Source organism: Mauremys reevesii, linkage group 14 (genome assembly GCF_016161935.1).
Source record: "Mauremys reevesii isolate NIE-2019 linkage group 14, ASM1616193v1, whole genome shotgun sequence".
Lineage (NCBI taxonomy): Eukaryota > Metazoa > Chordata > Testudines > Geoemydidae > Mauremys > Mauremys reevesii.
The window spans coordinates 15,029,099-15,095,739 of NC_052636.1; the positions used below are offsets into that span (position 1 = coordinate 15,029,099).

Consider the following 66,641-nt stretch of genomic DNA (forward strand, 5'->3'; position numbering starts at 1 on the left):
CTGGGAACGTGTCTAGATTCCCGACAGTCTGCAACGCCCCTTGCGCCTTTCAAATATCTGTAGAGGATCCCGTCAGGTCGAAGTCATTACTTAGTCAGGCTACTCTGATTGGGGTGGGTGGGTGTGGAAAGCCAACGTTGTGACGCAACATTAAAACCAATGGAGTTAAAGACACCGTACTGAACCAAGAAATGGATTTTTATCACACTTTAGCTTATCTAGCCTGACTGCAGGCTTTTATTAACATGTAAACCGTTACTTGTAAATGAGGGTTTAACCTGATGGTGGTCACAGCCATAAACTCCTTAAGTCCTAGTTCTGCCACCTTCATTCAACCCTTAACCCGGGCTAAACTCTCTGCGTGAAATTTATCTCTGTGGAGAAGGTCTATTTATGTCCACTTATGCCTTCAGAGGGCTGGTTCTCTCTACAGGGCAAATTTCACTCTAGTGGATGAATACAAGCCAGTCTTTGTAACAGATAAACATAAAACCACAAATCCAGTAACTAGTTAAACACAACAGCAGCAACTAGGAAGTCCAGGTTTCACTGGAGTTAGAACATAACCGATTATAGAACAGGAACACGGGAATCGGGATCGAGGACTCTGATGATGCCAAATGCTTTCAGATCTGGAGACCCAGTTCCTGTCCATGTTACCATCCATATTCATCAGGCGACTCTGGAAATCTCAGCCTTAATGAACCACTTTTACAAATAAAGGCAATAATTTAGTCTATCGGTAGCTGATGTAATTCCACTGACGACGCTGTACGCCAGCTGAGGATCTGACCCCGTCAACCAACCCCCATCAACCAATTCCTTGAGTGATCAAAAACTGGTTTTGTTTTTGTGTGTTTTTTAAAAATCACTCCTTGCCTATGGAACCTAAGGAAACGACGCACTACATGAGGTTGGCAGAATAAAACAAGATCCAGCACCCTAAGTTTTAAGAAAACAGGTCAAGTCACTTATTGTGGATTTTTTCCTCTATCTTTACAGATGAATATTTGAGAAGGGGGAGAGCTGGATGTTAAAATCCACGTTTGCTGTCCCAACGGTCTCAGATCTTCATCAAACATAAACCAAGTTTAAACTAGATTGACTTTCCTACCGGCCACTTTTCTGGAGCGCTTTCTAATTTTTCTCTAATCCCCACTACCTTCAGGGAGGCAGCTCTGGTGCCCCATGGCAGGTTTGTTATTTCAATGGCTACTCTTCAAACAAGACCAGGGAACACTCTTCCGACGATTCGTTTTTCTCCGCTTCCTGGCTCCCATGTGCTTCCTTGGCCTTCTCCAGCTCCCCCACTTCCTGGAATTCCTCAAAGATCTCATCACTGGTACTTGACCTTGGGTGGCTCCTGGTGGTATTGTCTTTCACCTGCAACGTCTTCACCAGCTCCGGCTTCAAGCCGTCGCAACGGGACGGTGTCAGGTTAACTCTGTTGCCTCTTGCTGGCGGTTTGGGCTGGCTGGATCCTGAGCTGTTGCTTCCCGGAATGGTGAACTTCTTCTTAAGGCCTGCAAGGAAGAGAGACCAAACGCAATCCTCAGAATCCAACAGGGAAAAGGAAGAATGAATCATACCGGAGACCCACAAACCCTCCCCTCCTCTCCCACTGGGAAATCAAGTGATGAATCAACGTAGCCTCATAGATCAGGATTCTCCACACTTTTCCCACAAGATCCCTACGGCATGGGGACAGAACGCGAACATACATCCATTAAAGGCTCCATTACTACATGAGAATGGCCGGACTCGGTCAGACCAATGGTCCATCTAGCCCAGTATCCTGTCTTCCGACCGTGGCCAATGCCAGGCGCTTCAAAGGGAATGAACAGAACAATCATCGAGTGATCCATCCCCTGTTGTCCACTCCCAGCTTTTCTGATTTGCACTCCTACTCCAATGTGTTTACCCTGCTCCCGGCGGTGACTGGGAGGGGATTCTGATCTCTGGGGCCATTCAATCCTTGGCCTCAGGGCTGAAGTTGCTAGCCAGGAGGCCAGCTGGTGCCAACCGTGATGGGAGGGAATTGAACTGAGACTAAAGCACTCCGTTTCCAGTCGGATGCAACCAGATTTATCCACCTACAGATTCCGCCTCAAAACTCTCTTTTACTGTATGCTAAGACATCTGTCGGCCATGCCAACCCACTGTCTGCTTGTATTCACCCTTCTGTCTGGCTCTCTCTCTTGTCTTAGACAAACAAGACTGTAACCCCTTTGGGGCAGGGACCGTCTTTTTGTTCTGTGTTTGTAGAGAGCCTGCTGCGAAGCGGATATGGATTTCATCCTGGCTGATTTGGACAAGAATACATGAGTTTAAGGCAACTGAAAGTCAACTTCCCAATTCCTCCTGCCCCGTGAAAGCCAGGATGGTAGGAGAGTGAGCAATTCTAGTTTAAGTATCACACCCCAACCTTTCTTAATTTGTTACTTTACCTTGCTTGGCGTTGAAAGCCACTGCAGGAGTAGCTGGGTTGTATCACTAACCTTTCAGAAAGGTTTTCTCCTTGAAATCTGAAGTCGCAACCTAGAACCCAAGTATTGGTTAGTCAGACATGAAAGAGAATACATATATTATACTGCCATGCTGGGTCCAGTTCCGATGCCCATACTTTAAGCAGGTGTTGACCAATTGGAAATAGGTTCAGAAAAGAGCGATGAGGATTAATTCAGTCCCACGGCCTCTGTTATGCCGGGGGTCAGACTAGATGAGCATAATGGTCCCTTCTGGCGTGATAATCTATGATCAACTCGTGGTCTATCTAGTTTATCTGAGATGATATGAACCCAGTCTATGAATAGCTGCCTAGGAAGAAGATTTCTGAAAAGGGTTCTTTACTCCATCAGATGAAAGCAGAGCAAGATCTAATGCATGACAAATGCAGGCCGGAACTAAGGGGTACGTTTTTAACAGGAAGAGTAATTAACCCCTGGAAATACTGACTGAGGGACGTGGTAGATGTGCCAACACTTGACATTTTTAAATCATTGTTACACTGTAAGCTCATTTTCTCTCTGTTAGGGCAGCGCTGACTGAAATACAAATCTTAAAAAGAAATGAATGGATCGTACAGTTCCTTGATGCGGCTTGATGTAGTCCTCACTGATTAGCTCGAAGCGCATTAATGAACTGTTAATACAAATTAGCAGGGTCCTCATGCCACATTCAGACCCCAGCATGCTGCAAACTCATTGTTCATGTAGACAAGGATCTAAGTGACTTATGCAAAGTCACAGAGCGAGTGAACCGAACCTGGGTTTCACAAATCCCAGTATCTTTTAGGAAGAAATCCAGTCTTTTTTGAAGCTCCTTAATTTAAAGACGCTGCAGCAGCCAGCCCTTGGAACTTCTCCTGCTTTGGTCTGCGAGATCTTCTCTTATTCGCTTAGATAAACTAAACAAACTGAGCATCCCCTAGGGGCTAACAGTCCAATAATCTTTGTGGGCACGGTTGTAGCTGAAAGCATTGGTGATGCATTTACTATATGGCATTTTTGTTAGGGTGGGCGGGGGGAGAGACGGAATCAATGGAAACAAGAGAACAAACCCCCTTCTTTTAAACCATCTTTTCCCATCTCCGGTTTGACGTACCATATTCTTATTTCCATCGCAGGGCTGCTTCTCCTCCCTGGACTCACGGGCCACGTTGAATAGCTCTAGAAGACAAGAACAAGAACTCACTCTCCAGAGCACATGTTTTAACACCTTACGACAAACTTACTACTGCAGATTTGAAGCAGTGTTCCTGGTTCTAGCGTCAAATCCTAGCAGATGTATCATTATTCCAAAAGGGAGCGCCACTGGCTGCAGCAAGCTGGGGCTGGGGGGGAAGGCAATTGCCCCTCGGCCCAGGCAATTTAATACAGAGGGAATAAAACCACCCTGCTGCTACTTTTGGCCACAGGGCCGCACGGGTAGCTCCTGCTACCAATCTCGCCCTCATGCAGTTCCTTGCCATGCCACAAACTTTGTGTGGAACCTTAGGCAAATCACATAAATCTCTCTGTGCCTTGGTTTCCCCATTGAAAAGTAGGAGTGATTCATAAATTCTATGGCCAGATGGGACCACCACAATCCTGTAATCAGACCTCCTTTAAAACTGAGGCTGCTAATGTTTCCTCTGAGTGAAAATCATGCTACAGGACACCACATAAGACTTAGCGGGGACTCTAGCCATTAAATCTGCCTCCTTAGCCCCGCTGAGACGGGAGTGCTGAATGCAATCCGGACCCACTGCTAGACAGACACCAATGACCCGGAATGACCATTATTTTTAAACAAGCTGCTTTACAATAGCACCGACGGTCCCTGCCTGAAACAGTTTACCGTCTAAATAAACAAACAAAGGAGGACTTGAGGTTCTGCGGCCTGTGTCACACAGGAGGTCAGACAAGATCATCATTAGAAGGATGTTCAAAAACTGGCGAGGGAGCAGAGAAGAGCTACTGAAAGGATCGGAGGGCTGAAAAAAATGCCGGCGAGTGAGAGACGTCAAGAAGCGTGCTCCGTTTAGCTTCTGAAAAGAAGATGGAGAGGTGACTTGATCGCGATGCAGGGAGAAAAGACGGGGTAGCAAAAGGCTCTTTAATCTAGCAGAGAAAGGTGGAAAAGAACCAGCGTCTGGAACGGTGGCTGGTGGCACTGCAGCCACGCCACCCAGCTGGAACTGGGCCATGCTGCTGCTGCTGCCGCCACCACCACCACGCAGCACAGAGACTGGGTCAGGCCGGGCTCTGCAGCTACACTGCCCCAGAAGCTCGCAGCCCAGAAGCCCAGAGGTTTGCGCTGGCGGCAGAGCGAGTGAGTTGAGGCTGCGGGGAAGCAATTTGATGTAACCTCTCTTCAAGCAGGCCATTTTAACGCTGCACTTTTACATACTATCTTCAGGGGCTTTATGTAAACTCCCCATCAGTAATGATTAACCTGGGCAAAGCGTAGGATAGAAAAAGCAGATGTAGATCATGCAAACAGGCTGTTGCCAAGTCTGTTGGCATCTATAGGAAACCAAGAAAGTCAGCAACTCCAGTGCCGGCGGCGACTCTGATCATTAAAAAAAATCCCATTTTTAGACTCGCTCGTGAGATTTTGGCTACCTAAGAACTGGACCTGGAAGAAGCACACCGACTGATTTTTGGATCTGTTTTCTATTCTTAAATGTGGAGCAAATTCATATCCCACCTGTCAAAAACCACAGAAAGCGAGATACATATTTTTCTGTGGTGGTTTCTTTTCATAATTTTGAGTGTCTTTTTTCTTCCCTGTGTATTTATTCAAGGCACCCATTTTTGTTTGTTTTGGGGAGGATGTTTTCTCCATTCTACTAGACACTGTTATGTTTATTGTCCTGCCACCATCATGAAAACTGTTTCACAAAGCTAGAGGCTTTATAAAATGTCAAAACCTGTTGGGCTGTCCAGTCCATAAATACCTTTTAGAAAATAACAGATCTTCCAACTAGGTCTAAATAATTATCTTCTATATTTCCCCTACTCCTACTGTTCATCTAACAATTATGGCCTGTAGCAGGGTGAACCTCTGCTCCTGCCCTGAGGGGTTTGAAAGCAGCCTGGCAGGGCTTGAGAGCAGCTGCTCTCAAGGCTGGGCTGATTGAGGAAGTGACTGCAGGTGAGGCCACGCCCCAAACTGAGCCACAGCTGGCCCCTATAAAAGGCCAGGGAAGCCAGAAGCTCAGACACTCTCTCTGCCTTCAGAGAGCGAAGGGCCTGGCTGCAGGGAGCTAGAGACAGGGTACCTGAGTGGAGCAGGGCTGGGGAAAGGCAGAGGAGCTGGGGAGCTCCAGCCTGGAAAGCCCCAGGCTGCGGCCTAGCATTGGGCTAACAGGTACTGGGGGTTGCAGGGGGCAGCCCAGGGGTAGGCCAAGGCAGCAGGTCCAAACCCTCCTTGCCTGTGATGAGTGGCTGATACTGCAGTCTGCCCCAGGGCGTGGGGCTAGACAATGACTGGCAGTAGCCATATACTGAGGCGAGGTGGGGATAGAAAGTGGGGGTTCCCCGGGGGGGGAAACCCAGAGAGAAAGGGGTTACTGCTAGGGGGCAGCACCCCATGTAAGAGGGCACCGGGTCCAGGGAAGGACACGCGGGGCCTGAGGACAGGTGGATCACCGGCCTGCAGAGGGCGCTCCAGCGCTGGAATAGAGCTAATTCCCGGAGTCACCAGCAGGAGGCGCCGCAGGGGTGAGTCCGACCCGTCTACATGGCACCACAACAAAATTCATGGCATATTTCCCACATCATTTCTCTTTCTTATCCTCTCTTTTGGTCTGTGTCAAGCTTGCCTGTACTTTTCCTTTTATGGGCAGCTTCATCTCCATGTTAGACCAAAACTGTGCTAGATAACCAGTCAGGGCCATCAACTAAACCCTCTTAATCCTAATTTCCCTTGAGGGGCTTTCCCACCTTGGGGACCTTTTCGGGTAAAAGACAAGCTCTTCTTCCCCTATATTCGTCTGACCTTCTGACAACATGGCAACCCTTCAGCATAACTCCTTTCACAAAGAACAATTTCATATCTAGTGGGGTGATTGTTTTCAATTCCTTAACTGTGTATTCATGCTGGTGATGATCAAATGCACAGATAAATGCAGCATGTATGCAACTGACATTTGCAAAATAATACAATGCGAAACTGTCTTCAATGTTGACATTTTACGACTTTCAAAAAAAACCCTAAACATGCAAGTCAGAATGCATCAATTCTCCGCATGTATAAATCTGTGTGGTATAAATCTGCTCCTTGAACATCTGTCGGATACTTCTTTGTAGGCCAGCGGCAGGCCGGCAGGCCAGCGGCGCTGCCTTCCTCTGCCCCAACTGTCCTGTGGGTCTTCCCCCAGAGATTTCTTTTAGACCCTATTGTTCTCTGTCAACCTTCAGGAACTTTCCACTCCTAACCCCCATTCTCCTTAACATCAACTTGGCCAAACTGCTTCCCTACTTAGCATAAGTACGTTTCCCACTGTCCTCAGCCTAGTGAGTACCTGCTGTAGGTCCTGTCCATCAGGATGGATACGCATAGAAAGAGGATTCCTATGATTAGGAAATTTCATGACAACAACTTCATAATAGCAACTAGATCAAGTTATTATATTGAAGGTTTTATTGGATTCATTTATCCTTTTTCAGTCTAGTGCAAAGGCACTCTCTTCCCGACAAGCTCTATTCCTGCAGCAGTTGTTTGCTTGAGTATTCAAACCCCAATGAGAAACATGGCAAACATTACATCATGTACCAGTATACAGAAGTCCATCCAAGTGCTTTGCTAGGGAACTTCAAACTAACTTCACTGACAATGTTTCCACATACACATTGTGCCATTAATCTTCATCCTGTAGCTTCAGCAGAGAACCCTTTTTTCTTTCCCCTAAGGCTTCCAGGCCCCAGCCCTGTAAGGGGGCACAGGTTGCAGAGAAATTCACAGAAACAGGAAATTGAGCTTCCTCGATCAGTTTTGAAACACTAAAAACCTGTTTCCTCTTCTACAGAAACAAAACTGGCAGAGCACTCTCTGTGCAGGTTCACTCTGAGCTGCACCTCAGGAGGAGGAGAAGGCGGCTGCAGGATCCTCACACAAGGAGGATATTTAAAATATTCCTGAATTAAGCCCCAGAACACTCCATTGTACAGACGGAGAAAACATGGCACAGAGGTTAAGTGACTTGCCCAAGGTCACCCAGCAATTCAGTGGCAGAGCTGGGAGACCTCAGCTCTTACTTCCTGCCGTTTAGCCACGACTACATGCTTCTGCCATTAAGTTTTGTGTTTAAGAAAAAAAGTTTTACAGAGCCAACTATTAGAAAGGTTTAAAATAAATCAAATTCAATTACTTTTAAAATTATTTTTTTTAATGTAAAGCAATCCCTTGCAGCGTAAAATCCAAAACACTTTCTGACCCTTGTGCATGGGAAGGAGAAAGTGAAGCTGGCTAGAGATAAACCTGGAACTATTCAGGCTAGAGGTGTTGTCCCAACTGACTGAAACGTTGCAGATACACAGTGTAGGAGATTGTTAAACTGGAAACCACTTTTAAAACCTACAGGGTTGTTAACAGGCAAAAATGTAATTAAAAGCTACGGAGACTTTCTTTTTAAATGCTTCTTAGTTTTGTGCACTTTCAGCACATTTTTTTCTTCACATTCAAGTATCTTATTCTGGGAGGCAGGAGCTAAAAACACCCTAGTTCTACTCACATTCAGATAGCACAGTGATGGACATCATAGGCTTTGGCCAAGTCAGTGAACGTCAGTGTGAAGTTCCTCATCTTTGAAATGGAATAATAATAATACTTGCCTACATTATAGGATTAATTAACTATCCAAACCCTGATTGATTTACTCCTGAGCAGTGTCAAGGAAGCCAATAGCTTGGCTCACATAACCTACAGAAGGGAATTTTTAAAGGGGCCGAATGTCTTTTCTCAGCATGGAATATAGCCAGGACTCAGGGAAAGGACTGTGGAGTCTCCAATGACCAACGATTAGTGATCTGTCCCTAAAACTACGAATCAAACGCTTCCCCCGTAATCAGATTCTTCTGTGTCTTTTTTTTTTTTTTTTTTTGAGAGAGAGAGAGAGAGAATGGCAATGTACATCTCCCAGCATCCTCAGGACCATTCCCTGAGCCAGCGGCCCCCAGCCCACCTCCCGGGACGGTCCCTTTTATAAACCCGGCCCAGACTGGAAGCTAAAGACAGACACGTTCAAATCACAAACAAGGCACCGATTTTTTTCCCCGTGTGGGTGATTAACTTCCCAGGGCAGCAGTGGATTCCCCACCGCTTCATCTCTTCCGATCCAGACTGGAAGATCCTTTAGTCCTGCACAAGTTAGTGGGGTCAGCATAGCGGGACCTGGGTGAAAGTCTTCAACAATTTGCAATGTGACCTGGGGGAGAGCGAGGGGGAAAGCTCCAGGCTACAGCACGATACCTTCCAAGTCCTCGTGAGCTTCTAGCAATCCTCCCTCACCGGATCGACTGATGAACCCAAATCTCGTCACTCTCTCCTGAGGGAGGGGAAGAAAAAAGAAACCTCTGCTGAAATCCTGGGAGCCATGGCTGGAGTCCACTGAGTGACTGCCCCCTTGAGAGGCCAAACAACCAGGATTTAACAAAGGACGTAACTTCAAATGCACAAATGGAGAAAAAAGGTCGTAGGCTCAACATGAGGGACTGCAGGCAGAGAACTCCGGACAAGACCCACTGCTCCGAGAAGGCGTCTAGGTGTTTAGAGGACGCTGTGTGGACAAGGGACCGGGAAACGGCCCCATAGCCATAAAGAACCACTACCACATTCTGAACAAGGCCCTCTTCTTCCAGAACCAAAAGCATCTACACAGGGCGCTCATCAGGCTCAGTGACTCAGGAATAATTCCTTGTGTAGACAAGCCCACACCTCCTCATCTCAAAGCATCGTACAACCGTTGTATGATTAACCTTCACCATACCCCTCCGAGGGAAACGAAATCATCAGATGCTTGCCCAAGGAGGAGTAACGGGAGGAGAACCCAGGAGTCCTGACTCCCAGCCCCCCCTGCTCTAACCACCAGCCCCCACTCCCCTCCCAGAGCCGGGGAGAGAACCCAGGAGTCCTGGCTCCCAGCCCCCCCTGCTCTACCCACCAGCCCCCACTCCCCTCCCAGAGCCGGGGAGAGAACCCAGGAGTCCCGGCTCCCAGCCCCCCCTGCTCTAACCACCAGTCCCCACTCCCCTCCCAGAGCCAGGGAGAGAACCCAGGCGTCCTTATTCCAAGCTCCCCCTCACTCAGGCTTTAGCCTGTATCCCAGCAAGCTCAAGTTACTAGCATCACAGAAGACGAGTGATGTGTGTGGATGGGGTCGAGTTAACATAGGGTGACCAGACGTCCCGATAAAATCAGGACTGTCCCAATATTGAGGCGTTTGTCCCGCATCCCGACGCAATTTGTCCCGATATTTTGCAGCACTCTGCTTTTTTTATTTTTATTTTTTTCTTTGCTCTGCCGGCAGCACTCCGGTGGGTTTTTTTTTCGCTCTGCCCCCTTCTCCCCCCTCTGTGTCCCGATATTTTCTTCCGCTCCTCTGTCACCCTAAGTTAACAGGAGCACTCGATCGACCTAATACGAGTTGACCACGCCGTGAAGATGAAGCCTATCTGATCCCAGATCCAAAGAGCAAGCAAGCGTTACCCCCCCCTCAACGCCCGCGGGGGCCCACAGGGAAACCCGCAAAGATGCTGGGTGGATGCTGATTGGTCTGACCTCAGCAGCCCGGCGGCGTTCATACCTGAATGCTGATCCGCTCGGCTTCCTTCGCCATCCTCACAGCAGCGTCCAGTTTCTGGCGGTAATCTCTGCTCCTGAGCGTCTTCTGAAAGAGCGAGAGACAGTTGGTCTTCCTGTGGCGCCTAAAATGTGTCAAAACTTTCTCTCCGTCACTCCCCCACCAGGGCCAGGGACAATAAGAAAGACACAGCCCACTCCTCTGTGAAGGGGCAGGGCATAAATCTTTCTGATACCACCAGCTCCTTGCCAGGGGAAAAATTCACCCCGAGGAGAGGAACAGCACCAGCTGTTTGCTCAGCTGACTAGCACAATTGGGTCGTGGTCTGTCCCCCGTGTGGGGAAATAGGGGGACACTAGGTGAGGGGGGAACAGGAATGAAGGGCACACAGATTCCCCTGGTACGAGGCCGAAAGTCCCTGAAACAGAAAGAGATGGCAGGGTGGCACACACACAACCCCTGAGGGGGAACAGAGGGATCCGAGGAGTTCACTACTCGGGCCACTACGTGTGGAACCCTTTCGCTGCATTAACTTAGCACCCAGAAGGCCCACTCAGGGATTGAGGCCCCAGTGTGCTGGGCACGGCTCAGAGAACGAGAAACAGCCCCTATGCCAAAGAGCGGACCATCTAGACAAAGAAAGAAATTGAAGCCAGAGCGCCAGCAAGTCCTGCTGACCCAAAGGCCATGGGCACGATGAATCACAGGACCGCAAACTGACACCCTTGCCTTATCTAGAAATCAAGAGGAAGCACATTTCCTAAACAGCTAAGCACCAGCTGGTTTTTAAAAGGACTGAAAAAATAGACCAAAGCCGTAAAAAATGGAGGGGGTGGGGAAAAGGGGCAGAAAAGAGTCTTGCGTGTGATCCATGGCTGCGAGTGTGCGTGGGCCTCATGCATCAGTGCCGGAGAGTTTTCCCCAGCGGTGCCGGTAGGGGCATCCCCGGCCAATGCCAACTACTTAAGCTGTGAGTGAGGGTATAAACCGCAGAGACGCCCCATCCCTCCTCCAGTTCCTTCACACCAAAACTCAGTAGCAGATGCCGACGCATTGGCTAAGGAAGGTGAGTTGTGCAATGGACGTGTGCAGTCCAGCCCAAAGAGCCAACGGTCATCAGAAGGTAGGAGGTAGCTGTTTTTATTTCTTTGAGTCCGTGACACGGTAGCTGTTTCCTGATCGGATACGCCAGGAGGAGGGACTTGGAGTCTCCTCGGAAGAGGGACAGCAGGACTGCCTTGTCCACATTTGCCTCGACGCGGCCGACAGCGAGTGATGTCTGGTGAGAGTGTGGATTGACAAACGTCCACAATTGAGAGGTGTGCCAGAAAGGCTGCCGAGGCTGGGGTTGCTCTGTCGGAGGGCGCCGTGAGTCTATCAGGAGGCGTTACTCCCACGGTGATGCAGCTGGGGATCCACATGGAGAATCCCCGAGTTATCAGACGACGTGCCTCATGCGTTCCATGTGTGACATGAAGAGATGGGAAGATGCCAGGAAGGCTTTGTCCTGTCCAGGTAGAAAGCCAACGTGCGAGAAACACTGAGTCTGAGAGGTTCTTCTCTTATCCCTGGTGGTATGCGGCTTTGGAAAGACTTGGAAGGTGGACAGACTGAAGTCAGAGGCCACCTTGGAGAGGAATTTGGGGTGCAGCCTAAGCTGGACTTTGTCCTTGTAGAAAACTGTGTACGGTGGATCCGTGACCAACACATCTAGTCTATTGGCCACTAAAAATGTGACTGTTGCTGATAGGTGCAGAAAAGAGCACGGTGCGTAGGAGGGTCCATAACAGCAGACAAGATCAAAGTCAAGTTCCAAGATGGTGTTGGTTCTCTGACCACCGGGAATAATCTATCGAGACCTTTCAAGGATCTGATTGCGATCAGGTGAGGAAAAAACAGCCTTGGCATCTATTTGAGGATGAAAAGCCAAAATGGTCGCCAGACACATGTTAACAGAGTTGAGCGTTAAACCCGACTACTTAATTTGCAAAAGATGGTCCAGGGTTGTGTGAACGTTAGCCTGAGTTGGAGACACATGATGGAGACCCATCCAAATGGAGAAACGCTTTGTAAGTAGTTCCTGTGGAAGGTTTCCTACTGTTAAGAGGATTGTTCTGGCTGTTGAGAAATGGGTTTCCCCTACACACAACCACTGATGAACCATGCTGTGAGGTGCAACAGCTGAAGTTTTCGGTGCAACACTCATCCACGGTTCTGCGTCAGGAGGTCTTTGGCCGCTGGTGACAGTAAGGACAGATTGCGAAGGTCTGAACACGTCTGTCTCCACCAAGCAGGAGCTATACGGATTATTTGGCTGTGCTCTTGCTTGAGTTTGATAATGACCATCAGGAGCACTGGTGAGAAAAAATACAAGCGGTCCTTGTCCCACGGAAATAGGAAAGTGTCCAGTATCGATCCAGGGCTGTGAGATATTCTGGAGCAGGAATGGGGACGATGCTAACTGGCAAGGAGGTGACAAGAATATCCTGATGCTAGCCTGTACATTCTGAGCCACCAAAGAATATTATGTAAGGTCTTAAAGGCAAGCCAAGGTCATGCAAGGTCTTAAATGAAAGGCAGGGTCATTTGCATCATTGTGAAATGCACATACAAATATTATGTAAGGAGTTATGTATGCGAAAAATGAGTTCCCAAAGTCCATGTTAAGGCAGGTTTCTCCAGACAAAGGATGTTTATTCTACCTGTCTCTGTCAATCCCCACGTAAAATAAGCATTATAAGTTAACATGATGAGGCGCCATTTACACATGAAGTCAGCAGGGGCATGTGAACGCGGCCGGTAGGCAGCACACTCGAGATCATCCCGACTCTGAGGTACTAACAACGCACTTTGGAGAATATAAGGAGAAGCCAAGGGAGACACCACTTTATCCTACACCTAGGATGTGATCAGGCAGTGTGATTACATTCATGAAAATGGGATCTCAGCCAGGCTTGGTTGCAATGCTGCAAAGGATATTTGGGTAAGATAAACCAATTTAGCCTGTTTCGTCTCAAGAACCATGTTACAGTTTTATTTTAGATGTAACCCTTCTGTTTCCATTATCCTCGCTCGCTATCTCTTAAATCTTGATCTTTGGTAATACACTTACGATTGGTTTCACTGTAAATATATCTCCGTGCTGCGGTATTTTACAAGGCCAGCCTGAGTTGAATCAAACAAGCTGGTGTTTCGGGGAGTATGAGGGCTGGACGCTACAGGGGAATGCTCTGAAGGGCATGGGGACGGGAGTGCACCTGTTGTTAACCTGCAAGGCAAAGGAAAAGGAAGAGGAGACTGTTGGGCAGCTAACAGACCTGCTGTGTCAGGGAGAGGACACCCAGTCTCCCTCTTGCTGGAGCTAGGGCGAGGGGGGAAGACAGTGACTCCTAGTCCTGGGTAGCCTAGAACCATCACAGGGACATCACCTGTTCTGTCAGGTTGCAAATAGGTCCACGGACGGAAAACCTCCTACGTGAAACACTCAGGCCAGAATGTTTGTGTTGAGAGACCAAGCCTGGTCCCAACTGAAGGATCTGGTCAGATGATCCATTAATCCATTTGGATACACCAGTTCCATAATCGACTGCCTCCTGGACCTGGCACCACCTTAAAACATTGCTGTGGTGTGGTGAGAACCTGGGCCATCTGGCCTTGGATACGGGACTGGAATTTCAAGTGATCCACCCCCTGTCATCCAGCCCCAGCTTCTGGAGGAGGTTTACAGACGCTCAGAGCATGGGGTTGTGGCCCTGACCATTTTCGCTAATAGCCATTGATGGACCTATCCTCCAGGGACTTATCTGTTGCTTTTTGGAAGCCAGTTATACTTTTGGCCTTCACAACATCGCCTGGCAAGGAGTTCCACAGGTTGTCTGTGTATCATGTGAAGAAATACTTCCCTTTGGTTGCTTTAAACCTGCTACCTATTAATTTCATTGGGTCACTTCTAGTTCTTGTGTTATGCAAAGGGGAAAATAACACTTCCCTATTCATTTGCTCCACACCATTCATGGTTTTATAGACCTCTAGAAAAGAGACGACCAAGAATAGATGTGATAGAGTCCCAGGCTTTTTAATCTCTCCTCATTCAGAAGCTGTTCCATACCCCTAATCCCTTCTGTTGCCCTTCTGTGCCTCTTTTCCAATTCTAAGATATCTTTTTTGAGCTGGGGTGACCAGATCTGCATGCAGTATTCAAGATATGGGTGTACCATGGATTCACTACAAAATCTTCTGTCTTGTTATCTCTCCCTTTCCTAATGGTTCCTAACATTGTTCGCTTTTTCGACTGCTGCTGCCCATCGAGCAGATGTTTTCAGAGAACTATCCACGATGAATACCAGATCCCTTTCTTGAGTGTGAACAAACTGATTTACGCCCCATCGTTTTGGTACATGTAGTTGGGATTATTTTTTCCAATGTGCATTAATTTGTACTTATCAACACTGAATTTTGTCTGCCATAGTTTAATGAGATCCCTTTGTAACTCTTCGCAGTCTGCTTTGGACTTAACTATTTTCAGTAATTTTGCATCATCTGCAAATTTTGCCACCTCACTGTTCACCCCCCTTTTTCCAGATAATTTACGAATGTGTTGAACAGCACCGGTCCCAGTGCAGATCCTTGGGGGAACCCACTATTTACCAAACCCAGGCTCTCTGTGGAAAACTCATGGAAGTTCCTCAGCATGGTCGCAGAGATCCAGGCGCGGCTGACAGATTGGCCGAAAAACGTCACATGGTACTTGGACTGAAAAGAGAAATGGACAGGACTGAATTAACTTTGGGTCAGATTGTTACATTAACTCCTAGAGACAGACACGGGGGGTGAGGTGTCCCTGCTAAATCCACAGAGAATGCCCGACACTTTGTCTCCTGGCAACTGATGGCCTGGGACCCTCCACTGCAAAGGTGCCAGCTGAAGGGGTTGGAGAACAAAGAGATCAGGTGGCCTCCTAGCCCGGGACAGAGACAAAGGCCAGAGGAGGGGCTGGAGAGTTTCGGTTTGGAGCTGGCTGGGGAAATGGAGGGGGGCCAGACGGGGCTCTGGCCTCCCTGGCCCCAAGACAGACCTGACCGAGGAGTCCTGTTTTCTGTACCTACAAACTCTGTGTTCCTGTCGTCTAATAAACCTTCTGTTTTACTGGCTGGCTGAGAGTCACGTCTGACTGCGGAGTTGGGGGGCAGGACCCTCTGGCTTCCCCAGAACCCCGCCTGGGCGGACTTGCTGGGGGAAGCTGAATGCTCCGAGGTCAGACCCAGGAAGGCCGAAGCTGCGTAAGCTTCTTGCCCTGGAGCCAGTCTGCGCCGAGAGAGGAGGCTCGCCCAGAGTCCTGCCTGGCTTCACATGAGGTAGTTCCAGAGCATCGCCCGGTGACTCCGTACACACAGAGCCCTGCCATTGGGAGGGGAGATGGGGACAGGGGTAAGGAGAATGGGGGGCACACCCAGCTCCTGGCATGGGGATGGGGAGGTGTAGGGAGTCCCCAACATAGAAGGGGATGGGAGGGTGGCACACAGGGGGCTTGTGGGAGGAACAGCCCCCTCTGGTGGGTGTAATGAGTTCACAAAGTGTGTGACCTTCTGGTGTAAAATACAATACCGCTTACAGGAAGAGAATCCAGCCGGGATGAAAAGAGGAAATACTCCCCCATGTCAGGGTCACACTCCACCATGGCAGGCCACCTGTGTGCACAAGAAAAGGGGAACAGCAGTTCGAGTCGGGCCATTAATTTTCTGATTTCCTCCGAGAGGTTAACACACAAAAAGGTGGGAGTTGCTTTACGTGGTACCAACGTTTAGAGCACTGTCCAGTCAACCTGCTCCGTCCATCCCTGAAATCAAGGATCCTTAGAAGAGCAGGATGCAGTGGAATAAAATGTGAGGAAGGGAACGAGATAGATACACGCAGCCCTTACATTGCTCAGGGGTGCGAAAAAACCACACACATTCTTCCCCCCCCCCCCCGAACGATGTAAGTTACATTGACTTAAAGCAGTGTCTCCCGCTGACATATCTTCCACCTCTTGGTAGTGAAGACAAGCCCTAAATCTCTGAATTATTTCGGGGGAAGTCCCATGGCCGGTGTAATACAGCAGGCCAGACCAGATGATCACAACTGTTTCTTCTTGCCTCTGAACCTATGAATCTCTGAGTGGACGGTGCACATTTCTGGGATGTCGTTCTGTTTCAAAAGGCCTCGTTGGCGGGTTTAGCTATCCCAGTATAGCTGTGCTGGCAAACCCTCTACTGTGAACGCAGTTGTATCACAGCAAAAGCACTTACGCCAATAAAGCTTATGTCGGTTCCCCTGTCCTGGTACAGGCATGGTTATCCCAGTAGAATTATGTTACATGAAGGCTTTGGATAGGTCTGCATTACAGAAACTATCCTGACAGAAGCCTGGAGGCGGACGGAGCCTATCCTGACAAACAGGGGCGGCTCCAGGCACCAGCGCAGCGAGCGTGTGCCTGAGGTGGCAAGACACGGGGGGCGGCCTGCCGGTTGCTGTGAGGGCGGCAGTCAGGCTGCCTTCGGCGGCATGCCTGCGGGAGGTCTGTTGGTCCCGCAGCTTTGGTGGCAATTCGGCAGCGGGTACGCCAAAGGCAGGGCCGCCCAGAGGATTCAGGGGGCCTGGAGTCTTCGGCGGCAGATCCCGGGGAGGAAGGACCCCCCGCCACAGGTTTTCGGGGCACTTCGGCGGTGGGTCCCAGAGCGGAAGGACCCCCCCTGCCGCCAAATTGCCACCGAAGACCCGGAGCGGAAGAAGCTCCGGGGGCCCGGGCCCCGCGAGAGTTTTCCGGGGCCCCCAGAGCAATTGAAGGACCCTGCTCCAGAGGCCCTGAAAAACTCTCCTGGGGGCCCCTGCGGGGCCTGGGGAAAATTGCCCCACTTGCCCCCCCCCCCATCTGGGCGGCCCTGGCCGAAGGCACGGGACTGGCAGACCTCCCGCAGGCACGCCGCCGAAAGCCACCTGACTGACGTGCTTGGGGCAGCAAAATACCCAGAGCCGCCCCTGCTGACAAAGGGGGGATTTCTGTTGCTGTCGGAACATCACCTCCCCAAACGAAGTTAGCTATTGGCATGTCTACACTTCACACGCTACAGCGGCACAACTGCCCCGACTGACGCAGTTAAGCCGACCTAATTTTCTAGTGTAGATCAGGCCTATCTTAACGGTCACAGCTGCGTCTACGCTAGGCTTTTTCACACCCCTGACCAAAGCAGCCATGCTGATGTAACTTTTCAGTACAGCCCAGGCCCTTCCCTGGCATAGCTCGGTCGGCTAAAAAAAATAAATAAATCACACCCCTATTCGACATCCCTGTGCTGGAAAAATGTAAGTATAGCCTCAGCCTTCTTGTTGCTGAGGTCCTGAGGTTTTAATAGCCGTCTGCCATCATAAAATCTTTAAATTCACGGGCCTGGCAAAACTCCCGCTAACAGCGACGGGAGAGGAACTGGGAGCTGTTCCCCGTCTAGCTTGTGTAAGAATCGATTGTCTTTTAAGCACAGTGCCCTTAAATTTCAGGCGAACGCCGGCCCGTGCATGGGTCTCCCTGCATGCATCTCCCTGCGGGGGCAAAGCACCTGGGGGAGCCTATGCTGAGCGACTGAGATTTGCCAGCTTCCCGTCAGGGGACGAGGCCTCTGTGTCTGTGTTTTTCAGCTGAAGACGGCAGCTGCGGCTGCAGAGTGCCCAGAAAGGCCAGGGGACACTTGGACGGCGCAGCGAGGGATTCCAGCAGTCAGCTGTTGTGAAGACCCCAGCACGCCAGTCTCCACTGGAGAGTTTTTCGCTGGCATCTCTTTGATCCCATCGGCGTGGAATAAAACAAGATCATGTGGGAGGCGGGCCAGGCCTTCTGCACTGCAGCTTGTATTCCCAGCCTCTGGTATACACATATTACACGGGTATCACTTCCCCCACTGTTGAGATGCAGCCACCTCTGGGGTGGAATGAGGCAGCTGTTTATACAGGGATCCTTCACCGAGATGCAGCCACCTCTGGGGTGGGGCAGCTGTTTATACAGAGATCCCTCGCCTGGCGCTGAGATGCAGCCGCCTCTCGGTCAGAACGGCGATACAGGGAACCCTCATCCAGTCCTGAGATGCAACTGCCTCTGGGCAGGATGGTGGTATCCCTCACCAAGTGCTGAGATGCAGCCACCTCTGAGGTGGTGCACAGCAGCAGATAAATGGTGCACAGCAACACGGCTTAGCACTTTGGGGTGGGAGATGAAGAAAGAGTTTCATATCCCATTGACATTGGAAGGGCGAATTTGGGGAAGCAGAACGGAACGAGCAGTGGGAATTTTACTTGTGAAGTGTAGATGTGATCTTTGGTTTTATGTCTGACGCAGAGGCCAGCGGCACCAGTAGTTCCCTGTGTAACACCAGAGGCCGTGGGAGGGAGGGATTTGGAAAGGTACTGCCATGGGACTCACCCGTTGACTCACAGCTCTGCCTCAGACTCTGGGTGGGAGCCATCCGGGGTCTGTCTTCACGGCAGAGTTAGCCTGAGTGAGCAGCCACCCTGCAGAGCCGTATCCGAGGTGCTGAGTTCTCACCGGTGCTGAGATGCCCCGTGTGTCGCCAGGACTTCGGGGGCGCATCTCACGGGCCTTAACACGCCAGTAAGCTGAGCCACTCCACGATTCGTCCCCAGCGAATTGTGGGCGAACGCGAACCCGTCTGTCCTTCTGAGCACACAGCCAGGCCAGATTCAAAAGCACCACTGTGTGTGCGGACGGGAGCCGGGATAAGGGAAACACCCGAGTAAGAGCCCCAATGTCTCTAGGCCTCAGCTCTTCCCCGTTCAGAAAAATAACCCTGGGCTTGTCTTATTTATTGAGCCTGTGAGCTTGCTGGGGCAGGGACTGTCTCTCACTACCTGTTGGTGCAGCGCCCGATCGCCAATGGTGCCACCGTGTTCTTTTAAACTGAGATCAGGGATCCCATTGTGCCGGGCAGTCACTAACCCAAGAGCTGACCATCTAACTAGCCAAAGGCTGGGAGGAGAAACTGAGGCACACGGCGGCGACACCTACCATGGATAGCCAAACTGTTTGGCCCATATGATCGACCCAGGCACGTAGGTAGCATAGACGACCTCGTTTTCAGAGCCCGACCACGTCTCCTCGGGTACAACGCAGCTTTTGTACTGCGGGTCTGCAACAAACAAACCGCGTCAACCGTCACAGCTGAGCGGGAAATAGCCTCCCCCGGGGAAATTCTGAGAATTGTGACATTTTGTTTAATCTCGCGTTGGGGGCGCGAAGTAGAAATCTCAGAATTTTTCGTGAAATGAAAGATTTCATTTCAACCTTACCCTATCGTTTTGTTTCGATTCATCTAATCTAAGATAATGTAATATAACATAATACAAAAGTCAAACTGGTAACGCCGGAACGAAGCGTTCAACCTTGCCGAAATGAAATCTGCCTCGCAATGAGAGACTAAAGAAACTCAATCTGTTTAGTTGAAGGAGCAGGTTAAGACGTGACTTCATCAGAGTCTGTAAGCACCTGCATGGGGAAAAGGTTTCTAATACGAGACAGCTTTTTTCATCTAGCAGACAGGTGGATTTTCCAGCATTCGGAGGCTTTAAATGAAGACTGGCTGTCTTTCTCAAAGACCTGCGATAGCTCAAACAGAAGTTATGCAGGAATCTTTGGTGAAGTCAGGAAGTCAGACTCTGTGCTCGGAATGGCCCCTAAAAAGTCTGTGTATCTGTTTATCCTCAGCTAGTGTAAGTCGGCATTGCTGGCTGCACTGAAGCCAATGAAGGATTTGCTAATTGTGAATGCCAGGACACTTAGAGGAGAAATCCTCCTGGCCTGTCGGAGCAGGAGCAACGGAAAGGTGATTTTTGCCTCAGAATTGCAATCAGGTTGGATCTAAAGCCTCAGCACCAACCAGGACAAATTTCAGGACTTCTCAGCTCTTGCAACCAGGGCTGGGTTTTCAAAAGAGAGCGAAACCTATTTCCAACGGGTTTCCAAAGCTCTCAGGCCAGCGGGAAGGAGAGCTTTTGTGGAAAATCCAGCCCTAAACGGCCCTTGTTTGTGTGACTAAACGGGAGAATGGCCTGGAAAAGCTGCTTTCTAGGCCCTACTGTGGAGGATTTTTGTGACAAGGACACTTGTGCTTTAGAATTTAGACTGAAGCTAACAAACTGGTTCCCCCTGACAACCAATCAAATAATCACTAGCAGCGTGGGCTAGATTTGAGCTGGTGACCTAGAGGCCGCTCTCCTGTTTACCTGTGTTTTGGCTGCAAGTCCAGTCTTCGGGAAGAACAGAGGGATCTGTATCGCTGCTAAGACGCCGCCATTTCTCACAGCTGGGATAAGAACACTGGACCCACACCACGCACTGATCTACAGCACAGCAACACAAACACACAGCAGCTGCAGGCCCACTACTAGCGCCCTGCACAAACTGGAGGCTCCGAAATCAGACGTCAAAGATAAGGAACCGGCCGCAATGTAGTTAATCTCACCATCACTACACAGGGTGATTTACGGGCATCCCTAATTTGACAGAACTATCTCGGATGAGCTAGCCCGGACTAAGCCCCGTGTGGCAGACTACATGATCACAGAGGTCCTTCCTGGCCTTGCAACCTACGAAACCTGTCAGTTTTCTGCAGTGCCACAAGCTGCCTCTCCGTGCCTCAGTTTCCCACCTGTACCATGGGGATAGCCTCCCCCACAGAGCTGCTGTGAGGATAAACACATCAAAGAGTGCGATGTGCCTTGAGAGCTACTGATTTCTAAACTTGGGGTTATTAAACTACGAAGGCCATTTTTATGCTGAACAGGAACATTCTTACATCATCCGGTTTAAATTCACACCTTTAATTAATCCAGATTAATTGTCTTGAGTGTAGACAAGGCCTCCCCGTGGTTTTGGAAGGTGTGGGGCCAGTACCAAATTAAGTGCTGGAAGTCGCCAGGTTTCTTCAATTTACACCCAGGTTTCCCTCTCAGCCCCTCTTCTCCCCGCGTTAAACTTTCAGAAACACAGGCCTGAGCTCACTGAAAGTGCTTTCTCCTCCTTCCTCCGTTTCCTCTTGGTCAGCGATCAGGGTGTAGCCTTGAACTATTTTCTTCGGCTCTCCTTTCCGCTGACGCTTACGTCTTTCTTTGTTTGCGTGCGGGCCCTCATCTACGAGCGACACAGAGAAAACACAGGACTTAAAAACACAGACGGGGCGGGTAGGGGCAGAGACTGTTGTGACACAGCAGGCGGAGGAGTTATTCTTTGTCTCAGTCACTGATCCCAGCGGGGGGCACAGGGGGAGTGTCACCTTCCAGCAGCTACTTTCTTCCCTCTGCATCCCCACTGGGCTCGAGCAGCTAAGGCAGAAGTCTTCCCACATGGCAGCTCAAAGTCACAGGCCTGCTCTTGGGTGACAAGTACTGGAGCACACGTCTCTCATACTTAAACTCCTCCACATCTCTGCTTCCATCCAGGCAAACGCACTCCAGTGCAGAGGGCTAAAATCCTACTTCAGCCCTGGCTTAAGGAAACTGCCTGCTGTTGCGTGTGTCTGCTGTGTTCAAGGAAACAAGACTTTGCAGACAATCTTGGTAAATAAGCAGGATTGCACCAAAGAAACACCTGACTCGGCTCGTCAGTTTCTCACCCTCACCCGGCAAGGCCCCGACCATTGGCCCGATCTGTCTTTGCACACACAAAAGACTTACGCATTTCCTTTCTCATCTTGTTTAAAGAACGTTTATTGCGTTTCTTTGCTTTGGGCAGAGGATCTTTTAGGTCCACGGCAGAGACTGTTCCTTTCGGCTCATCGCTGTGCGGGACCAAATTCCCTGCAGGTCGGGAGGTTTCGAAAGTCTCCCTAAAACAAACATTGGCGAGGATCAATTCATGATTGTTATTTATCGTTTGGATTACCTGCTGGGGCTGCACAAACACACAACAAAAAGACGACCCCTCGACTCACTGTTAACAGGAGATGAACCTGAGTATCTTAAAGATGACAGTACACCTGCCTACACCAATGAGCGGGAATGGAGCTATAGATAGATCATATTAGTCAGTTACATGGTGCAAAAAAGATGTGGGAAGACAACAGTTCTCTTTTCACATCCGTTTTGCCCAGGGGGTGGGAGGGGGATCGGGTCTCTGCACCCCTTTGAATATCCTGCTTTTTGTTTTTTTTCTAGAGCCATTCCTTTTGGGTGGATAATATTTTTACAGAGAACATGCACCACCTAGAGGCCAGAGCGTATCTTACGCTTTTAAAGCAGGTGCATTCCCCTTCCCGCTTCCCCTGCAACAAACGAAGTTACAAAAGGCAAAAGGTTCCAGTCAATAAGCTAAACAAACATGAGGAGGCCGGCTTATTTATACGCAAGGCATGGGAACGGGAGCAGCCTCATGCTCCGTGCGAATGGCAGCGAGACACATTTGGGTTCCTCTGGCGATCGCAAGACGCTCGGGCCATTTTAACTGAAGGCGCGTCGAGGACATTTTATCTGAAACACAGTCACAGAGAAGGGAAGAAAGAGGCAAAGCCAGGAAGGGAATCTGGGAAATCTGACATCCAGTTCTCTGTTCTCACTGCTAAACCTTCCCCCTCCCGCTGCTCTAACCCCACTCCTCTCCCACAGCCAGGGATAGGACCCAGGAGTCCTACTCCCATTTCCTCCAGCGCCAACTACCCTACCAGAACTCTGAATAAGACCCAGGGATCCTGATCCCAACTCCCCCCTGCTTTCCCTAAACAGCTGGGCACTAGAACCCAGGATTCCTGCCTCCCAGCCCCACCGCTGCTCTGATTCACGAGAACGAATGGAAATATGCATTATTACTATCGATTACGTCTAAGGTGGCAGGACCCGCAGGCCTCCTGTGTGCCAGGCACAGAGTGTACAAACCGTGAGAGAGACAGCCCCTGCCCCCAAAAGTGTGTACAACTCCCTGGAAACCCTGTGGCAGCTGGCGTCAACCCGACATGTCTCCATTTCACATCCCTGTTTCTATGTGGATCTGAATCACGATTTTGCAGAACACCGGTTCAAAATGTTGACACTTTCCCCCAATTCGGGAGGAATGTGAGTGTCGAAAGATCAGGATTTTACGAGCTGACTGAGTCCAGTTTGAGGGCGCGGCCCTTTTCTGCTTCACAGCCTGGGCCCAGGATATGCGGGACAGGAACTGTGGGCGACCGGTCTTCTCAGAGCCAGCCACAGGAAGTCAGGACCGTCCCAACCCCAGGAGCACTGCTCCGCCCTCCCTCCCTTCTTGGAAAGAAACACAGAGCAGCGGGTGGAGGTATTGCACCACCCTACCAAAACAAGACCTTCCAGCACACATGGGATCCTGCCTCTGGCGAGAGGATGAGACCAGCGTTAGTCACTTACTAATATAACAACACCTAGCTCGTATGCAGTCAGTAGATCTCGCCACGCTTCACAAAGCAGAGCCGTTTTCCTTATCTTTATATGAAGGTGGGATAAGACCCTGGACAGAACAGAAGAGAACTGCCGCAGGACAGAAAGTCCACCGTCCGCTTCTGGATTCCTTCCACTTTAACCTCAGTTGTTAAAGTTCCCGGCTGCTCTGGTTTTTCCAGACTCTCTTTTAGGTAACAGGCCCCCTGTCGTTTCCTCCCTCCCTGGCCTTCCCTTCCCTGTTCCCCTGACTGTTCACACTCTGTCACTCTTCCTCATGGGTTCTTTTCCCTCTGTTTCCATGGCTACAGATAAGGGATGCCTCCCCTGTGTTTGCCCAGCTAGCACTATTTGGAAACAACTAGCTAGAAGGAGGAGAAGAGCATATTGTGTAACCTTGGTTCACACACCTCATAGATAGGCTTTATGCTGGGCCTGATCCCCCGATGGTGGCGATCTGATTCAATGGAGTTACACCGGTTTACGCAAGGCGGGGAACTCGCCCTTTGGCTGAAGGACGTATTTCTGAGGGTAACTGGCCCTACAATCTTAACGCAAGGCATACTCCAATATACTGCAGGATAATGGGGATTGGTTGCCCAGGGACTGATATACACTCACTTCTTTAAACCTTGTGGTTCTGCCGCCTCGGTAGCTTCTGCCTGGCGAAATGGCCTCTTGGACTCTTCTGCAAATTGAGATTAGCGCTCACACATTTTATCATTTCAAAGTGTGCCTAGACGGTTATAATCTCATGAGGCGTCACACATTTAAAGGTTGGATGTCGATCCAGGTAATAACTGGGCTACGGAGGGAAATGCATGTCCAGGGGCCGACAGATTTTCTGCACGCTGTCATTTCAGCTAGACAGGCTGCAACCCTGCAAAGTGACTCGCTGCGGCGCCCCGTTAAATAATAATACAAATCAATAATATCCAGCACTCATCAGAAGAGAGCTCAAAGTGCTTTACAAAGGAGGTCAGTATCATTCTTCCCACTTTACAGGTGGTGAAACTGAGGCACAGCGCAGGGAAGCGATTTGCCCACCGTCACCCAAGCAGGCCACGTCCCCTCGTCCTGGGACGGTGCTCTATGCACTAGGCCATGCGGCCGTTAAGGTTTCACAGGCCCCAGGTTAAGCACGCACTTGAGTCTTTAAGAGGATTGATTTGCTTTAGGGAGCATTATGATGCTCCAGTCTGATCTTGCGCCCAACACAAGCTGTGAATTCCTACCAAGTGATTCTCCTGCAGAAAGCCGGGCCAAGTCTAAACTAGGAAAGTTATGCACTGGTGATAACCAGCGATGTTTGCTAGCACAGATCAGGACTGGCGTCACTCAAAGTCAGCCTGCAATACCGGGGTGTTTACTTCTTTATACCTCCAGAGGCACAAGGCGGACCTAAAAATCGAAAACACACCCACAAAATATTTAAGCAGGAAGCTTAACATGCTGTGGGATGGGGACAATTCACTTTCTATAACCTCAATTTCATGATGCCGTGTTTCTGACGGAAATGATTTCTCAGAGTCAACATAAAATGAGGGGAGGGTCCACTTAATTTGCGTGAAACTGTATGTGCTTTGGCAGGCCGAGATGCCCCCAGCACGTGGACAAAAGCCATGGCATGGTGATTCGGGCACGGTGGCCTTTGTTTTGACATGCCAAGGGAACAAGATTGTCTTAACTGGGCCCCAGGCCAGACCCTCAGCTGGTAGAAATAAGCCTAGCGCCGTCAAAGAAGTGATGTCAATTTATTCCAGCTCACGATCAGAACTCATGATGTTTTTAAACCGCTGAAGAAGCTAAAATTCTAGCTTTCAGGCACGTTGAGGACATATTGTAGCCCGTTAAAAGGGGCAGGAAATAATTCATATCTACAAAATGTCTGGCTCAGACAAATAAATACTCCCGGGGTACCAATTTAGCTGTTCTCATTTGAGGTTTCCCGTGATGAGCTGGAGTTGCTCAAGGGGCCCTGAAGACTTACCCACGCACTCTTGCAAGGACTTCTGCAGCACACGCTGGACAATTTCCTCAAACTGCAAGTCAGTGAGGTGACACATCTCCTAGAAACAGAGGCACAGGCAGGGCCGAGTGAGTGGCAAAGGGCATCACCCGTAACAGCTGGACTTAACTCTAACATAGCTCCAATAAGGGTTCTTTTAATTTAGCGAATTCAGAGCCGCTACACGGGGCTTCTGTTCGGGATTAAGCCCCTGGACTCCCCCACCCTCTGAGAAGTTTCCATGATGTGGGGGCTTCTGAGATTGCTTTTAGGGCTACATAACACCATCCTTTGCTAATATTTACGTTCAGGCTCAAGCCGGGGTGTTATTATTAACGGAGAGACACTCCAAATCCTGGGAAATAACATTATTAACATTTAACGCAACGACTTAGCACTTTTCCTACGGGAAGCACTTTGCATGCTTCAATCCTCAGAGCATCCCTTGTCAGGTAGGTTGTTTCTCTGAGGGTGGACCCCGACTGTGAGACTAGGTACCCGCACAGACGTAAAACGCTCAGCATGTTACGGTTGTCAAAATGAATTATAACATTCAAAAACAAGTCGGAGAATACTTCAGCCTCCCTGGTCGCTCAATTACAGACCTAAAAGTCACAATTCTCCAACAAAAAAAACTTCAAAAAACAGACTCCAACGAGAAACTGTGAAATTGGAATTAATTTGCAAACTGGACACCATTAAATTAGACTTAAATAAAGACTGGGAGTGGAAGGGTCATTACACAAAGTAAAAATTATTTCCCCATGCTAATTTTTCCCCCTACTGTTACTCACACCTTCTTGTCAACTGTTGGAAATGAGCCATCCTGATTATCACTACAAAAAGTTTTTTTTCTCCTGCTGTTAACAGCCCACCTTAATTAATTAAGCAGGGGGGAGCTGTGTGTGTGAGAGAGAACACCAGAGAACTGTGAGCGAAGGCAAGGAGAGAGCAGAAAAAGCACCAGAAGCACAACTCCGGGAAAAAGCCGAGGGAGAGGGAGCTTTTGGGGCAGAGTGCTGGTTGAAAAGAGGCTTGAAACTGTGAGAAAACAGGTGGATACAGGACTTTGTACATTCTTTGTAAATGAACAGGATTGCATCATAAAAACAAAACAAAACCCACCTCCATCATCACTTGCTCCTCCTAATGGAAGCAAACCAATAGATACTGAAAATTGGCTAACCACTCGGGTCAAAAAGGGGTAACAGCAGATTACAAAACAAACATCCCCGTCTCATAGCATTGATTTCCTCATCCTAATGCAAACAACCCCAGGAAGCCCCAAATACAGGCTAGTGCTTGGGCTCAAGGGGCAATGGTTTGTTGATAGGATGGGATTCAAATATATTGCAAATAATCTTTTTAAATAGCTAAGCATATCCAGCTAATGCTTAACACACAGAGTGTGTAGGGAGATTTTATATGCCAGTTTTTAGAGATGCAACTATATAGGAACTAATGAAAGGAAATTTTTATGCATGTTATGAGATTCTGACGTTAAATCACCTTAGCTGGTGCTTTGGTTAAGTTCCTTTTGGGTCTCTTTTCTACATCTCGGGGTGTTGCTGGACCTTGCACGTGGCCCGTATCCTCTTCCTTTGCTACCCTAGATTTCTTCCACCGCTTCACATCAGTGTCTGGATGGCCCTCTTTCAGTTTTGTTTCGGACGAGTAGCTCGTCCCTTGGCTCAGCGGGTGGGTAATGGCCTCTTTTGCCCTCGCACCCTCCTTCTTCCCATGATGCTCAGGGCCTTCCCTCAAAGAAAGGACATGGGGTTTTGCCAGCGGAGGGGCAAACGTTTTCTTCATCATCTTCCCAAGTGCTAAAATTTAAGCGAGAAAGAAACACAATGCAGCACCCCCACCACTTGACGCTGAAGCTCTGATCTTGTGGACACCTACAAGTTACACCCGTTTGTCCGTCCCTTAAGTGCAGAATCTTAAATTGATTTAAAAGGGCCATATAGATTTAGGTTGCATCCAGACAAGCATACACCCATTTAACTACCTCCTCTATTGCTTGTGGTCTTTACATGAAAAATGATCTTTTCTGGACTTAATATCTGTGAATCTATTAACTGAATTGATTTCTAAATTGAAGCAGGTTGTGTGTGAGAAATGCCTTCTTTTCTTTCCCATCACGTAACTGTTTCCCAGTTTGCTGATGGCACAAAGTGGCCAAGTGAATTAATGATCATATGTTAATTAAAGCCAATGGGCCTGAATCTCAGGGCTACTATAAGGTCTCTTTATAACTCTAGAAACTTTGTATACATGAGAAGCAGGCTCAAGAGCATCTTTGGTTGCTAGAATCCAAAGTCCACCTCTGCCCTACAAATGTATTTATTGCTACTGTTATTACACTTATGTCAGTGTAAATAGAAAGAGGTGTAGTCATCTTACTGGAATTACTTTGGATTTACACAGGAGTACATTACTGTGCGTTCTTTTCATTGTGTTAGCTGTACACACGTAACAAAAAGATGGCGTCTTTTCCAAAGCGCTCATAATCTAAGGCCCTAATTCAGCAAAACACTTAAAATGTGCTTAAACCCCGGAGAAGTTAATGGGAATTAACGACGTGTTTATATACTTGGGTGGGGAGGCATGGGCTACTGACATTGGCGCAAAGTTTGCCCTGATTGATAGCGAGCGAGCTAAATGTTTAACAATCTCTAGCACACAGGAATGTCCTGAGGATGAAATGTTTACATGCCTCTTATGGAACATTTGCCAAACCCTGTGGGCCGGATCCTCAGTTTGGGATGGGCGTTAATACGGCTTGCTAGGCCCAATTCTCCCCTCACACTGGGCCTCTGCTTTACACAGGTATACCTCGGTTGATTCTAGTGGAGTGACTCCAGATGTACACCAGTGTGAGCGAAAGCAGAATTGGGGGATCAACAGGGCATCCCATGGCTGTTGCGTTGTGCTAAACAGGGTGAAAACCATGCCCAGGTTCAACTCCATTTCCACTGAACACCCTAATAAGAATAGGGGTGCCATATCTATCTATCTAGCATCATTTTCTCTCCTCCTAAGCGCACATCTCCCATGAGACAACGACTAGGGAGTTTTGAGTATTTTGGGCAACCATGGTCAGACAAAGTCCACATTGGCACCTTTTATGAGGTAAAATAGATGTGATTTTTTAGGCTTTTTGCCCCATCGGCATTACCATCTTGGCGCTTTTCTGGCCAGGATGGGGGAGGCAAATAGGCCCATTTTTGGTGCAGCCATGGTAGAGACCAGGGCATCATACTGATGCAAGAGGCAATGCCATGGCCCCGCGGCGACACCTTTCATGAGAGAAGAGAGGTGGTCATTTGGGGGTTTGGTTCCTTCAGTGGGTGACATGATATTGGTGTGGTTTTGGTGTGGGGGCTGGGTGCCATATTGATACAACAGGCAAGGGAGGCGACCAGGCCCTATATCAACACCTTTTGTGAGGTAAAATAGACATGGGCATTTAGGTTTTTGGCCCTCCAATGTCTAACATGTTGGCACTTTTTAGCACAGGAGCATCCGGGCACCATATTAGTACAGGAAGCAACACCAAGCAGGGGCCCCCTTTTATAAAGTTTTTTTTGGCCTTCCGGTGAGATTACATTGGCCCGTTTTGTGTGCAGGGGCGCAATATTGACACAGGAGGCATCGCCAAGCTGGGGGCGACCAGGCCAACTTTTTGTGAGGTAAAACAGCCATGGTTCTCTTGGTTAACTGGCCATCCCGCAACGCCATTTTGGCGTGGGTCCCTGGTGCCATTTTGACACGAGAGGTATTGCCAAGCCAGGGGCGACCGGGCCCGCTTTTCGTGAGGTAACACAGACACGGTTCTCTTGGTTTATTGGCCCTCTGGCGACACCATGTTGGCGTAGGTCCCTGGCACCATATTGACGCAGGAAGGCAGGCCATGCAAGGGGAGGGGCAACTGAGCCTTTTCATGAGGTAAACCGGGTATGGGGAGGCAATGGGTACCGAAATGGGGCGTGTTTGACCCAAGCTAGGGTCTCTCTATGAGCCTCAACAGATGGGGCCAGCTTTGGCGCCTTTTTTCCTTCTGCGCCCCCCGCGCGTGCACCCTCCCCCCGCCACCGCGCGCGCCCCTCCTCAAAGCGCCCTCGAGCCTCACGCGCGCCTAACGGCCCCTCGGGGCGAGGGAGACGCCAGTGCGCACGCGCAACCTCTCCGCCCGGCCTCCGCGGCGACGAAGTTTGCTGGAGGCCGGCTCCGTGCGCATGCGCGGCCATCAGAAGGGGGCGGGGGGGAAAGGACGCGCGCGTCGGTCGAACTCATTGCGCTTGCTCGTCTTGGCAAAGGCGGGGGGGGGGGTCTGGGGTTACGCATGCGCATTGCCTCAAGGGGAACGAAGTAGCCATGCTGACCACGTGGTTTCGCTATGCACTGACCTTAGCTTATGGACCCTATAGGGGGGCTATATTATTATTTGTTATATATAACCCTATGGATCTGTATATGGACTGGAGCTATAGATTATGGACTTCATGGAGGATTATATTACACACACACACATATATATATCTATATCTATATATATCTCCCTATGGGTCTGTATATGGACTGACCCTGGACCCTATGGCTCAGTATATGGAGTAGGCCAATAGATTATGGGTTTTAAACAGCTTTATGTTATGGGTTTGTGTGTGTGGATCTCTGTACGGGTCAGGCCTGTATATGGACCCTTCATGGCCCTATGTGGATTGAGATATGGAACCTGCAGGCCTGCATATGGATCAACCATCTATCGTCTGGACTTCATGGGCATGCATATACATATATATGATGCAGCCCCATGGATCTAGATAGGTCCCTGGACCTTATGGGCCTGAAAAAGGGACTTCCCTCCCCACGTATGTTAGACCCAATGGCTTTGTATATCATAGACCTGTGTATATGAATGTTTGAGGGGTCATATATGGTCTGACCAGTATAGTATGGGGGCAATTTAACCACCCCTACCCTGAAATAATGTACTTGATCCTAATAATACATGTTTGGTTTTAAAAACCAAATAAGCCTGTCATTACATTACGCTTTATGGAACATTGAGCGCACAAACCCCGATTCAGCCATGGTGTTCTGTAGCAGACGCGTGGCGCCTCCTGCTGGTCATCCAGGAATTAGCTCGATTCCAGCACTCAGGGCACCTCCTGCTGGCTGGCTGGTCTTTCCTGCCTCAGGCCCCTGTGTCTCTCCCAGACCTTGGTGCCCCTTACCTCGGGGTGCTGCCCACAGCAGTACCCCCACACTCTGGGTCTTCCCTCCCAGGGGAACCCCCCACCCTCCATTCCCCCCTTGCCTCAGTGGGGACTGCCAGTCATCATCTAGCCCCCACTCACTGGGGCAGACTGCAGTCTGTAATAGCCACTTATCACTGGCAAGGGGGTTGGACCAGCTGCCGCTGCCTATCTCCAGGCTACACCTCTGCAGCCCCAGTACCTCCTTAGGCCTTTAACAAGGCCTCAGCCTGGGGAGATAGCAGAGCTCCCCAGCTCCTCCTGCCCTGTCTCCAGTACCCTGTGCTCCCAGGCAACTAGGTCCTTCCCACCTCAAAGCTGGAGTGAGACTCTGACCCAGCTCCTCCCTCACAGCCCTCTTATCAGGGCCAGCTGATTGAGCTGGCCACACCTGTGGTCAGCTACTCTGCCAGCTTCCCTCAGCTGTTCTCACTCCTCTTATCTCAGGAGCGGGGTGTCCGCTCCCCCCTACACACACTTTATGGGACATTGAGTCTACAGACCCTGATTCAGCCATGGTGTACATATAGCCTCTGATCTCTGGCCCATAAAACCCTTTGTAACTCAGCTTGATCTTACATCAGTTTTATAGATGATGTTAAATGTGATATTTAATACACAAAACTCTAATGTGCAGAGCTACTGATTAATTCAATGTGATACACACAACAGTTACATCAAGGAATCGCAAAGCACATGTTCAGCCTGACCCATGCCCTTAGCATTGTATTACTTAGAGAGATACAGATTTGTATATAACCTAAGGCAAGTCACTTCGTTCCACCTCTCTCTGCTCGCCCTGTTTTCCCTCTCACCCCTTGCCTGTCTTACCTTTTTAGACTGTAAAACCTTTGGGACACTATGTGCATCCTGGGACCGGTTAGTCTCAGACCAGGCAGGTGTAAGCAGACAGACCCCTTGTCCGGTATTAAGCTGGACAGTGCAGCTTTTCTAGGGTTTGTTCTCTATCCAGTATTAAGACAAAACCATATCTGTTTTTCTCTGATATTGGATGGAGGGGGTGCCTGTTTTTGAGAGGTCCTGCCCGAAGTGGCATGATCTTCCATGCAACATGCATCTGAGGTCACGCCAGCTGGGGCCAGCGGGACCGTGATGTGCGAGTGGCCAGGTGCCTCCAATAATGTGTTCATCTTCCAGCCGGCCCCGCTTCACTAGGGTGCGAGAGGTAGCGGAACCGCTCCTGGGGTCAGAGGCGAGAGGTCGAACGGGTCAGGAATCCCCCGCCCCGCCCTGGGGCGGAGGTGGAAGGTCATGAATGGGGAGAGGCGGCTGTCGGGGAAATTGCAAAGGTCAGAGGTCAGAGGCCGGCGGGTGAGCAGGGTCAGAGGTCAGGCTCCTTCACTCGAGCGTGAAAAGCCAGGTGACCTCCCTGGGGTGAAGGGGCAGGGGTCAGAGGTCGTAGTTCACTCGGCAAAGGCAGGGCAGTTGACCCCCCACCTTTTCAGGGGTCAGAGGTCACCATTTTCTAATCGGGGTGAAAGGTCGGGGGGAGGGATCTACCCTCCTGTCCACTACTGGGGGAGGCCAGGTGGTGCCCCCACCTCCTCCTTCCCACCCCTACAAAGGGGAGGGGGGAGCATATATTTACAACCTGGCGGGGAAATTCGTTTGCGCAGGCGCAGAGTCCGCCACGGCGGAGGGGGGAAAAACTACAACTCCCAGCATGCCTTGCGCCCCTCCCGCGCACGTGACCGTTGTCCACTGCCTCTGGGCGGGGGCTTGGTATTTGAGGTGAAAAACAACGAGCGGGCTCTGAATTCACCGTCCACGCGGGGCGCGGCGTGGGGTTTCCCCCCCTCGCGCCGGCCGGGATGGACCCAGAGCCACCGCCCCTCCCCCTCTCCAGGCGGCGGACTGAACTGGACGGGGAGGTGTCCACGTCAGTGCCTGAACCGGCCTCGGGTTTTAAATCCGTTTCCACACACCACCCATGAGACGCCGGTTTTTTAACCCGGTTCCTGCCCCCGAAGCCCGGCTGGACACGGTTTAATGGGGTGGTGGTGGTGGGGAAATCCCCCTAACAGGCACTTTGTGTGGACAGCCCCGAGCTCGGAGGACCCCACCGCACGGCCCATGGGAGCTAGGCCGGATGAGAGTCGAGCGCTCCGATTGGCTCACGTAGCCTTTGTTGTGCTCCCTGATTGGCTCCGGCCGCGGCAGCGGGGCGGGACGATGAGAGCCGGGGGCGGGGCTTGTAACGCGCAGGGGCAACGTTAGCCAAGGGGGCGCCCGTCGAGCGGATTGGCCGCCATTCCACGTGGGAAGGGACAACACGGCGCCCTGATTGGCTCGCGGCCGCGGGAGGGGGCGTGGCTCCCGGCGTGCCCGCCCACCGAGTATATCTACCGCGGGCGGGGGGGCCGCCTTGCCATCGCGTCTGAGCTGGGAGACGCGAGCCGCGGCTGTCTCCTCTTGGGCCTCGCGCGGGCAGCCGGGCCGCGCATGCGCCACCCAGAGGCGTGGGCGGAGCGCATGCGCGTTGGGGGCCCCGGAGGGGCGAAGGCCGCGGAGGAAGGCGACGGCGGCTGCGCCGCCGGCGCGACGCGCATGCGCAGGAGGAGCCCGTGAGGGGCGGGTGCGGCGGTTGAGCGAGTTAGCGGTGGCGGGGGGGGGTAGGCGGCCGCCCGCCCCCATGCAGGAGATGATCGAGATGGCGGCGGAGAAGGAGACGTTCCTGGTCCCGGCCCCGCCGCCGCCCCTCAAGCCCCCGCCCGCGGCGGGGGGAGGGGGCGGCCCCCTGGTGCAGCTGCACGAGGAGGCCGCCTCGGCGGAGCTGCACGCGGAGGCCGCCCCGGCCAATCAGCGCCGGGCAGGGGCGGGGCGCCGCCGCGCGGGGAGGCGGCCCCTGGTGCAGCTGCACGAGGGGCCGCCCGCTGGGGCAGCGCCGGGGCGGGGGCGGCGGCCCGCCCCAGGGGGCCGCCCCCAAGGAGGAGGACGAGGGCGTGGGCGAGCTGCTGCTGCCGCGGCCCCGCAACGGCTTCCAGCCCCCCCGGCCGGGCGGCAAGCGGCGCAACAGCTGCACCGTGGGCGCCAAGCACCCGGCCGCCAAGCGCCGGCGCCGGGTCACCTCGGAGTGCGACCCGGTGCTGCCCTCCGAGTTCCTGCTGGGCGGCAACATCTTCGACCCCCTCAACCTCAACAGCCTCCTGGACGAGGAGGTGAACCAGGCCCTCAACGCCGAGACCCCCAAGTCCTCGCCGCTGCCGGCCAGGGGCCGCGACCCGGTGGAGATCCTCATCCCCAAGGACATCACCGACCCGCTCAGCCTCAACGCCCGGGACGGCGACGACGCGGCCCTGGTGCTGGCCTCGCCCTTCAAGGCGGGCCGCAAGCGCCACCGCCACCGGGGCGGCCAGCAGCGGGGGGGCGGCGGCGGGGCCGGGGACTGCAAGCCGGCCGCCTGCAAGGCCTGCGACGCCGCCTGCCCCACCCCGCAGCCCTACGAACTCAACACGGCCATCAACTGCCGGGACGAGGTGGTCTCCCCGCTGCTCCCCCTGGCCGCCGAGGGGTCGGGCTGCGTCACCCCCTCTGGCGCCACCGGCGGCCGCCACCACCACCGCAAACGGCGCCGGACTAGCAGCAAATCGGAGGCGGCCGGCGGGCCCAAGCTGCCGCCGCCTCCCCCCACCCCGGGCGGGGGCAAGGGCGGGGGCCAGCCGGGCAAGGGCAGCCCGGAAAAGGGCAAAGGGGCCGGCCGGCACCAACAGGCGCCCGCGGCCAAGCGGCGGCGGCAACAGCGGAAGTTCCAGTACGGCAACTACTGCAAATACTACGGCTACCGGAACCCCAACTGCGAGGACGCCCGGCTGCGGGTCATGAAGCCCGAGTGGTTCCAGGGCAAAGAGGTGCTGGACCTGGGCTGCAACGTGGGGCACCTCACCCTGAGCGTGGCCAAGAAGTGGAAACCCGCCCGGGTGGTGGGGCTGGACATCGACGGGGGCCTGATCCACTCGGCCCGCCAGAACATCCGCCACTACCTGTCCGAGGAGATCCGGCAGCGGCAGGACGCCGCCGAGGCGGGAGCCGGCCCCACGAGGCGGAGGGGCGGCTTCCCTGCCTCGCTGGCGGCCAGCAGGGGGCCCATCGCTGCCCCCCGGGTGCCCCAGGACGGGGCCGGGGCCGCCGACTTCCCCGACAACGTGATCTTTGTCCGGGTAAGAGGCTTAGGACGTGTGGGGGGGGAGGGCCCCACCTTTGGGGGTGCCGCTGGTGTGGGGAGCAGCCGCCCACCCAGCTGCGCTCAGAGGGAGGTCACACAACAGCCTGGTGGCCCGAGACACGCCCCCTAAAATCTGGGGGAGGGGCTGGAGTTTGGTAGGAGGAGCCCCACCCATCCCATACAAGGGCGGTAAATACCTCATCTCCTAGGCCGGTAGGATCATGCAGGCCTGGCCTGGGGGGCCGTGTTCGGGTGAGGGGGTGGGTGGAATAGCTTCTCAGGCTGCTAACAGGGTCTGATTCGGGGGGGGGGGGGCAGGCTTCCCCTGCGCTCGAGACCAGTGCAACTGACAAGCCGACGGGACTGGTTAAATAGCATCTCCTGGCCTGTTCGGCAGAGCCCCTTGGGCGAGGGGCAGCCGGGCTGTCCGTCTGTCCCCTCAGTCCGAATTCCCCACCGGCAGCAGGAGAGCACAGGACTGTGTGTGTGGTGCGGGGGTCACCCCTGCCTCGGTTTACGTGGAATGGGCTGGCACCCATTTAGCTCCGGGAGGCATGTGCCCTCGAGCTCAGCTGACGAACCCCGCAGTCATGTGTGAACCCAGCTCTTGGCCGGGGATGGGGGGGGCATCCATTAACTGGGGAAGTGCTGCCCTGTGCCCGCAGCCAGTGGGTTAACCGCCGGGCTGGCCGGCTCCGAAAGGCTGAGGAGAGATGCCCCCAGACATGGCCTTATCTTAGGCCCGTCCCCTCCGGAGATCTGCCCGGGAGGGTAGCTGGGTTGGGTGGCAGAAGGCTGTTCACCCCGAGCCTCAGTTTTCACCTCTGTCCTCGTCCCCGTGAGGCTTGGCAATCGAAGTCCACGAGGCGGTTAAGGACGGTGGCCTCGGCCTCACGTTGGGGTTGGAACAGGAAGGCTGCCTCATGATTCGTTTTAGGCGAGGGTGAGGCATGTGGCCGAACCGGTCAGTTTCCAGGGGTTGCCTTTCTGGCTTCTATCAGGTCCCTATTCTCTGCTCTCCGCCTGACCCCGTGCCTCAGTTTCCCCACTGCCGAACCTTGCCTGAGGCTCATTGAAGCACCTGAGGACTGGAATTCCCCTAACGATCCTTTCCAAGCCTCCGCCTGTGTGCTTTGAGATCCGCCGCCGCATGGGCGGAGAACTAGACGCATCGGGGGCGGAAACGGATTCTGTCGGCAGGGCCAGGATCCTTGGCTGGAGAAATCCAGCGGCCGGCATGCAGAGCAATGCATCCCGGGCCGCGTAACAGCCGCAGAGCTGCGATCGCCGAGATCTAGCCTGCGGCGGAGTGGAAAAGCTCAGGCCGGGCTTTGGGGAGGCAGGTTCTCATAATCTATACGCAGGCACGGCTGGCAGATGGTCCCGTCCCTGTCAGTGCCAGTCTCACCCACACTCTAGGGCCTGTCACGAGGCGAGCCCGCCCCGTCCCCGGCAGAGCTGCCTAGGAAATCCCAAAGCAGGGGTGTAAATACGCCCAGCAGCTCTGCCAGGCCCCACCTCCAGCCGGCACAGGGGGCTGAGGGGCGCTGAGGACATTTCCTGGGAAGGCAGGCGCATTGGCCAGCAGCTGGGGGGAGGGGGCTCAGGACTCTTGGGTTCTCTTCCTGGCCCTGTTGGCGGGCTTGGTGCCTGGCGGGAAAGTGAGCAGAAACCCTCACTCCCCCTGAGCCTCGCAAATCAGCCAGAGCTGGGCATCCCTTCTGGCCCAGGCCTGGCGTGGGACTACGAGTCCCAGCAGGCCGTGCGGCCAGCAGGGCATGCTGGGACCACGAGGGTCCCCCCACCCAGAAGGCTTGCGGTAAAGATGCCTGACCCCTTGCAGCACCTGAGGCTCAGGCAGGGAGCTTGCGGGTGGGTGAATTTCTGTGCTGCGGCTTCGTGCAGTTGTTCTGACTCTCACAGCAGCTGGAGGTGTAAGGGATAGAAATCTTTAGGGGGTCGATGTGTGGAACCCCCGACTGAGATCAGGGCCTCCCAGACCCCACCCCGATCCCTGACTGTGATCGGGGACCCCCGTTTGTGCCACCGGATCTCCCTCCCTCACCCAGATCCCGACCTCTTTTGTGCCAACCGATGTCCAGCCCCCAATCTAAAGCCCCACAGGACGGGAGGTGACACTGAGGCACGGTGGGGAAGTGACTGGGGTCACCCAGGAGATCCTTGGCTAATGCAGCGAAGTGTCTGGAGGGAGAAATGGGTCACAGACTGAATTCCGGGGGGGGGGGCAGATTTGTGTAGACGCCCCCAGCATGGACGCTGGTAAATATTTACATCCCCATGGGCTGATAACCTGGCGGGAGGCGCTGGGTGGTGGGAGCCAGGAAAGTTGGAAGCCGAGTGGATAAAAGTTGCTGCTTTTTAAACATTTTCGTTGCTCAAATGTGACATTTTTTAAAAGAAACCTGCGGGAAAGGGCGTCTGACCCGCGCAGGGCTGAACGGCTCCTCAGGCGGCTGCAATAAGCAGGAGCCTCTGTGAAAACCGGGGGGTTTCGCTAGGAAGCGTTAGCCGTCCCCCCCCGGTTCACTTTGGGGGCCAGGCTGTGCCCGGGGCCCAGTCGTGAACAAGCGATAGATCCGTCACCTCTGTCTAGGCTGAAAGTGTCCCGGGACCTCAGGAGGGATCTAGTCCAACCCCCTGCTCAAAGCAGGCCCAACCCCAAATCACTCATCCCAGCCAGGGCTTTGTCAAGCCGGGCCTTAAACACCTCTAAGGGTGGAGATTCTGGCCAGTAGGCTGGGGTTTGGGACTCGGACGCCTGGGTTCCTTCCTGGACTCTGACCCTGCTGTGTGAGCAAGGTGTCTCTCCCTGCCTCAGTTTCCCCTCCCATTCTTTGGATCGGACGGTTTTGTGGGGAGGGTGTGTCTGAGTTGGGCATGATGGGGGGGGGGGGTGGTCCTGATCTTGACTTTTATGGGGACAGAGGGGGCCCATTGAGCTCTGGGGGCTGTGTGGTGTTGAGGGAATTCCGGATCGCTGAGTGGTGTGGGCACTGGAGCAGTGGCAGGAGGGGTCTGGGAGGCTGAAGAGGGCCCTGATCCTCCTGGGTTCTCTCCCCGGCTCTGGGAGGAGTGGGGCTGCTGGGTTAGAGCAGGGGGCTGGGAGCCAGGACTCCTGGGTTCTCCCTGGCTCTGGGAGGGTAGTGGGGCTGCTGGGTTGGAGCAGGGGCTGGGCAGCCAGGACTCCTGGGTTCTCCCTGGCTCTGGGAGGAGTGGGGGCTGCTGGGTTAGAGCAGGGGGGGCTGGGAGCCAGGACTCCTGGGTTCTCACCCGGCTCTGGGAGGAGTGGGGGCTGCTGGGTTCAGAGCAGGGGGCTGGGCGCCAGGACTCCTGGGTTCGCCCCGGCTCTGGGGGCTGGTGGGTTAGAGCAGGGTGGCTGGGAGCCAGGACTCCTGGGTTCTCTCCCAGCTCTGGGAGGAGTGGGGGCTGCTGGGTTAGAGCAGGGGCTGGGAGCCAGGACTCCTGGGTTCTCTCCCGGCTCTGGGAGGAGTGGGGCTGGTGGTTAGAGCAGGGGCTGGGAGCCAGGACTCCTGGGTTCTCTCCCGGCTCTGGGAGGAGTGGGGGCTGGTGGTTAGAGCAGGGGGCTGGGAGCCAGGACTCCTGGGTTCTCTCCCGGCTCTGGGAGGAGTGGGGCTGGTGGGTCAGAGCAGGGGAGCTGGGAGCCAGGACTCCTGGGTTCTCTCCCCGGCTCTGGGAGGGGAGTGGGGGCTGGTGGTTAGAGCAGGGGGGCTGGGAGCCAGGACTCCTGGGTTCTCTCCCCGGCTCTGGGAGGGGAGTGGGGGCTGGTGGGTTAGAGCAGGAGGGCTGGGAGCCAGGACTCCTGGGTTCTCGCCCCGGCTCTGGGAGGGGAGTGGGGGCTGGGAGCCCGGATTCTCCAGCACGTGCTGGGGCCAGGACTCCTGGGTTCTCTCCCCATCTCTGGGAGGAGTGGGGCTGGTGGGTCAGAGCAGGGCTGGGAGCCAGGACTCCTGGGTTCTCTCCCGGCTCTGGGAGAGTGGGGCTGGTGGGAGGCGGGAGGGCTGGGAGCCAGGACGCCTGAGTTCTCGACGTGGTGCTGTGCCTCAGCCTCACCAAGTGGGTGCACCTCAACTGGGGGGACGACGGGCTGAAGCGGCTCTTCAAGCGCATCTTCCGCCACCTGCGGCCCGGCGGCCTCCTGCTGCTGGAGCCCCAGCCCTGGTCCTCCTACGGCAAGCGCAAGAACCTGACGGTGAGCGCCGGGCGGGCAGGCGGGGCGGGCGGGGGGGAGCCCCTGGTGGCGGGAGCTGGGATTGCAGCTGCCTCCCTGCCTGACGCCTGTCTCCCCTCTCCAGGAAACCATCTACAGAAACTACTACCGCATCCAGCTGAAACCGGAGCAGTTCCCCTCCTACCTGACCTCCCCGGAGGTGGGCTTCTCCAGCTGCGAGCTGGTGGCCAGGCCCTACAACAGCTCCAGAGGTGAGAAGTGGGGGGCCCGGCCGGCCTGGGCGGATAACTCATCTGCCATCGGCTGGGCCGGCCTGGGCGGATAACTCATCTGCCATCGGCTGGGCCGGCCTGGGCGGATAACTCATCTGCCATCGGCTGGGCCGGCCTGGGCGGATAACTCATCTGCCATCGGCTGGGCCGGCCTGGCCAGGCTGGACAAGCCGATGGCGGATGACTGCCAGCAGGAGAACTGAGTGGGAGACAGAATTTCTGACCGATGGGGAAACTCCACAAAATTTGGTTTTGTCCAAAATTGGGGGCCAAAAAGTCAAATCTCTAAAGGAGAAAATTCCAAAAGAGTTGGAGAAACATTGCGTGTTTTGTGTTATCAAAACTAAACTACTGGATGTGTGGCAGTGGTTTTAGTTTTGCCAATACAAGAAGGAACGTTTAATACTGATAATCTCAGGCGATAGTGAGGTTTCTTTATGGTTTTTATCTCTTTTTACGCGGTCGCGTGCAATTTTAGGAGAAGGATTTAATGACCATAGATGTTGATTCCAAAAGTTAAAGATTTATAAACAGTTGAAACACAACTGGTCAATGCCCATATACCACATCAGCATCCTTAAATCCGGTCTGCCTTTCGCATGCATTGGCTACCGCAGTGAGGCTAATTGCAAAGTCACTGGATTTACGCCCACTGCGCTCTCCGGCAGGATTTTCCTTCCTTTGCTCAGCCGTAAACGTCGGTGAGCCGTGGAAATAGTGTTTGGTTGGTTTGTGGAGATGGTGAAAGACATTTGCTGACCAATCTAATTCGTCAGGCCTAATAACCATATATCACCTTGTCTATTTGTGTTATTACAAGGGCTTTAGATATTTATCAAACCTGGGGAACTCCTTGCTAGGGGATGTTGCGAAGGCCAAAAGTAGAACGTGGGTCAAAAAAGAATTTGCTGAGTTGACGGCAGACGGGGGTGGCTATTAGCCAGGACAGTCAGGGATGCAGCCCCATGCACCGGGGGTCCCTAAACCTCTGTGTGCCAGCATCTGACCCCGCTGACAGACCAAGCTAACGAGCCTCCAGTAACGAGCGGGCGTCATAGTGGGGATGCAGACGGATTCCTGGGGGGGGGCAGAGCTGGAGGGCTGCGGGGGTGTTGCTCACAGTCCCAATCAGCAGCTCCATGGCAGCGTAACGAGTCTAGCTGATTAGGGGAACGCCTGTACTAACCAGCTGCCCCTGTCCCCCCGCAGGCTTCCAGCGCCCCATTTATCTCCTCCACAAAGGCCACCCCGCCGCCCACTGAGGGAGAAGCGGCCGACGCTCGGGCCCGGAGCCCCCCCCCGTTTTTTTTCGTTGCATTGGAGGACAGCTGGGCTGAGCCTGTCGGACTGGGGGCCGGGCCCCGCGGGTGGCAGCCGCCGGACGTGGCGCGGCTCCCCAGGCGCCTGCGGGCGGACGGCCCGGCCTGGCCCATGAATCTGCCGCGTGAGGGGGGCTGCCCCCTGCTGGACACTGCTTGGTGCTGCAGCCTGGAGGAGACCGGCGGGGGCCCTGTGCTGCATACTCAGGCCCCCCCACCCTGGCTCCAGTTGGAGCTCGTACAGCTGACTTGGAGGGGAGGGGGCAGCTGTACGAGCTCCTGCTCCCCTCCCCCCCCCTGCCCAAACAGCTCATCTCTCTGCAGCAGGGAGGGGCCCTTTGCATCTATTGTTAGAAGGGGGAGACCAACCAGGACAGCAGCTGCCTCGGTTTCCCCTCTGCTGTAGAGGGGGGGGGAGCGCTGCCCTGCTTGCCAGGGGGAGGCCACAGTGGGGCCGGTTGGATCCCTGGGCTGGTTCCCCCCTGGAGCTGGGGGGGGGCGCCCCCCGCGTGTGACGTGGAGTTTTATCTTTACAGATGTTGATTCTATTATATATAAATAAAAGCTACGGATTATTGCCCCGCCTGGCGCCTGGGGGGGGTGGGGCCAGGCAGGGCAGCGTTTATTGCTGGGGGGGGGCGGCGGCTCCGGTCTCCTTGCAGGGGTGGGTCAGGGCTGGCCGGGGCTGCCGGGGCCCCCGGGCTGCGCCCGTGTCAGCCAGCTGGGCCTGGAATCGGTGCCCCACCTGGGGGGAGAGAAGAGCAGGCTCAGGGGGGGGCACATGGACCAGATTGGGGAAGTGGACTAGACCATGGTCGGGGAGAACACGCAGGTCAGACCATACTGGGCAGGGGAAGTGGTCTGAGAAGGGGGCAGGTGGGTCAGACCATTTGGGGGGGGTGTCAGTGGGCTGAAAACAGTTGAGGGGACTTGGGCCATACCATTAGGGTGGAGGGACAGCGGCAAGTGGGCCAGATCATTAGCACTGGGGGAGAGCAGCGGGGGAACGGGCCATACCATTAGGATGGGGGGGGGGGCGAGCGGCACGCGGGACCCCCCCCCTTGGGGCAAGGGACGACAGGAGCAGAGCATTGGAATGGGGGGAGAGCGGCAAGTGGGACAGACCATTAGCACGGGGGCACGGAGAGACCATTAGGAGCGGAGCAGCGGGGGCACGCGGGACAGACCATTCAGGAGGGGGGGGGTGTTACCTGGGCGAGCGCCTCGGGCTGCCCCGCCCGCCGCGCCCAGGCGCTCAGGTTCCGGTCCAGCTGCCCCATCAGCCCGGCCGCCTCCTGCAGCTCCTGGGGGGATCGGGAGGGATGAGAACCGGAGCCAGGCCCCGGGACCTCCCGCTCCGCCCCCCCTGGCCAAGCCCCATGGTCCGGCCCGTTACCTGGGTGATGGTGTCCAGGTAACTCAGCTTCGCCCGTTCGAATTCCGCCGCCGAGAGCCGCGGCCCGCTCGCGCCCGCCATCCCTGGCCGCGGGGCACGACGGGAAAAGGGGCCTGGCCGCCGCCGGGACTCATGGGAAATGGAGTCCGGCCGCGCAAGGGCGGCTGGGACATGTAGGCGCTTTTCCCAGCACCACCACGTGCAGGGCCTGGGAATTATGGGATGTCGCCCCCCCTCCCCCGGCGCCCCTAGGAATGCTGGGAAACAATCCCCCACCCCCCTCACCCCATCAGTGGCAGGGGGGCACAGACCACGTGGGGGACGACCCCCCCCCCATCTTCAGGCACCAGAGCTGAGTCCAGAGGGGGGTTTATTGTGGGGCAGGTACAAAGGGTGAGAACCACACGGGTAAGATGGGGGGGGCGAGACCCCCCCCCAGAACCAGTCTCCTTGGGGGGCAGCCGCCGCGTCCCAGCCCCGCTAGGCCTCCCACTGCTGGAGCTTGCGGAACATGAGGAAGGCGGAGGCCGGGGGTCGGACGTGGGGCTGGAGCCGCAGGGGGGGCAGCCCCTCCACACCCAGGTACGGGGTCTCCGCAAACAGCTCCCGGGGCTCGTAGAACATCAGCAGGTCCGGGCCTTCGGGGGCGGGCTCCTGGGAAGGGGGGAGACCCCCCACGGGTGAGAACGAGAGCTGCCCCGAGCCCCCCACCTGCCAGGCCCCGCCCTGGGGCTGGGGGGGAGCCGGCGCCCCCCAGAGGGGACAGGCCCCTGCCCCACTCCCCGCCCCCCTGAGCCAGCCAGTCCCCGCCCTGGGGCCGGGAGCGCCCCAGAGGACAGGCCCCTGCCCCATTCCCGCCCCTGAGCCAGCCAGTCCCGCCCTGGGGCCGGGGAGCGCCCCAGAGGGGACAGGCCCCTGCCCCATTCCCCGCCCCCCTGAGCCAGCCAGTCCCGCCCCAGGGCCGGGAGCCGGCGCCCCCAGAGGACAGGCCCCTGCCCCATTCCCGCCCCTGAGCCAGCCAGTCCCGCCCTGGGGCCGGGGGAGCCGGCGCCCCAGAGGACAGGCCCCTGCCCCATTCCCGCCCCTGAGCCAGCCAGTCCCGCCCCAGGGCCGGGGAGCCGGCCCCCCCCAGAGGGGACAGGCCCCTGCCCCATTCCCCACCCCCCTGAGCCAGCCAGTCCCGCCCTGGGGCCGGGAGCCAGCGCCCCCTAGAGGGGACAGGCCCCGGCCCCCATTCCCCCCCCCCCGGGGCCGGCCCGGCCCCGCCCGGGGGCCGGGTGGGAGCCGGCGCCCCCTCGAGGGGACAGGCTCCTGCCCCCTTCCCGCCCCTGAGCCAGCCAGTCCCGCCCTGGGGCTGGGAGCCGTGCCCCTAGGGGACAGGCCCTGCCCCATTCCCGCCCCTGAGCCAGCCAGTCCCGCCCTGGGGCCGGGAGCCGGCGCCCCAGAGGACAGGCCCCTGCCCCATTCCCGCCCCTGAGCCAGCCAGTCCCGCCCTGGGGCCGGGAGCCAGCGCCCCAGAGGACAGGCCCCTGCCCCATTCCCGGCCCCTGAGCCAGCCAGTCCCGCCCTGGGGCTGGGGGAGCCGGCGCCCCAGAGGACAGGCCCTGCCCCATTCCCGCCCCTGAGCCAGCCAGTCCCGCCCTGGGGCCAGGGGAGCCGGCGCCCCAGAGGGGCCAGGCCCACCCTGCCCCTGAGCCAGCCAGTCCCGCCCTGGGGCCGGGGGCAGCGCTCCCAGAGGACAGGCCCTGCCCCATTCCCGCCCCTGAGCCAGCCAGTCCCTGCCCCATTCCCGCCCCTGAGCCAGCCAGTCCCGCCCTGGGGCCGGGAGCCGGCGCCCCTAGAGGGGACAGGCCCCTGCCCCATTCCCTGCCCCCCTGAGCAAGCCAGTCCCCGCCCTGGGGCCGGGTGGGAGCCGGCGCCCCCCGGAGGGGACAGGCCCCTGCCCCATTCCCGCCCCTGAGCCAGCCAGTCCCGCCTGGGGCCGGGGAGCCGGCACCCCAGAGGGGACAGGCCCCTGCCCCATTCCCCGCTCCCCTGAGCCAGCCAGGCCCCACCCTGGGGCCGGGTGGGAGCCGGCGCCCCCCGGAGGGGACAGGCCCCACTGAGTTACTCACCCTGTGGGGTTCCGGCTGCGATCGGACAAGGGACAGTTTCTCCTGCAGGGCGCAGCTCAGCACCTCCTCTGCAGGCACCTGCAGGCTCACGAGGCCCTGGTACAGCTGCTGCTCCCGCGGGATGTTCATACCTGGCCGAGCAGAGAGATGCTGGGAGCGAGGGGCACCGGCGGAGGGGGGGGGGGGGTTGGGGGTCGCCCCACCACTCACCTGCGGCCGCCTTGCCCTCCACGCTGCAGCGGGCGAGGAAGGACGTGCCCAGCAGCTCCTGGGCGGCCCGGTGGGCGTCGAAGCCCTGGTGGGCGGCCACCCGAACCTCCTCGCCCAGGGCCAGGCTGGTGTGCAGCTCGGGGGCGGCCAGGTCCCCCGCAGGCCCCCCGAGCCCCGTCGTCACCTCGGCCAGGCCGGGGCCAGGGGCGGTGCGGGGGGCCGGGGGCTCCGGGCTGGGGGGCGCGTCGTCCGGGGCAGAGCCTAGCAGGAAACGGACCTGGGGGAGAGCAGGGGTTAGCCGGGCGGGGCTGTGCTATCCCAGAATCCCCTGGGGCACAGACCCCCCCCCCTCCCCCATCAGCCCCTGGGGCAAATAGCCCCCCCACCCTTCACCCTGCTCCCATGAGCCCCTGGGATAAGGCCCCCCTCCATTCCCATAAGCCCCTGCAGCACCGCCCCCCCATGAGCCCCACAGGACAGAGACCCCCTCCATTCCCATGAACCCCACACCACAGCACCCCCTCCCCAATGAGTCCCTGGGACACAGAGCCCCCATTCCCATGAGCCCCAGGGGCACAGAGCCCCCTCCCCTCCATTCCCATGAGCCCCGGGGCACAGAGCCCCCTCCCCTCCATTCCCATGAGCCCCCCGGGGCACAGAGCCCCCTCCCCTCCATTCCCATGAGCCCCGGGGCACAGAGCCCCGCCCCCTCCATTCCCATGAGCCCCCGGGGCACAGAGCCCCCGCTCCCATGAGCCCCTGGGGCACAGAGCCCCCGCCCCTCCATCCCCAAGAGCCCCTGGGGCACAGAGCCCTCCCCCCGCACATCCCTCCATTCCCATGATCCCCTGGAGCACAGAGCCCCCCCTCCCCCTCCATTCCCATGAGCCCCCGGGGCACAGAGCCCCCCCCACCCCCTCCATTCCCATGAGCCCCCGGGGCACAGAGCCCCCGCCCCTCCATTCCCATGAGCCCCGGGGCACAGAGCCCCAGCCCCCCCATTCCCATGAGCCCCCGGGGCACAGAGCCCCCTCCATTCCCATGAGCCCCCGGGGCACAGAGCCCCCGCCCATCCCTCCATTCCCATGAGCCCCGCGCGCAGCCCGCACCTGGCGGCTCCCGCGCGCCCCCGCCGCGCGCCGCGCCTCGCCGCAGGATCCCGCCCCAGCGCGCGCGGGGCTGAGCGACAGGTCCAGGGCGGGCAGCGCGCGGGGCGGGGCCCCAGGCCGGAGCGGGGCGGGGGCCCGCCGCGGGGCCGCGTCATCGCCGGGGGGCGCCAGCCTGGCCCGGCCCGGCAACGGCTCCCGCGCGCGGCCGCTCGACGGTTACGGCAGCCGCCCGGGGTGGGGGGCGGGACTGCGGCTTGGCCCCTCCTCCCTCCGGCCGGCCTCGTTCTCGCTCCAAGATGGCGGCGGCCACCGGCCTCCTTCTGAGAACAAGATGGCGGCGCCCATAGCGTGTGGGGGGCGTGTCCACCAGCAGCAGCCTCGTTCTCGCCTCAGCTTGGCGGCCTTTGTGAATTGGCCCTATCGGGCTGGTGCGCTCGAGCCCCGGCCCCGCCCCCTGGGACCCAACCTCCCCCCCCAGGGGCGGGGCAGAAACCAGCCCCTGCTCCAACCCACCAGCCCCGAGCGAGGGAGAGAACCCAGGAGTCCGGGCTCCCAGCCCCCCCTGCTCCAACCCACCAGCCCCCACTCCCCTCCCAGAGCCGGGGAGAGAACCCAGGAGTCCTGGCTCCCAGCCCCCCTGCTCTAACCCACCAGCCCCCACTCCCCTCCCAGAGCCGGGGAGAGAACCCAGGAGTCCTGGCTCCCAGCCCCCCCTGCTCCGACCCACCAGCCCCCACTGACCTCCCAGAGCCAGGGAGAGAACCCAGGAGTCCTGGCTCCCAGCCCCGCCTGCTCTGACCCACCAGCCCCCACTCCCCTCCCAGAGCTGGGGAGAGAACCCAGGAGTCCTGGCTCCCAGCCCCCCCTGCTCTGACCCAGTAGCCCCCACTCCTCTCCCAGAGCCGGGGCGAGAACCCAGGAGTCCTGGCCCCCAGCACCCCGGCTCTGACCCACCAGCCCCCACTCCCCTCCCACAGCCGGGGAGAGAACCCAGGAGTCCTGGCTCCCAGCCCCCCTGCTCCAACCCACCCGCCCCCACTCCCCTCCCAGAGCCGGGGAGAGAACCCAGGAGTCCTGGCTCCCAGCCCCCCTGCTCTAACCCACCAGCCCCCACTCCCCTCCCAGAGCCAGGGAGAGAACCCAGGAGTCCAGGCTCCCAGCCCCCACTCCCCTCCCAGAGGCAGGGAGAGAACCCAGGAGTCCTGGCTCCCAGCTCACCCTCCCCATGGAATTATGGGAGATGTAGTTCCCTCGCCCCTCCCTGCACAGTATTGTGGGAAATGTAGTTCTTGCCTCTCCCTCCCCATGGGGCATTGTGAGAGATTGTGCATCCGACGAAGTGGGGATTCACCCACGAAAGTCTCCTGCTCCAATACGTCTGTTAGTCTATAAGGTGCCCCAGGATTCTTTGCTGCTTCTACAGATCCAGACTAACACGGCTCCCCCTCTGATACCTGAGAGATATAGTTCCCTGGTCCCCTCCCAGTGAGGCATTATGGGAGATGTAGTTACCTCGCCCCTCCCCGTGAGGCATTGTGGGAGATGTAGTTCCCACGCCTGTCCCCACAGGGCATTGTGGGAGATGTAGTTTCCTCCTCCCCCCCTTTCCTCAGAAATCCCATAACCTCTGACCTCCCTGGCATACCCTCTCTGCATCCTGACCTGTGACCTCTGACCTGGGCCAGGGAAGTTGGTCATCTGGGGGGGACGCTGGGGGGCAGGGGAGTGCTGGGGGGCTGGTTGGGGGGACTCGGGAGGGCTGGGTTGCAGGGGAGCTGGAGGGCCGGGAGGAGCGCTGGGGAGGGGAATCGGGAGGGCTGGGTTGCAGGGGGCCGGGAGGGAGCACTGGGGGCCAGCTGGGGAGGGCAATTGGGAGGGCTGGGTTGCAGGGGCCGGGAGGAGCGCTGGGGGCCGGCTGGGGAGAGGGCTGGGTTGCAGGGGCCAGGGGAGGAGCGCTGGGGGCCGGCTGGGGAGGGCAATTGGGAAGGCTGGGTTGCAGGGGGCCGGTGGAGCGCTGGGGGCTGGCTAGGGAGGAATCGGGAGGGCTGGGTTGCAGGGGCTGGGGAAGGAGCGCTGGGGGCCGGCTGGGGAGGAATCGGGAGGGCTGGGTTGCAGGGGCCGGGGAGGGAGCGCTGGGGGCCAGCTGGGGAGGGCAATCAGGAGGGCTGGGTTGCAGGGGCCGGGAGGGCGCTGGGGCCGGCTGGGGGAGGGCAATCGGGAGGGCTGGGTTGCAGGGGGCTGGGAGGAGCGCTGGGGGGCCGGCTGGGAGAGGGGAATCGGGAGGGCTGGGTTGTAGGGGGGGCCGGGGAGGGGAGCGCTGGGGGGCCGGCTGGGGGAGGGCTAGGTTGCAGGGGGGCCGGGGAGGGGAGCCCCCCCCACACCAAGGCGAGTGACGCCCCTGCAGAGGTTCCCAGCTGTGTTTATTCCCGCGCCCCATGGGGCCGGACAGAGACGTGCCGTAGTACGGGGGGGGACCCCCTGAATCCCCCCACCGCCGCCGCGGGCTGAGGGTCCGGGGGGGCGCGAGCTCCAGGCCAGGAGGCTGCCCCGCTAGCAGGCGGGCTGGGGCAGGGGCCCCGGCGGGCAGGGGCCCCGGGGCGGCTCCCGCTCCGTCCTGGCAAGCTGCCGCGGTTGGGCGCGGATGAAGCGTAGGAGGACGGCCACGTCGCGCAGCAGGGCGGCCTCGGGGGGCCCCGGGTCCGGGGGGGCGACGGCCGGGACGGGGGCCTGGGCGGAGAGACAGAGACGCGGTGAGGCCGGGCTGGCGCCCCAGGGGATTCTGGGACGGACCCCCGGCGGCGGAGGGACTCACCCTCCGGCACCGGATCCAGAGCAGCCCCAGAGCCAGGCCGGCCCCGGCCGCGGCCAGACGCACCCAGCGCAGCGGGACGCAGGGACAACGGCTCCGGGGCGGCGGGGCCAGCGCCCCCCTCAGGCCGGGCACCGGCAGCCGCTCCCCCACCCGGCAGCGCGGGGCCTGGGCCTGGGCCCGGCCCGGCGCCGACAGCCCCGAGAGCAGGACCACCAGCACCCCCTGCACCCACATGGCAGCCCAGGGGTTCTAGGCTCTCCGGCCCCATTGTGAGGCGGGGAGGAACCCAGCGACCCAAGGGGGCTGCGGGTCAGGAGTGAGGGGCACCGGCAGAGCCGGTGCTGGGAGGGGAGGGGGGCTGGAGGCCTGAGCCGCCTCCAACCCCCCGCTACCTGCTGCCCCAAAGATGCTTAATGACGGGGGGGTCCAGCCCCTGCCCGCCCCCCCCGCGGGCGCCCAGCTGACACCCTGGCCGGTCCCCAGCCCCACGAACAAGACGCTCTTTATCCGCTGCCTCCCCCACCCCGGGGCAGCTGCTGGTCAGTCCCCATTGTCCTGCCTCGGCTGGAACAGGGTGTCCGTGGGGGAGGGGGGAGGAAGGGGGGGCCGGGAATAGAACAAACGTCTTTGTTCCCCCGGCTTCAAACGGCAACACCAAGTGTCCTGCCGCAGCGGGTTACCCGGGGACCCCTCGCCCGGCGCTGAGATGCGCCCACCTCTGGGGCGGGACGGCCGGTTACCCGGGGACCCCTCGCCCGTCGCTGAGATGCAGCCACCTCTGGGGCGGGGCGGCCGGTTACCCGGGGACCCCTCGCCCGTCGCTGAGATGCAGCCACCTCTGGGGCGGGGCGGCCGGTTACCCAGTGACCCCTCGCCCGGCGCTGAGATGCGGCCATCTCTGGGGCGGGCGGGGACCTCGCCCGGCGCTGAGATGCAGCCACCTCTGGGGCGGAGCGGCCGGTTACCCAGAGACCCCTCACCCGGCGCTGAGATGCGGCCACCTCTGGGGCGGGGCGGCCGGTTACCCAGTGACCCCTCGCCCGGCGCTGAGATGCGGCCACCTCTGGAGCGGGGCGGCCGGTTACCAGGGGACCCCTCGCCCGGCGCTGAGATGCGCCCACCTCTGGGGCGGGGCGGCCGGTTACCAGGGGACCCCTCGCCCGGCGCCGAGACGCGCCCACCTCTGGGGTGGGGCGGCCCGTTACCTGCACAGCAGTTTAGGACAGGAAGTGGAGTGGAGCCGTGAACCAGGGGCTCTGCTGGATTCTCCCTCTGTCCAGCGGACGTGGTCGGGCGCAGCAGGCAGGATGGGGCCCCGGGCTGGGATTTCGGGGCCTTGTGCCCTGCGGGCTGCGCCGGGGCCTTTTCCCAGCCAAAGGGATCAGGGCGGGAAGGTCAGATGGCACCAGAGCCCCCTGCTGGGCCCCCGCCCAGCGCCCCCGGCCCCCCAGCGCGGCGCCCCCCAGCGCCCACACACAGACGCAGGCTCCGCTGCTGCTGCTATTTTAATAACCTGAAATACTAGAAAAGTTTCTTTATTACAAATTATTACTATTGCCACCACTGTCCCGTCTCCCCCGCCCCCGCCCCTCGGAGGCTCTCCGCCCCCCCCGGCCCAGGCCCCTTCGCCCACGTGGCCAACAGCCCCCCCAGCTAGTCCTGGGGGGCCGCCCCTGCCCTGGCCACTCCAGTCCCTCTGCTTTGGGCAGAGCCACTCCCACCCCTGCGGAATTAAAGCCCCCACCCAGAGCCAGGAGTCCTGGTGCCCACAGCCCCCCTGCTCTGACCCCCCCCCCAGCCCCCACTCGCCTCCCGGAGCCGGGGAGAGAACCCAGGCATCCTGGCTCCCAGCCCTCCCTGCTTTGACGGAGCCGGGGAGAGAACCCAGGAGTCCTGGCTCCCAGACCCCCTGCTCTGCCGGAGCCGGGGAGAGAACCCAGGCGTCCTGGCTCCATCCCGTCCCCCAAGGCACGTGCTGTGTTAGTAGCCAGGCCCCTGCAGCTCCCTTCACATGTGCGGGATCGTAGCGTGCGGTGCCCCGGTGGGGGTCAGGCCGAGGGGCGGCGGAGCTGGGCCAGCTGCTCGGGGCTGGCCAGGGAGCGCAGGAGCCCGTTCTCCCACTCCAGGGCCGCGTTGCGCTCGGCCAGCTCCTTGATCTGCTCCCGCAGCACCTCCACCTCCTCCCGCACCGCCAACATCAGGTGGCTCTTCACCAGGTCCTGGGGGGCAGGGACGGGGGTCAGCGCCTGGAGTCACCCCCCTCCCAGAGCCGGGGAGAACACAGGCGTCCGGGCTCCCAGCCCCCCTGCTCTGACCCCCAGCCCCCACTCCCCTCCCAGAGCCAGGGAGAGAACCCAGGAGTCCGGGCTCCCAGCCCCCCTGCTCTGACCCCCAGCCCCCACTCCCCTCCCAGAGCCAGGGAGAGAACCCAGGCGTCCGGGCTCCCACCGCCCTGCTCTGACCCCGCAGCCCCCACTCGCCTCCCAGAGCCGGGGAGAGAACCCAGGAGTCCTGCCCCCCAGCCCCCATCACTCACCATGGCCTGTTCGATCTTGTTGTCGATGGCGATCATGCTGCTGCCTGAGCCGCTGGGGGGCAGAGAGACGGGGATTGAGAGACAGAACTATAGGGCCTGGTGCCCCTCACTCCCGACCTGCAGCCCCGCCGGTGCCCCTCACTCCCGACCTGCAGCCCCCGGCCTGGCCGGTGCCCCTCACTCCCGACCTGCAGCCCCCCAGTGCCCCTCACTCCCGACTCGGAGCCCCCCGCCTGGCCGGTGCCCCTCACTCCCGACTCGCAGCCCCGCCGGTGCCCCTCACTCCCGACCTGCAGCCCCCGGCCTGGCCGGTGCCCCTCACTCCCGACCTGCAGCCCCGCCGGTGCCCCTCACTCCCGACCTGCAGCCCCCGGCCTGGCCGGTGCCCCTCACTCCCGACTCGCAGCCCCCGGCCTGGCCGGTGCCCCTCACTCCCGACCTGCAGCCCCCCGCCTGGCCGGTGCCCCTGCCTCCCGACCTGCAGCCCCCGGCCTGGCCGGTGCCCCTCACTCGCGACCAGCAGCCCCGCCGGTGCCCCTCACTCCCGACTCGCAGCCCCGCCGGTGCCCCTCACTCCCTACCTGCAGGCCCCCCGTGCCCCCCACTGCCGCATCGGATCCCCCCCGCCTGGCCGGTGCCCCTCACTCCCGACCTGCAGCCCCCCGCCTGGCCGGTGCCCCTCACTCCCGACCTGCAGCCCCCCGCCTGGCCGGTGCCCCTCACTCCCGACTCGCAGCCCCCCGCCTGGCCGGTGCCCCTCACTCCCGACTCGCAGCCCCCCGCCTGGCAGTGACATCCCGGCACTTTACACGACAGGGAACCAGCTCCCCAAATTGGGCTTTTTGCCTCCAGTGGTGCCTCTGCCCCCCAGAACTCCCCAAAATCTGCCCTAAAGGACCCCAAAGTCACCGCAACACCTGGGCTGGGGCGCCCCGACCCTGCGCCCCTAAAGCTCACACCAGAGTCGTACGGAGCCCCCCAAACACAGCCCGGCCCCGCACTCACCCACCCCTGAGCCGCAGCCCCCGAGCCCTCCCCTCCTGCCCCCCGGTACCTGTGGAAGATGAGCAGCAGGGAGAGCAGGGTTTTGTCAATGTCTCGGCGCCCGCCGCCCGGCTGCCCCCGGCTCTGGGGTCCTGGGGGCCCCGGCTTGGCCCGGGCAGGGGACGTGCCCCGGGAAGGGGCCGGGGAGGCACAGCCCCGGCGCCGGGAGCGGGCGGGGTCCCCAGTGTCCGGGAGGGCGCAGCACCCGCAGCCGCGGGGCTCCCGCTGCGCCTCGAAGGAGCTCACCCGGGACTTGACCGAGATGCCCGGCAGCTCCAGCGCCATGGGACCCTCCGGAGCCCCTGGGATCCCGGCCGGGGGGCAGAGCCCCTGGGGGTGGGGGCAAAGGGACCCCGGCTTGCAAGGGAGGCAGACGCCGCGGTGCCCGGCTCTGCTGTGGCACCACCACCCAGCTGCTCTGCCAGCCAGTGCTGACCAGCCCCCGGTCATTCACTCCCATTGGCCAGGCACCGCCCCCCCAGCGCCCCCCTTCCCCGGAGGTGGGGGGACTGCCCACATGGGGCGCATGGCACCATGCCCAGCTGGCTGTCAAGAAGCCCCCCCTGCTCTACCCACCAGCCCCCACTCCCCTCCCAGAGCCAGGGAGAGAACCCAGGAGTCCTGGCTCCCAGCCCCCCTGCTCTAACCCACCAGCCCCCACTCCCCTCCCAGAGCCGGGGAGAGAACCCAGGCGGCCGGGCTCCCCGCCCCCACTGCTCTACCACCAGCCCCCTCCCCACCCAGAGCCAGGAGAGAACCCAGGAGTCCTGGCTCCCAGCCCCCCTGCTCTGACCCACCAGCCCCCACTCCCCTCCCAGCGCGAGGGAGAGAACCCAGGCGTCCGGGCTCCCACCCCTGCTCTGACCCACCAGCCCCACTCCTCCCAGAGCCGGGAGAGAACCCAGGAGTCCTGGCTCCCAGTCCCCTGCTCTAACCCACCAGCCCCACTCCTCCCAGAGCCGGGAGAGAACCCAGGAGTCCTGGCTCCCAGCCCCCGCTCTAACCCACCAGCCCCACTCCTCCCAGAGCCGGGAGAGAACCCAGGAGTCCTGGCTCCCAGCCCCTGCTCTGACCCACCCCCACTCCTCCCAGCGCCGGGAGAGAACCCAGGCGTCCAGGCTCCCACCCCTGCTCTGACCCACCAGCCCCCACTCCTCCCAGAGCCGGGAGAGAACCCAGGAGTCCTGGCTCCCAGTCCCCTGCTCTAACCCACCAGCCCCACTCCTCCCAGAGCCGGGGAGAGAACCCAGGAGTCCTGGCTCCCAGCCCCCGCTCTAACCCACCAGCCCCCACCCCTCCCAGAGCCAGGGCGAGAACCCAGGAGTCCTGGCTCCCAGCCCCCTGCTCTAACCCACCAGCCCCCCCGCCCCGCCCCGAGCTGGGGAGAGAACCCAGGCGTCCGGGCTCCCAGCCCCCCCTGCTCTAAGCCACCAGCCCCCGCTCCCCTCCCAGAGCTGGGGGCAGAACCCAGGCATCATGCTCGCCCCGTTGTAATCCCCACCAGCTAGCTAGTTTAAGGATCTGTTGCCACCTAGTGGCGAATGGTGAAATAGCGCCCCCCCCAGCCCTGCCGGTGCCCCTCACTCCCGACCTGCAGCCCCCTGCCCCCCCCCAGCCCTGCCGGTGCCCCTCACTCCCGACCTGCAGCCCCCTGCCCCACCCCAGCTCTGCCGGGGCCCCTCACTCCCGACCCGCAGCTCCCTGCCCCCAGCTCTGCCGGGGCCCCTCACTCCCGACCTGCAGCCCCTGCCCCCAGCTCTGCCGGTGCCCCTCACTCCCGACCTGCAGCCCCTGCCCCAGCTCTGCCGGTGCCCCTCACTCCCGACCTGCAGCCCCTGCCCCCAGCTCTGCCGGGCCCCTCACTCCCGACCTGCAGCTCCTGCCCCCAGCTCTGCCGGGGCCCCTCACTCCCGACCCGCAGCCCCCTCCCCCCCCAGCTCTGCCGGGGCCCCTCACTCCCGACCCGCAGCCCCGGCCCCCCCAGCCCTGCCGGTGCCCCTCCCGCCCGACCCGCAGCCCCTGCCCCCCCCTGCAGCTCTGCCGGGGCCCCTCACTCCCGACCTGCAGCCCCTGCCCCCAGCTCTGCCGGGCCCCTCACTCCCGACTCGCAGCCCCTGCCCCCAGCTCTGCCGGTGCCCCTCACTCCCGCCCCACAGCCCCTGCCAGCCCCGCCCTGCCAGCCCAGCCCTGCCGGTGCCCCTCACTCCCGACCCGCAGCCCCCAGCCCAGCCCTGCCCCCAGCCCTGCGTGTGCCCCTCACTTGTGGGCTATGCTGGGAGCACTGGGGGCAGTTTGTTATTGTAGGGTCTCTCAGTGGCAGCAGGACTGTACAGGCCGCCTTGGTAGTGTTGGGGGGCTTTGAGAGCACTCGCTCGTTATTGTAGGGTCTACCAAACGGAAGGCGTAACCCGTGCAGAGGTTTGTTGTTGTAGGGTCTCCCCAATTTGCTTCCCTGCCCCCCACCTTGCACCCCCCTCCACTGCTGCCGGGATCCCTCCCCGATTCCCCCCACCCCGGATCCGTGAGGCACTACTGAGTCACATCCGCTGCCAGCCCTTCAAATGCAACTTCCCCCCCCAGCTTCCTTCCTCTTCCACTGAGCACGTCCGCCCCCCTGCCAGCCTCAGCACTGCAGCTCCTTCCCCCCACCCCAAAACCCACTCCTCGGCAAACCAGGAAGTCCCGCCCTCCACCAGGCGCAGTGAACAGGAAGTCCCGCCTCACCTTTCATCGTCGCTGTCCTGGTGGCCCCCCATAGCGAACATGGAGCGGGCCAGGCTGAGGTGGCTTCCAAAGGGGTCTGACCCCCTCCGGACGGGGCTCCCTTCCCGGAAGAATGGGGGGGCCGGGGATGAGGGGCGGGAGCCTCGGGGTGGCATCTGGGGAGGAGAGTCAGAGTTAGAGATGGGGCCTGTCCCCTCTGGGGTGTGGCACTGGCTGGCTATGGGGTGAGACGGGGACACGGAGGGGGAGAGTTAGCAGCTGCGCGGGGGGGTATCAGGGCTCAGAAATTCCCACAATGCACCTCACCACATTATAGCACAGGAGAGGGTGGTCCTCACCCCCACACCCCCAATAAACCTCAGCCCTGCCGGCGTCCAGTGGCAGGGAGTTCCGCAGGCCAACGCTACCCCGAGCAGGTCTTTGGAAGGGGGGTGAGATGGCACCCAAGGGGCTGCCCCACCACAGTCACCCCCTCCCTCCCCAGCCACACACCATCCCCCCTGTGGTCACCCCCAACCCCGTCCCTGAAGGAACCCAGTTGTCCGGGCCCCCTTACCTTGTGCCTCTCCTCCACCTCCCTCCGGATGCGCTGGGCGAGGCTGTGGGGCAGCAGCAGCTCTTCGACCCCCAGGCTCGGCTCTGCAGCAGCCCCATGGCTGTGAGCTCTGCCCCCGGGTGTCCTCTCCCCGCCCCCCAGCGAGTGGGGCAGATGCTCGCTGGGATGGGCCGTGCCCTGGGAGTGGCCGTGCCCGCGCGGCGGCAGAAGGCTGGAGTAGCCGTGGGGCTTGGGCAGCAGCCCAGCCAGCTCCAGGCGGGAGTCGAGGGACTGTGGGTGCCGGGGGGCACCCAGGAGCCGCCCCACGGCCTGGTGCTCGGGGTCATGGTCGTAGAACTCCAGGCAGGTCCAGCGGCCCCGTTTGAAGGGCTCGCCCGGGCCCTGGTCCAGCTTCACCAGGCGGAAGCGGGAGGCGGCGCCGGGCGGCCCATTGCGCAGCGCAGCCGTGTCCTCTGGCGGCTCCACGGCGGGCGGCACCACCGGCGGCTCAAACTCACTGGTGATGCTGGTGATCTGGAAGCTGCTTTTCTTCCGGGCGCCGCTCATGGTCCCCGCGCCGGCTCACCGGGGCCGAGGCTGTGCCGGGCCCGTGCCAGGGTCTCCGGCCAGACACAGAGCCGGGGGCGGCGACATCCCCGCAGGCGGCACGGCAAATGGGGGGCTACGGTGCCCCCCTGATTGTAGCTCACCTGCAGATCAAAGGTCACGGGGCAGGTCAAAGGTCACAGGGCAGTATTGGGCGGCTCCAGGCATCCCAGCCCCCCACCGCAAGGAGGGGGCGGGGCAGGGCTGGAAAGTTCCCTGAAGTTAGGGGCAGGGTGGGGGGTGCCCCAGGGGGCAGGATCCGGGGGAAAGGGGGGCACGTCTGGGGGGGGCTGGGTTCGCTCTTCTCTGCCCTGGGGCCGCCCCCCAGCCCACCACCCGCCCCGACTCGGGCAAGACCCGCCGCCTGTTGACAAGTCCCCGCTCCAGGAAGTCCAACCCCCGCCCCGACCAGCTGACAGGTCCCCCAAGCCCCGCCCCCTCCCCTCCCGGCAGGCTGACAGCCCTCGTCAAACCCCGCCCCCAGAGGCGTCAGGCCCCGCCCTCACCGCCGCCAAGGGACAGCTCCTCCCCCTCGCCCGGCCCGAATGCTCGCTACACCCCGCCCCATTAACCCCTCCCCCACCGCCCCGCCCCGTTAACCCCTGCCCCTCCGCAGCTCCCCGTCCATACCCCGTTACCCCCTCCCCACCGCCCCGCCCCATTAACCCCTTCCCGCCGCAACTCCCCGTCCATACCCGTTACCCCTCCCCACCGCCCCGCCCCGTTAACCCCTTCCCCTCCGCAGCTCCCCGTCCATACCCCGTGACCCCCTCCCCACCGCCCCGCCCATTAACCCCTTCCCCGCCGCAACTCCCCGTCCATACCCCGTTACCCCTCCCCACCGCCCCGTTAACCCCTTCCCCTCCGCAGCTCCCCGTCCATACCCCCTTACCCCCTCCCCCGCCCGCCCGTTAACCCCTTCCCTCCGCAGCTCCCCGTCCATACCCGTTACCCCTCCCCACCGCCCGCCCGTTAACCCCTTCCTCCGCAGCTCTCCCATCCATACCCTGTTACCCCCTCCCCGCCCGCCCGTTAACCCCTTCCCGCGCAACTCCCGTCCATACCCGTTACCCCCTCCCCCCGCCCATTAACCCCTTCCCGCCGCAACTCCCGTCCATACCCGTTCCCCCTCCCCGCCCGCCCGCCATTAACCCTTCCCGCCGCAGCTCCCGTCCATACCCGTTACCCCTCCCCGCCCGCCCGTTAACCCCTTCCCTCCGCAGCTCCCGTCCATACCCGTTACCCCTCCCCACCGCCCGCCCGTTAACCCCTTCCTCCGCAGCTCCCCATCCATACCCGTTACCCCTCCCCCGCCCGCCCATTAACCCCTTCCCCTCCGCAGCTCCCGTCCATACCCGTTACCCCTCCCGCCGCCCGCCCAGTTAACCCCTTCCCTCCGCAGCTCCCGTCCATACCCGTTACCCCTCCCCACCGCCCGCCCATTAACCCCTTCCCGCCGCAACTCCCGTCCATACCCGTTACCCCCTCCCCACCGCCCGCCCGTTAACCCCTTCCTCCGCAGCTCCCCATCCATACCCGTTACCCCCTCCCCGCCGCCCGCCCATTAACCCCTTCCCCTCCGCAGCGCCCCGTCCATACCCGTTACCCCCTCCCCGCCGCCCGCCCATTAACCCCTTCCCACCGCAGCTCCCGTCCATACCCGTTACCTCCCCACCGCCCGCCCGTTAACCCCTTCCCTCCGCAGCTCCCGTCCATACCCGTTACCCCTCCCACCGCCCGCCCGTTAACCCCTTCCCTCCGCAGCTCCCGTCCATACCCGTTACCCCCTCCCCACCGCCCGCCCGTTAACCCCTTCCCCTCCGCAGCTCCCGTCCATACCCGTTACCCCCTCCCCCCGCCCGCCCGTTAACCCCTTCCCTCCGCAGCTCCCGTCCATACCCGTTACCCCTCCCCGCCCGCCCATTAACCCCTTCCCCTCCGCAGCTCCCCCGTCCATACCCCGTTACCCCCATACCCGCCAACCCCTCCCTGCCCGTTAATGCCTTCCCTGCCACCCCGACCCTGCCCCATTAACCCCTGCCCCATTAACCCCTTCCCCGCCACCCCGCTCCTGCCCCGTTAACCCCATGGGGGGGCACAGACCGGAGGGCTCCATCCTGCACTCCATGGGGGGGCACAGACCGGAGGGCTCCATCCTGCACTCCATGGGGGGGCACAGACTGGAGGGGTCCATCCTGCACTCCAGTGGGGGGGCACAGACCGGAGGGCTCCATCCTGCACTCCATGGGGGGGCACAGACAAGAGGGGCCATCCTGCACTCCATGGGGGGGCACAGACTGGAGGGGTCCATCCTGCACTCCAGTGGGGGGCGCACAGACCAGAGGCACCTCCCCACCATGCCTCTGGTCGCCAGCCCTGAGAAGGGAGGAGCTTATGAACAGCTCGCTCCCCACTCTTCAGAAATTCCCTCCCGGGGATATAAGCTGGGCGGCCCCATGGCTGACACTAAAGGCAGCCCAGGCCCCAGCAGAGGTAATGGGTATCTGGGGATGGGGAGGGAGATTGGCATGGGTTGCTCAGGCATTGAGCTATATAACAAGCCCCCCCATCCCAGAGGTGGGCGCATCTCAGCGCCGGGCGAGGGGTCCCTGGGTAACCGGCCACCCCGCCCCAGAAGTGGCCGCATCTGCGCCTGGTGCTGGGTGATGTATGAGCTCTGACAGCAGCCTCAGCTGCTGGCTCCAGCCCTGCTCAGTCCATGGGTCAGGAAATGCACTTTCCATGTTCCAGGCACTAAGGACACATGATCCCGCCCCCCTGCCCCCCCCCCAGGCACTTTACAGGCTCAGGAGATCTCTGGGCGGGGGTCGAATACAGTTCAGCCAACAGCCCATGGTGGGGGGGAAGATTGAGGGGCACCAGCAGAGCTGGGGAGAAGCCCAGGGCTCAGCTAGCAGGGCCTGTGGGTCGGGAGTGAGGGGCACCGGCAGGTCGGGGGGGACTGCAGGTCGGGAGTGAGGGGCACCAGCAGGACGGGGGCTGCAGGTCGGGAGTGAGGGCACCGGCAGGTCGGGGGCTGCAGGTCGGGAGTGAGGGCACCGGCAGGTCGGGGGCTGCAGGTCGGGAGTGAGGGGCACTGGCAGGTGGGGGGGGGGGGCTGCAGGTCGGGAGTGAGGGGCACCAGCAAAGCTGGGGGCTGCGGGTCGGGAGTGAGGGAACCAGCAGAGCTGGGGGCTGCAGGTCGGGGGGTGAGGGGCACCGGCAGGGCTGGGGGGGGCAGGTCGGGAGTGAGGGGCACCAGCAGGGCTGAGGGGTGCCAGTCAGGAGTGAGGGGCACCGGCAGGTCGGGGGGGCTGCAGGTCGGGAGTGAGGGGCACCAGCAGGACGGGGGCTGCAGGTCGGGAGTGAGGGGCACCGGCAGGTGGGGGGGGGCTGCAGGTCGGGAGTGAGGGGCACCAGCAGAGCTGGGGGGGGCTGCAGGTCGGGGGGTGAGGGGCACCGGCAGGGCTGGGGGCTGCAGGTCGGGAGTGAGGGGCACCAGCAGGGCTGAGGGGTGCCAGTCAGGAGTGTGGGGCACCGGCAGGTCGGGGGGGCTGCAGGTCGGGGGCTGCAGGTCGGGAGTGAGGGGCACTGGCAGGTCGGGGGGGCTGCAGATCGAGGGTGAGGGGCACCGGCAGGACGGGGGGCTGCAGGTCGGGAGTGAGGGGCATCGGCAGGTCGGGGGGGGCTGCAGGTCGGGGTGAGGGCACCGGCAGGTCGGGGGCTGCAGGTCGGGGGCTGCAGGTCGGGGTGAGGGCACCGGCAGGTCGGGGGCTGCAGGTCGGGGGTGAGGGCACCGCAGGTCGGGGGCTGCAGGTCGGGTGTGGGGCACCGGCAGGGCTGGGGGCTGCAGGTCGGGGTGTGGGGCACCGGCAGGGCTGGGGGCTGCAGGTCGGGAGTGAGGGGCACCAGCAGGGCTGGGGGCTGCAGGTCGGGAGTGAGGGGCACCAGCAGGTCGGGGGTGAGGGGCACCAGCCGGTCGGGGGTGAGGGGCACCGGTCGGTCGGGGGCTGCAGGTCGGGGATGAGGGGACGGGCGGGGTCTGTATGTGAGGGGCGAGGGGCGCCGCTGTCGCCCCCCCCTCCCCGTTTCTCCATCCCCGGCTGCTCGGCTCGGCTCGGCTCGGGGGGAGGCGCCGCGTGTCTTGGACGCTGCGTCAGCGGCAGCGGGATGGGGCGAGCGGAGCCGGGGGAGCCGGGCCGGGCAGGTACCGGGGGGCGGGCGGGGCCGGGGACCTGCGGCGGGGTGAGGAGGGAGCGATGGGAAGGGGTCGGGGGCTGGATGTGGGGCTGGGAGGAGGAGGATGGATGTGGGGGCTGGGATGGATGGATGTGGGGGTTGGGAGGAGGGATGGGTGGATGTGGGGGTTGGGAGGGATGGATGTGGGGGCTGGGAGGAGGGTGGATGTGGGGGCTGGGATGGATGGATGTGGGGTTGGGAGGAGGGATGGGTGGATGTGGGGTTGGGAGGGATGGATGTGGGAGCTGGGAGGAGGGTGGATGTGGGGGCTGGGAGGAGGATGGATGTGGGGCTGGGATGTGGGGTTGGGAGGAAGGAAGGGTGGATGTGGGGGGTTGGGAGGGCTGGGCTGGGGGGCTGGATGTGGAGGGATGGGAGGGATGGAGGGATGTGTGGGGCTGGGAGGGGAAGGATGGATGTGGGGTTGGGAGAGCTGGGCTGCGCTGGGCAGGGGTTCAGGGGGCTGGATGTGGAGGGATGGAGGGATGCGGGAGGGGTTCGGAGGAGGGGAGGGGGGTGTTTGGGATGGATGCGGCCTGGGAGGGGTGGGGTGGTGGATGTGGAGGGATGGGAGGGGAGGGATGGGTGGATGTGGGGAGCTGGGAGGGGAAGGATGGATGTGGGGTTGGGAGGGCTGGGCTGGGAAGGGGGTCAGGGGCTGGATGTGGGGTTGGGAGGAAGGGAAGGGTGGATGTTGGGGTTGGGAGGGCTGGGATGTGGGACTGGATGTGGAGGGATGGGATGGGAGGGATGGGTGGATGTTGGGGCTGGGAGGAAGGATGGATGTGGAGGTTGGGAGGGCTGGGCTGGGAAGGGGGTCGGGGGCTGGATGTGGGGGCTGGGAGGAGGGATGGGAGGAGGGATGGGTGGATGTGGGGGTTGGGAGGGTGGGGTGGTGGATGTGGGGTTGGGATGTGGGGTTGGGAGGAAGGAAGGGTGGATGTTGGGGTTGGGAGGGCTGGGCTGGGGCTGGATGTGGAGGATGGGAGGAGGGGTTCAGAGGGGACGGGAGGGGGTGTTTGGGATGGATGCGGCCTGGGAGGGTGGGGGTTGGGATGTGGGGGTTGGGAGGAGGGATGGGTGGATGTGGGGTTGGGAGGGTGGGGTGGTGGATGTGGGGGTTGGGAAGGAGGGATGGATGGATGTGGGGGTTCAGAGGAGGAGGAGGGGGTGTTTGGGATGGATGCGGCCTGGGAGGGTGGGGGGTTGGGATGTGGGGGTTGGGAGGAGGGATGGGTGGATGTGGGGTTGGGAGGGTGGGGTGGTGGATGTGGGGTTGGGAAGGAGGGATGGATGGATGTGGGGGTTCAGAGGAGGAGGGGGGTGTTTGGGATGGATGCGGCCTGGGAGGGGTGGGGTGGTGGATGTGGGGGGTTGGGATGTGGGGGGTTGGGAGGGGTGGGGTGGTGGATGTGGGGGGTTGGGAAGGGAGGGATGGATGGATGTGGGGGGGTTCAGAGGGGAGGGAGGGGGTGTTTGGGATGGATGCGGCCTGGGAGGGTGGGGTGGTGGATGTGGGGTTTGGGATGTGGGGGTTGGGAGGAAGGATGGGTGGATGTGGGGGTTGGGAGGGTGGGGTGGTGGATGTGGGGTTGGGAAGGGAGGATGGATGGATGTGGGGTTCAGAGGAGGAGGGGGTGTTTGGGATGGATGCGGCCTGGGAGGGTGGGGTGGTGGATGTGGGGTTGGGAGGGAAGGGAAGGGTGGATGTGGGGTTGGGAGGGCTGGGCTGGGGCTGGATGTGGAGGGATGGGGAGGGGTTCAGAGGGGAGGAGGGGTGTTTGGGATGGATGCGGCCTGGGAGGGGTGGGGTGGTGGATGTGGGGTTTGGGATGTGGGGTTGGGAGGAAGGATGGGTGGATGTGGGGGTTGGGAGGGGTGGGGTGGTGGATGTGGGGTTGGGAAGGAGGATGGATGGATGTGGGGGTTCAGAGGGGAGGGGAGGGGTGTTTGGGATGGATGCGGCCTGGGAGGGTGGGGTGGTGGATGTGGGGTTGGGAGGGCTGGGCTGGGGGCTGGATGTGGAGGGATGGGGGAGGGGTTCAGAGGAGGAGGGGGTGTTTGGGATGGATGCGGCCTGGGAGGGTGGGGTGGTGGATGGGGGTTGGGAGGGAAGGGAAGGGTGGATGTGGGGGGTTGGGAAGGGAGGGATGGATGGATGTGGGGGGGTTCAGAGGGGAGGGGAGGGGGGTGTTTGGGATGGATGCGGCCTGGGAGGGGTGGGGTGGTGGATGTGGGGTTGGGAGGAAGGGAAGGGTGGATGTGGGGTTGGGAGGGCTGGGCTGGGGCTGGATGTGGAGGGATGGGGAGGGGTTCAGAGGGGAGGAGGGGGTGTTTGGGATGGATGCGGCCTGGGAGGGTGGGGTGGTGGATGTGGGGTTGGGAGGAAGGGAAGGGTGGATGTGGGGTTGGGAGGGCTGGGCTGGGGGCTGGATGTGGAGGGATGGGGAGGGGTTCAGAGGAGGGGAGGGGGGTGTTTGGGATGGATGCGGCCTGGGAGGGGTGGGGTGGTGGATGTGAGGGCTTGCAAAGGGGTAGATTGGAAGAGAGGGGGGAGATGGGGCAGGGGAGATTGGAAGGGAGGCGGAGGGAGGGGGAGCTGGGGGTGCGCATTGGGCTCCAGCAAGGGGCTCCAGCCATGATCACGGGGATGGGGACAGGGCTGTGGGGCACGTGCTGGGGTCACTGAAGGATGTGGGGTGATTGTTGGGGGCTGTGGGGCAGTTGCTGGGGTGCGGGGGGTCACTGAGGGACACGGAGTGATTAGGGGGCTGTGGGGCAGGAGCTGGGGTCACTGAGGAACAGGGGTGATTGGGGGCTGTGGGGCAGGTGCTGGGGCACCATGGTTCACTGAGGAACAAGGGTGATTGGGGTGCTGTGGGGCAGGTGCTGGGGCGCTGGGGGTCACTGAGGGACATGGGTGATTGGGGGGTTGTGGGGCAGGAACTGGGGTCACTGAGGGACACAGGGTGATTGGGGGGTTGTGGGGCAGGTGCTGGGGCACTGAGGAACAGGGGTGATTGGGGGTTGTGGGGCAGGTGCTGGGGTGCTGGGGGTCACTGAGGAACAAGGGTGATTGGGGGTTGTGGGGCAGGAACTGGGGTCACTGAGGACACAGGGTGATTGGGGTTGTGGGGCAGGTGCTGGGGCACTGAGGAACAGGGGTGATTGGGGGTTGTGGGGCAGGAGCTGGGGTCACTGAGGACAGGGGTGATTGGGGGTTGTGGGGCAGGTGCTGGGGCACTGAGGAACAGGGGTGATTGGGGTTGTGGGGCAGGTGATGGGGCACCGTGGGTCACTGAGGAACAGGGGTGATTGGGGGCTGTGGGGCAGGTGCTGGGGCACCGTGGGTCACTGAGGGACACGGGTGATTGGGGGGGTTGTGGGGCAGGTGCTGAGGGGCACTGAGGGACAGGGGTGATTGGGGGGTTGTGGGGCAGGTGCTGGGGCACTGTGGGTCACTGAGGAACAGGGGTGATTGGGGGCTGTGGGGCAGGTGCTGGGGCGCCAGGGGTCACTGAGGAACAGGGGTGATTGGGGGCTGTGGGGCAGGTGCTGGGGCACCGTGGGTCACTGAGGACACAGGTGATTGGGGTTGTGGGGCAGGTGCTGGGGGCACTGAGGAACAGGGGTGAATGGGGTTGTGGGGCAGGTGCTGGGGCACTGTGGGTCACTGAGGAACAGGGGTGATTGGGGGCTGTGGGGCAGGTGCTGGGGCACCGTGGGTCACTGAGGACACGGGTGATTGGGGGTTGTGGGGCAGGTGCTGGGGGCACTGAGGAACAGGGGTGATTGGGGGCTGTGGGGCAGGTGCTGGGGCACCGTGGGTCACTGAGGAACAGGGGTGATTGGGGGGGCTGTGGGGCAGGTGCTGGGGCGCGGGGGGTCACTGAGGAACAGGGGGGATTGGGGGGCTGTGGGGCAGGTGATGGGGCAGCGTGGGTCACTGAGGAACAGGGGTGATTGGGGGGGTTGTGGGGCAGGTGCTGGGGCGCCAGGGGGCACTGAGGAACAGGGGTGATTGGGGGCTGTGGGGCAGGTGCTGGGGCACCGTGGGTCACTGAGGGACACGGGGTGATTGGGGGGCTGTGGGGCAGGTGCTGGGGTACCAGGGGTCACTGAGGGACACGGGGTGATTGGGGGCTGTGGGGCAGGTGCTGGGGGACCTGGGGTCACTGAGGGACACGGGGTGATGGGGGGGTTGTGGGCAGGTGATGGGGCACCGGGGTCACTGAGGACAGGGGTGATTGGGGGTTGTGGGGCAGGTGTTGGGGCACCGGGGGTCACTGAGGGACAGGGGTGATTGGGGGGCTGTGGGGCAGGTGCTGGGGCACCGTGGGTCACTGAGGAACAGGGGTGATGGGGGGCTGTGGGGCAGGTGCTGGGGCGCTGGGGTCACTGAGGAACAGGGGTGATTGGGGGCTGTGGGGCAGGTGATGGGGCAGCGTGGGTCACTGAGGAACAGGGGTGATTGGGGGTTGTGGGGCCGGTGCTGGGGCGCCAGGGGGCACTGAGGAACAGGGGTGATTGGGGGGGCTGTGGGGCAGGTGCTGGGGCCCCGGGGGTCACTGAGGGACACGGGGTGATTGGGGGGCTGTGGGGCAGGTGATGGGGCCCCGGGGGTCACTGAGGGACACGGGGTGATTGGGGGGGCTGTTGGGCAGGGGCTGGGGCCCCGGGGGTCACTGAGGGACAGGGGTGATTGGGGGGCTGTGGGGCAGGTGATGGGGCACCGGGGGTCACTGAGGGACAGGGGTGATTGGGGGGCTGTGGGGCAGGTGATGGGGCACCGGGGGTCACTGAGGGACAGGGGTGATTGGGGGGCTGTGGGGCAGGGGCTGGGCCCCCAGGCCCCTGTGACCCCCCGTCTCTCCGCCAGGCCCATAGAGGACCCCTGGATTTGCCGGGGCGGCGCCCGGCGCCGAGCATGGACCGGAGACCCCCCTGAGCTCAGCCCGGAGCAGCGCCGGGGGACATGCCCCCCGCCCCCCACTCCTGCCCCCCCGGATAACTTGCCCCCGGGCCGTGCAGGAGCCACGCCCACCCCAGGTGCCGTGGGGGGCAACTGTGGGTCTCCCCCCTCCCCTCCCTGTCATGTTCTGCCAACCCCCCCAACCCCTCCACATCACCCCAAATCCACCCCACCTGCCAAGGGGCCTCAGGAGTCCTGACGTTCAGATGGGGGTTCAGGCCTGCGGGTGTAGGGGGGAGATAGAACCCAGGAGTCCGGGGGGTTCTGGCCTGCGGGTGTAGGGGGGGTAGAACCCAGGAATCCAGGGGGTTCAGGCCTGCGGGTGTAGGGGGGGGTAGAACCCAGGAGTCCGGGGCAGTCTGGCCTGCGGGTGTGCGGGGGTAGAACCCAGGAGTCTGGGGGGTTCTGGCCTGCGGGTGTAGGGGGAGTAGAACCCAGGAGTCCAGGGGGGTCTGGCCTGCAGGTTTAGGGGGGGTAGAACCCAGGACTCCAGGGGGTTCTGGCCTGCGGTTGTGGGGGGGATAGAACCCAGGAGTCCGGGGGGGGGGTCTGGCCTGCAGGTTTAGGGGGGGTAGAACCCAGGAGTCAAGGGGGTTCTGGCCTGCGGGTGTAGGGGGGGTAGAACCCAGGAGTCCGGGGTCTGGCCTGCGGGTGTAGGGGTAGAACCCAGGAGTCCGGGGGGTTCTGGCCTGCGGGTGTAGGGGGAGTAGAACCCAGGAGTCCAGGGGGTTCAGGCCTGCGGGTGTAGGGGGAGTAGAACCCAGGAGTCCAGGGGGTTCTGGCCTGCGGGTGTAGGGGGAGTAGAACCCAGGAGTCCAGGGGGTTCTGGCCTGCGGGTGTAGGGGGGGTAGAACCCAGGAGTCCAGGGGGGGGGTCTGGCCTGCAGGTTTAGGAGGGGTAGAACCCAGGAGTCCTGGGGGTCTGGCCTGCGGGTTTAGGGGGGGATAGACCCCAGGAGTCCACGGGGATCAGAGGGGTGGGTCTGGCTTTTCTGTGTCTGGGTGGGGAGAGAACCCAGGCATCCTGGCTCCCCCCCGCCCCCACTACCTCCCAGTGGGGAAAGGGCCCCTATCCCCTTTCCTGCCCCTCTAACACTGTCTCTGCCCCCCAGCAGCGCCCCTGGCGGGCTCCCCCGTGCCCCCCGGCCCTGGGCCGCGGGAAGATGACCACTAGCCCCCAGGAGGCCCTGATCTCGGCCTTCCTGCAGTTCATCGAGGAGCGGGGCAGCCGGGCCTACGGGGCGCTGAGCCAGACCCGCCAGCCGCTGCGCCGCGACATGAACCTGCTCTACCGCAAGAGCAAGCTGGAGGGCCGGCAGCACAAGGACGAGGAGCCCAAAAAGGGGTACGCGGGGCTCAGGACTCCTGGGTTCTCTGGGCAA

General features: G+C 59.8%; 5 protein-coding genes across 10 annotated transcripts in view; 2 read left to right on the forward strand and 3 right to left on the reverse strand.

The window, feature by feature from the left end:
- Positions 1-208: 208 nt before the first annotated feature.
- ZCWPW1 (zinc finger CW-type and PWWP domain containing 1) lies at positions 209-29,970 on the reverse strand. 5 transcript variants are annotated; one of them, XM_039499885.1, is made up of 16 exons: positions 29,854-29,870; positions 28,557-28,653; positions 27,228-27,544; positions 25,701-25,779; positions 24,332-24,398; positions 22,001-22,152; positions 21,330-21,458; positions 20,552-20,668; positions 19,338-19,458; positions 15,897-15,972; positions 14,933-15,037; positions 10,289-10,372; positions 8,956-9,031; positions 3,604-3,668; positions 2,499-2,538; positions 209-1,523 (listed from the first exon to the last, which is right to left on the reverse strand). In XM_039499885.1, the coding sequence occupies exons 2-16, from the start codon at positions 28,636-28,638 to the stop codon at positions 1,213-1,215; spliced, it is 1,821 nt and encodes a 606-aa protein (XP_039355819.1). In that variant the 5' UTR covers positions 28,639-28,653; positions 29,854-29,870; the 3' UTR covers positions 209-1,212. The 5 variants fall into 5 exon arrangements, with proteins under 5 accessions (XP_039355819.1, XP_039355818.1, XP_039355822.1 ...); XM_039499884.1 differs by lacking the exon at positions 29,854-29,870 and adding an exon at positions 29,700-29,731; XM_039499888.1 differs by lacking the exon at positions 28,557-28,653 and having other exon boundaries at positions 29,854-29,970.
- A 3,472-nt stretch (positions 29,971-33,442) lies between these two features.
- MEPCE (methylphosphate capping enzyme) lies at positions 33,443-41,540 on the forward strand. The gene is made up of 5 exons (XM_039499702.1): positions 33,443-33,564; positions 33,651-35,290; positions 39,224-39,393; positions 39,497-39,623; positions 40,854-41,540. The coding sequence occupies exons 1-5, from the start codon at positions 33,443-33,445 to the stop codon at positions 40,904-40,906; spliced, it is 2,112 nt and encodes a 703-aa protein (XP_039355636.1). The 3' UTR covers positions 40,907-41,540.
- A 1,171-nt stretch (positions 41,541-42,711) lies between these two features.
- On the reverse strand, positions 42,712-48,853 carry PPP1R35 (protein phosphatase 1 regulatory subunit 35). Its single transcript, XM_039499820.1, has 4 exons — positions 48,605-48,853; positions 44,684-44,960; positions 44,474-44,604; positions 42,712-43,013 (listed from the first exon to the last, which is right to left on the reverse strand). Exons 1-4 carry the CDS (start codon positions 48,836-48,838, stop codon positions 42,840-42,842), a joined length of 816 nt encoding a protein of 271 aa, XP_039355754.1. The 5' UTR covers positions 48,839-48,853; the 3' UTR covers positions 42,712-42,839.
- A 67-nt stretch (positions 48,854-48,920) lies between these two features.
- The window catches only part of NYAP1 (neuronal tyrosine phosphorylated phosphoinositide-3-kinase adaptor 1), a 25,068-nt gene continuing 7,347 nt past the window's right edge, over positions 48,921-66,641 (forward strand). The window contains exons 1-3 of one of the 2 annotated variants that reach the window (XM_039499814.1): positions 48,921-49,143; positions 65,168-65,337; positions 66,375-66,604. In XM_039499814.1, coding sequence (XP_039355748.1) covers positions 66,423-66,604 — 182 coding nt within the window. In that variant the 5' untranslated portion in view covers positions 48,921-49,143; positions 65,168-65,337; positions 66,375-66,422. The remainder of the gene's footprint in view (positions 49,144-65,167; positions 65,338-66,374; positions 66,605-66,641) is intronic. The other variant, XM_039499815.1, reaches the window with a different exon arrangement.
- Positions 50,433-66,641, reverse strand: part of TSC22D4 (TSC22 domain family member 4) — a 19,483-nt gene continuing 3,274 nt past the window's right edge. Inside the window, exons 2-5 of the mRNA XM_039499819.1 lie at positions 55,465-56,153; positions 54,909-55,063; positions 51,141-51,192; positions 50,433-50,823 (exon numbers count right to left, since the gene is read on the reverse strand). Of these exons, the coding sequence (XP_039355753.1) occupies positions 50,653-50,823; positions 51,141-51,192; positions 54,909-55,063; positions 55,465-56,010 (924 nt within the window). The 5' untranslated portion in view covers positions 56,011-56,153 and the 3' untranslated portion in view covers positions 50,433-50,652. The remainder of the gene's footprint in view (positions 50,824-51,140; positions 51,193-54,908; positions 55,064-55,464; positions 56,154-66,641) is intronic.

What these genes read in the sequence shown, in the direction of transcription:
- MEPCE (XM_039499702.1), top strand. Translation starts at nt 33,443, where the DNA reads ATGCGCCACCCAGAGGCGTGGGCGGAGCGCATGCGCGTTGGGGGCCCC. An exon ending in CGCATGCGCAGGAGGAGCCC is followed by an intron (nt 33,565 to 33,650) that starts GTGAGGGGCGGG and finishes GAGATGATCGAG; the next exon opens with ATGGCGGCGGAGAAGGAGAC. An exon ending in GCAAGCGCAAGAACCTGACG is followed by an intron (nt 39,394 to 39,496) that starts GTGAGCGCCGGG and finishes TCCCCTCTCCAG; the next exon opens with GAAACCATCTACAGAAACTA.
- ZCWPW1 (XM_039499885.1), bottom strand. Translation starts at nt 28,638, where the DNA reads ATGGGATGCCCTGTTGATCCCCCAATTCTGCTTTCGCTCACACTGGTG. An exon ending in TAACCAAAGCACCAGCTAAG is followed by an intron (nt 25,780 to 27,227) that starts GTGATTTAACGT and finishes CTCTGTTTCTAG; the next exon opens with GAGATGTGTCACCTCACTGA. An exon ending in CCCGGCTGGATTCTCTTCCT is followed by an intron (nt 15,038 to 15,896) that starts GTAAGCGGTATT and finishes TTCTCTTTTCAG; the next exon opens with TCCAAGTACCATGTGACGTT.
- PPP1R35 (XM_039499820.1), bottom strand. Translation starts at nt 48,838, where the DNA reads ATGTGGGTGCAGGGGGTGCTGGTGGTCCTGCTCTCGGGGCTGTCGGCG. An exon ending in GGAGGGCAAGGCGGCCGCAG is followed by an intron (nt 44,605 to 44,683) that starts GTGAGTGGTGGG and finishes CTGCTCGGCCAG; the next exon opens with GTATGAACATCCCGCGGGAG. An exon ending in CGCAGCCGGAACCCCACAGG is followed by an intron (nt 43,014 to 44,473) that starts GTGAGTAACTCA and finishes CCCCCTTCCCAG; the next exon opens with GAGCCCGCCCCCGAAGGCCC.